This window comes from Sorex araneus, chromosome 6 (assembly GCF_027595985.1).
Source record: "Sorex araneus isolate mSorAra2 chromosome 6, mSorAra2.pri, whole genome shotgun sequence".
Lineage (NCBI taxonomy): Eukaryota > Metazoa > Chordata > Mammalia > Eulipotyphla > Soricidae > Sorex > Sorex araneus.
In genome coordinates, this window is record NC_073307.1 from 5,704,703 (window position 1) to 5,775,673 (window position 70,971).

Sequence of the window (70,971 nt, forward strand, 5' to 3'; positions counted from 1 at the left end):
CAGGAAGGGTATCTTATGTTGATTTTGCTACCTGGCTGGGTGTAGCCTAGAGGGAAGGTGGGAGAGACAAGTAGGAGGAGAGACTAGAGAAGCAAGAGGGGCTGCAGTTGATCCAGAGAGAGGCCAAGCTGGGGGTGTGGGAGATGAGAAAGATGGAAGATTGAATTAACGGTAACTAATCAGCAACCAGCTTGGTCCTCGTTCTTCTCTTGCCGGTCCTTGGCCAATGGCCATCCCGATCCGCCCAGACACAGCGGTTCCAGAGCACTGAGCGCGGGCAGTGAGACAGAGCCGCCTGGAGAGCCCGCAAGTGCACACGCCCGTCGGCGTGCCTTAGTCTTATACATGCCAGAACTGAGGCTTTTGTTTTTCTTTTTTCAGACCTTGGGGCCAGAGCGGTAATACCACGTGCAGGGCGTTTGCCTCGCACACAGCTGCCCTGGTTCGATGCAGGGCATCCCATGTGGCCACCGGGATCCAGCACGAGGCAGAGGGAAAGTTCCTCCAACAGACACACAGGCCAGTGAGGCACCCGAGGGGGCGGGTTGGGGGGAGGGTTCTAGCACCAGGAAGGCCTCCCCCAGGCCTGCGCGTTGGCCAGGCGGCTTTTGCGCATCCTGAGCCCTGGGAGCCCCGACGTCACCCGCCTCTCTCCTTCCTCCGCAGACCCAGGACGCCCTCAGCCACCTGCACCACTGCCAGCGCCTGCAGGAGCAGCGGCCGTCAGAGGGAAAGGGCTCGGGATCTCCCCCGGAGGTGTCCGCTTGACTCTCCCTCGGGTCTCTGTCTGTTACTAATGATTTTTAAACGCTTACACAGCACAGGTTTCTGGGTTTCTCCTGAGGGGTGTGGGTTGTGGCTCCCGGCCAGAGAGGAATCGCAAATGGTCAGTGGGTTCTCCTGCTCCTGCTGGCGCCCACTCCTGAGCGCGACCCACCCTCGTCTGAGCTGGCACAGGGGAGCGGAGCCGAGGCTGCTCCTGGAGCCGGGAGCCGGGACTCGGCGTTTATTCTGCCCGGGACAGGCGCTGGGCACCTCAACCAGCACTGTCGACCAAACCCTCAGCCCACCACACAGCGGGGTGAAAGGGCTTGGTTTATTTTCCCCTCTGAACTTTTAAATAGTCGCCTGTGGAGCAGGGTGACAGACACTGGCGCAGGTCAGACCCGACCTTGCAGAGCGGCTCAGAAGTGAAGCCTCGCAAGGGGGAGTGTCCGGGCAAAGTGGGCCAGAACAGGCTGTGAGCCAGCACCGGTGTTTGCCTTGAGCCTCCCTCAGCCTCCTGGACACAAGAGCCCCAGACACAGAAACCGTCACTTGTAGGATTACATAGCTTCAGGTAGTTTAGGTTTATTGGATTACTCCCGTCACAGTGCTCCCACTCCTCTGTGTTTATTTGTAGCTTCTTTCTTAGTGTTCTGTTGCCTTGTATATAATGTCTTTCTCTTCTCCTTGAGTCCTTTGCATAGTTTATTCAGAGCAAGTCCTTTTTGTATGGACAAAGAAAGACATTTAACTGGCTTTGAATATTACTAATTCCCGGGCATCTGCTTTCTTGACTGTAGCCTTGGTTGCCCTCAGTTCCTAGCCCTCTAAAAGGCAGGGTCCCAACGGGGGACGAGACGGACCCAGGGCAAGCAGTAAGTTATGTGCTACCCTGGCATCGAGATGGGCCTGGCCAAAGTGCCTCATTCTTAACTATAAGTTAAGAGTCTGATCATGGACAAGTGCTGTCATGATCTTAAAGTAATGACGAGACTAGGACCCTGCTAGGGATAGGAAAGACTAATCTGGCCTGGGCACTGTAGTCTGAGATTGAGATGACCCCAGGAGAGCAATTCTAAAAGTTTAATGCATCTCTTGCTATGCCCATACAAAACGATTAATATTATGAATGCTCATATGTTTGTTGGACAAGGAGAGGAGAAACACAACCATGGGATTTGATCATTGATGGGTCCTGCTGAAAGAGTATCTGTCCTAGAGAATAGGTGTTCTGCTATTGTTATTGCACCTTTTAAGCTTGAATTGTTACATTGTAGATTCGGGGCTCTGGCTCAGCCTAGTCTTTGGGATGTAGATTTCAGGTGCTGCCTAGTTTGTAATTGACAATGTAGATTTCCTGTGGCAGCCCAGCCCAGTCTTTTGTATCCGAGTGCTTTTCAGCCCAAGGAAGGCTTCTGTTTTGGTTTTGTATCTTCTTTCCGGAGGCCTAGATTACTGGCCTGCAGATACAAGAGAATAATGTTGCCTCAATGTTCTTCCTGTAAGAAATTTTGGTGCCTTTGGTGACGTCAATGTATTGCGCCATGAACAAAAAGGGGTTCTGAGAGAGAGACATGGGGAAGGAGAGGCTAGAGAGGAGCGGAGTAGATCCAGAGAAAGGCCTGGAGAGAGACTGGAGCTGGGAGTGTGGGAAATGGAAGTTTAAATATTGAATAAAAAGTAACAAGTCAGCAACCACTAGTCTTCGTTCATCATTCTGGGCGAGCTTCAGTGACCCAAGTTCTAAACTGGCAACGCATGAAGGGATAAGGAGAAGCACAAACTCCAAATTGTTTCAGAAGTCATAAGCTTTTATAAGAAATTTTATAACATGGGGAGAGTAATTTTGTGATTTACTATCAAAATCAAACATTACAAATGTTCGTTAATCTTAGCCAAAACCCCTTACCATGATTCAAGCTGCTGTACCATGTGATTGGCCCTCGCGTATGCAAGAGATAAATGAGGAGTCATTTCAAGGACAGACATGGAAGGATGAAGCCGTGGCCCTCACTGGGGCTTGGGCAGGAAGTGCAGCTTCTTGGTGAGCATGGAGGCGAAGCAGGGGATCTGCTTCTTGCCCTTGGCTCCTTGGACGTTGCTGTCGACCACTTGGCGCCGACACATCATCCGGTTGACCAGCGTGAGCAGCTCCGTGATCTCCAGGGTCGTGCCAAACCTCCCCAGCACCTCACACAGATCCTGGATGTACCACGAGCCGTCCCGAGTATTCCGGTGCGAGAAATACCCTGAAGAGGCAAAGCACAGGGTCATGGTCGGGGGATGAAAATTCGAGGGGCTCCTTGGAGATGGTCAGAAGCGTCCCCGGACTGTTATCAAAGGCGAGAAGGGACTTGTTCAAAACAGTGACGCTAGGTGCATCTGGACTACCGCCGAGAGCCGGGCAGGGGGGCCCTGCCTCAGGAAGGGGTCCAGGAAATGGCGGAGAGGCTGAGCTTGGGCACGTCACCCTGGGCCCAGCCGTCAGCTGTTGTTAAGGACTCTGGGACGGCATCACCTTAGCAGTGCCCCGGTCTGAAGCAGACCCCGGAGACTTGACACCCAACAGCCCCCCACACTGCTGGCCACAGCGTGCTGACACAGACACCACCCAAGGGCCGATCAGGCCTGGGACAATCCAACAGGGGCGAGGTCTCGCTCACTCCGCTGAAGCCCAGGCACAGGAACATTCGCATGCGAGGGGCCCCAAAGGGAGAGAAATCTGGGGAGAAACCTCAGAACCCGGAGGTCCCCGACAGCAGCACGTCCCATGGGCGGACGGCAACCCTCCACGCTGGCCTGCGGGGAATTAAGACGCTTCCAGGCAGGAATCCTCACGTTTCAATTCTGACAACCTTCCTGCAGAGCGTTTGCTAGGCAGGCCAGAGGAATTCAGCCTTACAGGAAATCATAATCTTAAGTTCAAGTGGGAAACAAAGTGTCGCTCGTGATGATGCAGTTCAATCTATGTTTGCCATTTGCAGTGCCGCTCATGAAGGTCAATCAGAAAACTACAGCAGCCAAGGCCAGAAGAGGAAAAGGTGGGGAGTGAACTGGTGCTTTGCAAATGAGTTCAACATTGTTTTCTGAACCTCATGGCAATCATAAAGCAAACTGAACCTCAATATTACCTGTCAGTTGATCGCTTTAGATGCAAATGGACTAACTCCAGAATTAACACCCTAAAGGGAACTAGAGAGCAGATGGAAGAAGAAACATGCAGAAACAGCAGAGACCACGGGGACAGTAAGAGCTACATCTCTGAGAATACAGACTCGGAAAACATTTTGCAAGGCTGATCGGGGGAGGGGAAGCACAAATCAGAACTGAAAGCGAAAGTGAGGTGACCCAGATGGGGAAACATCTACAGGCTGAGAACTGGGAGAGTGATGAAAGGAACCGGAAGCCCAAGGCCATCCCAGGGCTCACATAGTCATGTCTGAAGTCAGCCCAGCACTATCAAAGGAGTCCCTGAAGATCTGCCACGGGGCAGCCTCAGGGGTGGTTGGGAGAACTGGAGTAAGGGTGGTGATATTGGGTTTGGAAGACTGAATGCCCGTAACAAATCATCATGAACAAGTTGGTAAAGCACAGCATTTATATAAGTCATACGGGAAATTTTATTTTTACATAGTGTATTTCTAATTCAGTGCTCCACACAGGATCTGCTATATTACTAGCCTTACTAAACCGACAGTCTCCCACCCACACAACAGCATCTGGAAAGCTCCCAGGATGTATTCGATATGCCAACAACAGTAACAACTAGTCTCACAATTTGTTGTGAAACGTTACGGGGTGCCCGCTCAACCTAATCCATGAATGACAGGACAGTGCTACAGTGCTACCTATGTCAGTAAGCAGTACATCACGTACAGAATAAATAGTGCATCAGTACTGCATCAAAACACAGGCACCAACGGCCCCCGTGGCTGTGGCCAGTGCCCAGCGGGGAGCCTCATCCTGATGACGCTCAGGGCCCCCAGGCGAAGCCAGAGACCCCCCCAGCCCACTCACCTTCGGCCACCGAGTAGCACATGAGGAAGTCGGCCCCGGCAGGCAGTGTGTACACAGACGCCGAGTCCACCTGGGTCTCGTTGCTGTCGAGCTGGCGGGTCGCGTCCACCTCCTCCATGGGCTGGGCAGGCTCGTCGAGCTTGTCACCACGACACGCCTACGACACAGGCAGGAGCGGGGCTGATGGGGGCCCACTGATGCCGGCGTGGCTCTGAGGGACCCAGGGCCACCTGGGGAAGCGCACGGCCCTCTGACTCACGGACAGCCCGAGAACCGCCATGTGGCCCCGACAGGTCAAGAGAGAAACGCTATGGGCACCCTTGAGCTCAGCAAATGCCACCGACGGACAGTTTCGGAGCTTCGGAATTTCTTTTGAATCATCTAGGGTGTAAAACCAGGCCGAGATGTCCCCGGAGGAACCACGAGAAGACAAGTGGTGATGCAATAAGCAAAGGGTCATTATTGACGAGCTGGAGGTAGGGCTCTCGCCGGCTCACCCACACAGCGGAAGGCTTCTTGGAATGAGCGGCCCTGTGTCTCAAAAGTGAGGAGCTTTTATACCATAGCATTATGTAACAGGGACTTTCCACAGACCACCCTGGGCCGAGGTCTGAGGGCCTTTCCACTACTTGTACTTAGCTGACTGGTTCTCAGTTGGAGTTGCTAAGGGTTGTGTAAGACTTCCATCAGTTCCATAGTGGTGATAAAGGGTTATTCCCCACCTACATCTGATTGGTTAGATACTGGGGACTTCCCTGTCTGTATCTGATTGGTAACCCTTAGTTGACTCTGCTGGCTCTCTCACTTCGGGGAAATCATGGCTCAATTCCAGGTATCTGCGCTCACTTCCAGGAATTCTGGAAGCAAAACCGAGGCCTTGCTTCTTCCAGCTTCTTTGCGAGCCTGTCATGGTACTACCCTTGCCTCTCTATCTCTCTAGGGAGGCTGCTCAGGGGCCTGCTCCAACCCTCTCAGCTCAAACGAAGGGCAATGCATTCCCAGGCCCAACATGTGTCCTGCCCACTTGTTCCAAAGAGCAACAATCTAGAATGTTCCATTTAGCGTTAGAGAGACCAGAATAGAGGTGGCCAGCGAGGACCCTAGGCTCGGGTGGTCTCACTCTCTGGCTTCCATGGGGTTAAAGACGGAGACTCTTTTGCATCACTAATCATCAGGGAGATGCAAATCAAAACAACCATGAAATACCACCTCACACCACAGAGACTGGCACACATCCAAAAGAACAAAAGCAACCACTGTTGGAGGGGATGTGGGGAGAAAGGGACCCTTCTACACTGCTGGTGGGAATGCCAACTGGTCCAACCCCTTGGAAAACAATATGGACGCTTCTCAAAAAATTAGAAATTGACCTTCCATTTGATCCAGCAATGCCACTTCTGGGAATATATCCAGGAGAAACAAAGAAGTATAGTCAAAATGACATCATCGCAGCACTATTTACAATAGCCAGAATCTGGAAAAAAAACCGAGTGCCTGAGAACAGACGACTGGTTAAAGAAACTTTGGTACATCTATACAATGGAATACTATGCAGCTGTTAGAAAGGATGAAGTCATGAACTTTGCATATAAGTGGATCAACATGGAAAGTATCATGCTAAGTGAAATGAGCCAGAAAGAGAAAGATAGAAACATAGAAAGATCGCACTCATCTGTGGAATATAGAACAACAGAGTACAGGACTAATTCCCAAGAATGGTAGTATATAATACCAGGAGGTTGGCTCCATAAATTTAAAGCTAGCCTCACATGCTGGGGGAAAGTAATCCCAGACAGAGAAGGGAACACCAAGTAATATGTTACTGGAGATCCTACACAGGAAGGTAGATGCGTGCTGAAAGTAGACTAGAGACTGAACAGGATGACCACTCAATACCCCTATTGCAAACCACAATACCCAAAAGGAAAGAGAGATGTAAAATTGGAATGCCTTGCCACAGAGGCGGAGTGGGGTGGGGGATGAGACTGGGGGTTGGGAGGGATACTGGGTTCATTGGTGGTGGAGAATGGACACTGGTGGAGGGATGGGCTCTCGAACATTGCATGAGGGAAAAACAAGAACAAAAATGTGTGAATATGTAACTGTACCCTCACTGTGACTCACTAATTAAAAATAAATAAATAAGTTAATTTAAAAAAAGACAGAGACTCTTTAAGGATTCTTCCTAGGACAGGGTGGTATTATGCCCAGGGTTCAAGAGGCAACTCTCAGGGACGGCATGCCAAAGCATCTCAGCGCATTGAGAAGTCTCTCTGGAGACTGTCAGTGCCCTCAGGGTCGCTGGCCGTCTCACCTGAATGATGAAGATCTTGGGCTTGCCCACCAGGCTCCTACACTTGTCGCCTTTGAAGAAGTCTGTCAGCATGGAAATTTCCACCATAGCATCGTAGGCATAAAGGTAATTGCCTTCGCCATGGGTCAGGAAAACACAGAGAAAGCAGTCGGCGTCGACGTGGCTGTCGATTGACGCTGACGTTCAGGGAGAAACAAGTGCTCGTTAGCTCTACCTGAGTCCAGTCAGCACACCCCGTGCTCCCCCAGGCCCTCCAGGAGTGAATCCTGAGCACAGAGCCAGGAGTAATCCCTGATCACTGTGCCAAAATAAACCAACCAACAAAAAACCCAGAATAATGACAAAAACTAAAAGGATCATGGTGGCCATACCTCAGGTCCCAAAACTGTCACCGAGAATACAGTAATGAGAGATCACATTCATTCATGTGACTTTTATGTGCTTACTCTCCGCTAAACTAGAAATTAAACTATTGCAGCCGTGTCTGAACTGGAAAAAAATAGAATGCAAGGTTTCATGCGGGGCGTCTCCTATGGGAGCCCTGTTCAAGGGCCCAGTGATTTTGGCAGTCAGAGCTTTTTAGTCATCTGCTGCTTAGAATACTCTGGAAAGAGCCTTTTTGTTTTTATTTGGTAACTCCGGTGAGTGCTCAGCGTCCAGAAGAGAATCCAAGGCTCAGAGCACGACCGTCTCCACAGACGGATAAAAGCAGGCAGAGAGGGGCCGAGGTCTGAAGGGGCTTCGTGATGTCAGAATCCCAAGATCCCACAGGCAGGGCCTGTAGGCAGCTGCCTATCCATGCCCAGCCCTGGCCAATTGAATGCCATGAAGGCACTGGGATGTGGTCAGTCGTGTCCTCCTGACCGATGGTCATGAAGCAGCCTCAGCATTCCCGTCCGGAGAGGCAGGCCAGCCGGGCGTGTACTGGACCTAAGTCAGCACTGGGGGCCAAAGGCTTTGCAAGGGTCCCTGACATGGAGGGGAAACCCCCTGCCCGGGGCCCGGGTAAGCTGGCGACAGACTCAGACCGTCCGGCTTGTCTTTCCAGAGAGGCCAGGCTGGGCTCTCGCCCCAGACTGGAGGGCATCCACCTACCTTCATGCATCTTGTGTAGTACATCATTCGCTTTGAGGTTGTCATAGCAAATCACCTCGAAACCTAGTTCCTGAAACCTGGGGAGCAACAGAAAGGGAAGTTGGGGGCCACGCGAGTCGCCCCACAGCCCAGCTGGACCGAGGGCTGGACGCCCACTTATAGGACACACAAGCTGACCCTCCAGGTCAGAGCCGTGGTACAGCAGGTGGGGCCCACCTCCATGGCCACCCAGAGGGCCCCCCGAGCCCCAGCAGGAAGCCCTGGGCACAGCTGGGCGCCCCCCAAGCCAGATCAAACACACCGATTTTCCCCTTGGGACAAACAGATGCCCAATGAGACGCTGAGGGTTTTCCATGCTCATCCCAATCCTCTGGGGTTTCTCCCGGCTCAAGTGCCGCCCTCGCGGTGCAGAAACGTTTCTGACAACGCGTTAGACTGCGGACGTGCTGGCACAGGCCAGAATCCACTCTGGCGCCCTCGCTTGCTTTGTGTTTCTTAGGGGCGCACCCAGCCAGGTGGTAGAGGGGGAGCGACAGCTGGTGCAAAACTCAGGCGCTGCTTGAGAGGGCCAGTGCGACAGCCGAGTGACTAGGACGCCCGCCTTGCACAGGGCCAACCCAAGCTCAGTCCCAGAGACCCCACAGGGTCCCCCACGCACCACTCGGGGTGGTTCCTGTGTGAGAACCAGGCTCACCAGGTGAGCCCCCCACCTGCAAAAAAAAAAACCCAACATTCAGTGTTTAAAACCAAATATGATCATTCTGCAGACGTGGGGAAGGCACCTCCTTGGCCTCTGGGGGCCTGGGGACCCCACCAGTGAGTCTTGACCAGCGGGCCACAGGGGTCAGTGCCAAGACCTCAAGTGATACTCAGGGAAGCTGTGCGGGACCGCGGGACGCCGAAGCCAGCACAGGTGAGGGGCATCGCCCCAGCTGGTGTCTGAGCTCCCAGCCTCCCGGCAACCCTACGGGAGGACTCGGCCCACGGGCACCCAGACACGGTACCTGCGACAGAGATTATCCCGGTCTGCAAAGGTGCCCTGGCGGTCACGCAGGTCCAGGAGACTGTCGAACCGCTCGAAGTTGAAGATCAAAGCGAGTCCTCGCCTCTTGTGGTTCATTTTGTACTTTTCTTCTGGAACCATCATGTCACTGTGCACGTTTAAAGCAAATGGTCACTTGGTCCTCAAGGAGCTTCAGGGGCAAGGACAGCCTCACCCGGGCGTCCCAACACGTTCCCTCACGGCAGGCAGAGTTCCAGGCGGGCTGAGGGGCTCCCCAGGCCCCCAAAAGTGAGGCATGGACCAAGTTAGCTCTGGAGGGTCTGCTCCAGCCGCAGGTCAGGCCGGCAGAGCCAGTGCTGGAGTCCTGACCCTCCCCGCACCCCCAATTCCCGCTCCCGCAACGCCTACGTCTCCCCCTTCTCCAAATTGCCACCCGTCACTCGGATCTGAGCTCAAATCCTTTCCAAGTGGGGGCAGCGAGGAGACTACAGGGCAACTGGCTGCCCCGTGCTAGCCCTGATGCTCACAGCCCAGCTCCCCTGGGCAGAGACCGGGAAGGAACACGTCTCACCTCCCGGGGACGGCGATTATTTCCGTCATGTTCAGCTCATTTATTCGGATAGAATCAACCGTGGTGGTAATTTGACTCTGGCTGACAGCTGTAAAAAAAAAAAAAAAAAAACAAGGAAAAATAAAAGGGTTCCACAGGGTTCCCACTCCCACCCGCTAAGGCCCTTCTTTAGGGAAACAGAGAACCCGAGTGGCTGGCTGGGACGGGGGAAGGGGAGTTCCCATCCCTCCACACGCCCCCTCCTGCCCCTGCCTCCGCCAGAACCATTAATAAGAACGGGAGAAACGCTGAGGCCGTCCACTCAGAAAATCCGGGGTGCCGTGACGAGCCCCCAAGGGAACCATGACAAGTGACAAGTTGAGTGACAAGGTCCCAAGGTGGGAAATGACCCAAGGCAGAGGGAGCCCTTCCGGGGCCTAGACTCGGGGCGTCAGTGATGGGTCTCATGGGGCTGAAGAGGGCCCGTGACAGGCTCCACTCTAAGGCCGAAACTCAGCAGGCCTAAGTCTCGGTTCCCCGCATCAGAAAGTCCCGACTCCTCAGGAAACAGTGTCACCCCGGGCAGGTAAACCGCCCCGGGGCAGCAGCCTACCAGAGTCGGGGCCTGGGCAGTGGCACCGGCCAGCAGAGAGGGCCGAGGGAGTGGAGTCTCGGGACTGGACGGGGACCAAGAATTAGACACAAAGTGTTGGGCCCTGAGGTCAGGGGATGGGACAGATCCCAGGATGGGACACACACTGCCAATTCCTAGGGAAAAGGCGGTTCTGTAACCAAAGCCTACATAAGCTGCTTAGAGTTCGGGGTCAGGGTCCTTTGTCCAGAACTCACTGCGTTGGGTGAGACTCGGACCCTAGGCTGAGCTAGCAAGAAAGGGGCCTTGGTTTGCAGCCTCAGGCTGTCTGGTCAACGTGCAAGCAGGACTCCCTCCCGGGACCTGACAGTCTAGGAACGCGCCCGCTCAGCTCCTTTCCCGGCGGAGGGACAGTCCTCACCTCACAGCTGGCAGGGAGAAATGAGTCAACACCGCAGGAGAGTGAGAAGCGCCTCTGGGGAAGGTGCCCAGCGGCCAGGGCCGGTCCTGCCCCTCCCGGGCCCTCGCGGCCCCACCAGCAGCTATAGCCTGTCCCTCCTCCCCCGCCCCAGCCCGGTCCCCTGCGGCCAGCCTGCCCAGTGAATCCCCCCTCAGACGCGTCCTCTCACAGGCCCCCAGCCCAGGTGGCACACGTCCCTCCGCACACACCACATGGCACCGTCTCCTAGGACCCTACCCACGGCCCCTGTCTTCCCCACCATCACGGGTGTCCCTCTCCACGGCCTCCTTCCTCACCCATTGCTCTTGGCGAAGTCCCTTCCTCCGGCCCCGCACTCTGTGCTCTCAAGCTGACGTCCGGGCTTCCTCTCCACACGGCGCTGCCTGATTTATACTGTCCACACACCCTGGGCTGCTGCCGAGGCCACTCCCACATCACGCCCCATCACGGGCACACCCAGGACTCCAGGTCCAGTGCTGGGAGAGACCAGGGTGAGGGGGGGGGGCGGCAGGGCCAAAGTGCCGTTCACCAAACTCACCCCAGTCCTAGACCCTCCGGATGTGCTCAGTGAAATGTGCGTCCTAGATTAAAGAGACTTTCCCGGGTCAGAGCTTTGCTATTAGGGACAAGTCCAACAGCGCTTAGAGTAACCCGGACTCCCACCTGCCACACACATGCCCCAGCCCTGAGCTGACGCCCTGCCCCCCACTTTCCTGTCCCCAGGGAGGAGCGAGAGTTCTCAGGAACAGAGAGTTGTGTGCTCAGGTTGTCTCAAATACCACCTTCCATCGGTGATCAGAATTTCAGGTGAGGGTCACTTCCAAGGAACTGCGGAGAATTAGATTAAAATGATATTCCAGTGGCCAGAGAGCCAAGACAGGGGGCAGGGCACCTGCGCCACACGCGGCTGACCCGGGTTTGACCCTGGCATGTCATATCGTTGCCTGAGCACCCGTGGGGATGATTCCTAAGTACTGGCCGCCAACCCCAGCCTGGCAGGCTCTGCCTGGACGAACGTCCCCTCTGTCCAGCTGACGTTTCCCTCAGCGATTTCTGACCCAGAAGTTCTGGTTCAAACAACAAGCCTTTCATGCACAGCGCCCAGACGAGTTTGGGGCTGTTATACCGTCAGTCAGCTGGCCCTGGGACACCCCGGCCCTTCAGCTCACAAACAAAAAATGCAAGAATTGAGGTTTTTGTTTTGCTTTGTTCAAATCTTGGGGCCAGAGGTAGTACAGCCTGCAGGGCATTAGCCTCGCACACAGCCGCCCTGGCTCTATGCCCAGCATCCCATGTGGCCCCCGGACCCCAGCACGAGGCAGAGGGAAAGTTCCTCCAACTGACACACCTGCCAGTGAGGCACCCGAGGGGGCACCCAGGAAAGCCTCCCCCAGGCCTGCGCGTTGGCCAGGCGGCTTTTGCACATCCTGAGCCCTGGGAGCCCCGACGTCACCCGATTCTCTCCTTTCTCCGCAGACCCAGGACGCCCTCAGCCACCTGCGCCACTGCCAGCGCCTGCAGGAGCTGTGCTGTCAGCGGGAAATGGTTCACGATCACCCCCGGAGGTGTCCGCTTGACTCTTCCACCAGTATCTCTCTGTTACTAATAATTTTTTAATTGTTTTTTAGAATTTTATTGAAACACTGTGAGATAGTTATAAGCTTTCATGTTTGGGTTACAATCTCACAATGATCAAACACCCATCCCTCCACCAGTGCACATTCCCCACCACCAATATCCCCGGTATACCTCCTTTTGCCACCCTCCCCTGCCTCCATGGCAGACAATATTCCCTATACTCTCTCTCTCTGCTTTTGGGCATTCTATTTGGGCTTGCAATACAGACACTGAGAGGTCTTCATGTTTGGTCCATTATCTACTTTGGCACACATCTCCCAACCCGACTGATTCCTCCAGTCATCATTTTCTTAGTGATCCCTTCTCTATTCCATCTGCCTTCTCCCCTCCACTCATGAAGCAGTCTTCCAGCTATGGGGCAATCCTCCTGGCCCTTGTATCTACTATCCTTGGGTGTCAGCCTCATGTCATGTTATTCTACACAAATGAGTGCAGTCCTTCTATGTTTGTCTCTGTCTTTCTGACTCATTTCACTTAGCATGATACTCTCCATGTCTATCCATTTCTAAGCAAATTTCATGACTTCATCTCTCTCTCATAAGAGCTGCATAGTATTCCACTGTGTAGATGTATCAAAGTTTCTTTTCTTTTTTACTTTCAAACATAATAATGCATATTTTATTTATTTATTTTAAAAATATTTTTATTGAGTCACCATGTAGAATGTTACAAAGTTTTCAGGTTTAAGTTTCAGTTATACAATGCTCAAACGCACAGGTTTCTTGGTTTCACATGAGAGCTTGGTTTCCAGTCAGATCTTTCCTGTTAGGGAGAAGTCCAACAGTACTTAGAGTAACCCGGACTACAACCTGCCACATACGTTCCCCAGCCCTGAGATGACGCCCTGCCCCCACTTTCCTGTCTCCAGGGAGGGCCGACAGTTCTCAGAAACAGAGAGTTGTGTGCTCAGGTTTTCTCAAATACCGACTACTGCATTGGTGATCACAATTTCAGGTGAGGGTCACTTCCAAGGAAATCCGGAGAATTCGATTCAAATGATATTCCAGGGGCCAGAGACCAGCACAGCAGGCAGGACACTTGCGCTATACACGGCTGACCCGGGTTTGACCCTGGCATCCCATAGAGTTGCCTGAGCACCCGAGGGAAGGATTCCTGAGTGCTGGCCGCCAACCCCAGCCTGGCAGGCTCTGTCCAGTGATGCCTACGCAGCACAGAACCTGACTTGATGTTTCCCTTAGCGATTTCTAAGCGGTGTGGCCCCGACACATCGAGAGGAACATGGTGTGGCCACGCTGGAGTTTCAGCAAAAGCCGCTGAAGGACAAGCGCTGGAGCTTCGGAATTTCCTTTGAATTATTTAGGGTGTAAAACCGGGCCGACATCTCCCCAGAGGAACCACACGAAGACAAGTGGCGATGCAACTCCCACTTTCATAGACGTGTCCTGTGATAGCTGGATGAAAGCCCCCACCCACCCGCCACCACACCACTGCGCCAGGGTGCCCTTTCCCGTGAACGACATTCGTTAGCTCACACATGGGCAGGAGAGTGACAAGCGCCTCTGGGCACGGGTGCCCCAGGGCCAGGGCCGTTCCTGCCCCACACCGGGCACTCACAGGGCAGCCCTGCCCTGAACCTCACATCCTGTCCCTCCCCCGCCTGGTCCCCTACTGCCAGCGCCCAGTGAATCCCCTACCCGCACACCTGCTCCTCAGACGTGGCCTCCGACAGGCCCCCACACCTGTCCTAAGGTGGCCGCTCCTGCCACTCAGGTGGGCCCCGGGATGCAGCGTCTCATGGGCGTCCCCTCTCCATGGCGGCTCTAGGCAGACCTCTCCAGGACTCTTTCCCGCCCCCCATCTCTTCCTCACCCATTCTGCCCTGCCTGGGGGTGTTCTCCACACACTGTACACTGCAGCTTGGCTGTGGACACACCACACCCTCTACAGTCAGGCACGCAACTTCGGGCCCAGAGCTGAGAGTCAATGAAGTGGGATTGGGGAGGCAGGGTCAACATGCCAGTCACCAAACTCACCCGAGTCCTAGGCCCTCCGGATTTGCTTTGTGAAACGTGTGTACTAGATTGAAGAGACACTCCCATGTCAGAGCTTTGCTGTTTGGGAGAAGTTCAACTGTGCTTAGAGTTTCCCGGGCCCGCACCTGCCACATAGGTGCCCCAACCCTGAGCTGACGCCCTGCCCCTCGCTTTCCTGACTTTAGGGAGGAGCGACTGTTCTCAGGAACAGAGAGTTGTGTGCTCAGGTTATCTCAAATACCGGCTTCCGCGTTCGTGATCAGAATTTCAGGTGAGGGTCACTTCCAAGGAACTCCGGAGAATTAGATTAAAATGATATTCCAGGGGCCAGAGACCAGCACAGCGGGCAGGGCACCTGCGTTACACGCGGCTGACCCGGGTTTGACCCTGGCATCCCATAGAGTTGCCTGAGCACCAACGGGAATGATTCCGAGAGCGGGCCGCCAACCCCAGCCGGCAGGCTCTGCCAGATGAACGTCCCCTCTGTCCAGCTGACGTTTCCCTCAGCAATTTCTGACAGAAGTTCTGGTTCAAACAACAAGCATTCCATGCACAGTGCCTGGACGAGCCAGGGGTCGTTATACCTTCACTGACCTGCCCCTGGAACACCCAGGGCCTTCAGCTCACAAAAAAAGAATGCCAGAAATGGGGTTTTTGTTTATCTTTTTTTAAATCATGGGGCCAGAGCCGTAGTAGAGCATGCAGGGCGTTTGTCTCGCACACAGCCGTCCTGGTTCGATGCCCGGCACCCATGTGGCCCCCAGGCCCCAGCACGAGGCAGGGGGAAAGTTCCTCCAATTGACACAATGGCCAGTGATGCACCCAGGGGGCACCCAGGAAATCCTCCCCCAGGCCTGCGCCTTGGCCAGGCCACTTCCAGGGCCTGTGGGAGCAGTGCCGTCAGAGGGAAATGGCTGGCGATCTCCCCGGAGGTGTCCACTTAACTCATAATTTTTTTTTAATTTTATTGAATTCCCATGTGCAAAGTTTCAAAGTTCTCAGGTTTATGTCTCAGTTACACAATATTCAAACAGCATCCCTTCACCAGTGCCCATATTCCACCACTAAAACCCCCAGTATACCCCCCGCAACCCCACCCCCAACTGTATAATTGATGAATTTCACTTCTTTTTCTCTTTACCTTGATTACGTTCCATATTTCAACACAAAATTCACTATTGTTGCGGAGTTTTCCCCCCAAGAAAGACAGCCCTACTACCAAAGAAGCACTTGAAAATAAGTTTTCCATTGGAAGATTGTATGTTTTTAGTTTTTAAAAAACTGCATTAGCGGCCACGCGACCCGGAGCAGTCCCAGTCCCGCATTGCAGAGCCGTGTTAGTTGCTGCTCAGTGTCGCCGGGGCTCCATCTGGAGAGGGTGTGGTGGCTGTACCTCCTCCGTCTGGATCCCCGGTGTTGCTGGCCCAGTCTCGTGTCCGGAGCATTCTTCAGTCGCGTTGCTCACCAAAGCGCCCGGCTTCTTCTCTGTTGAATGTGGCAAGATGGCGCCAAAGGTGGGTCGAGGGCGAGACTTCCGGCAGCCGGGGCCACTTGGAGGCTGGGCTGGCGCCGCCCCACTCCACTGCCCCTCACTCCCGTCGTGGTTCGGAGCTGTCCCAGTACTGCATTCCAGAGCCGTGTTAGTTGCTGCTCAGTGTCTCCGGGGACTCTTATAATTTTTAAATGCTTACATAGACGGTTTCTTGGTTTCACGTGAGAGCTTGGTTTCCCTGTCAGACCTTTTCTGTTTGGGAGAAGTCCAACTGCGCTTAGAGTAACCCGGAATCCTGCCTGCCACATACGTGGCCCAGCCCTGAGTTGACACCCTTCCCCTCCACCCCCCACACCCCACTTTCCTGTCTCCAGGGAGGAGCGACTGTTCTCTGGAACAGAAAGTTGTGTGCTCAGGTTATCTCAAATACCGGCTTCCGAGTTGGTGATCAGAATTACAGGTGAGAGTCACTTCACAGGAACTCCGGAGAATTAGATTAAAATGATATTTCAGGGGCCAGAGACCAGCACAGAGGGCAGGGCACTTGTCCTACACGCGGCTGCCCTGGGTTTGACCCTGGCATCCCATTTAGTTGCCTGAGCACCCTCGGGAATGATTCCTGAGTGCTGCCCACCAACCCCAGCTTGGCAGGCTCTGCCAGGCCGAAGGTCCCCTCTGCCCAGGTGATGCCTACGAGGCACAGAACCTGACTTGACGTTTCCCTGGCGATATCTTAGCCATGTGGTCCCGACAGGTTGAGAGAAACATCGTGTGGGCACCCTCGAACTTCTGCAGAAGCCACAGACAGACAGGCACTGGAGCTTCGGAATTTCCTTTGAATTATTTTGGGTGTAAAACCGGGCTGACATCTTCCAAGAGGAACCACACAAAGACAAGTGGCGATGCAACTCCCACTTTCATAGACGTGTCCTGTGATAGCTGGATGAAAGCCCCCACCCACCCGCCACCACACCGCCGCGCCAAGGTGCCTTTTCCTTGAACGACATTCGTTAGCTCACACATGGGCAGGAGAGTGACAAGCGCCTCTGGGCACGGGTGCCCCAGGGCCAGGGCCGTTCCTGCCCCACACCGGGCACTCACAGGGCAGCCCTGCCCTGAACCTCACATCCTGTCCCTTCCCTGCCTGGTCCACTGAGGCGAGCGCCCAGTGAATCCCCTGCCCCCACACCTTCTCCTGAGACACGGCCTCCGACAGGCCCCCACACCTGTCCTAAGGTGGCCGCTCCTGCCACTCAGGTGGGCCCCGGAATGGAGCGTATCATGGGCGTCCCCTCTCCACGGCGGCTCTAGGCAGACCTCTCCAAGACTCCTGCCCGCCCCTCATCTCCTTCCTCACTCATTCTGCCCTGCCTGGGGGTGTTCTCCACACACTGTAGCCTGCAGCTTGGCTGTTGACACAAAAACACCCTCTACAGTCAGGCACGCAACTTCTGGCCCAGAGCTGAGAGTCAATGAAGTGGGATTGGGGCGGCAGGGTCAACATGCCAGTCACTAAACTCATCCGAGTCCTAGGCCCTCCGGATTTGCTTTGTGAAACGTGTGTACTAGATTGAAGAGACACTCCCGTGTCAGAGCTTTGCTGTTTGGGAGAAGTTCAACCGTGCTTAGAGTTTCCCGGGCCCGCACCTGCCACATAGGTGCCCCAACCCTGAGCTGACGCCCTGCCCCTCACTTTCCTGACTTTAGGGAGGAGCGACTGTTCTCAGGAACAGAGAGTTGTGTGCTCAGGTTATCTCAAATACCGGCTTCCGCGTTGGTGATCAGAATTTCAGGTGAGGGTCACTTCCAAGTATCTCCGGAAAATTACATTAAACTGATATTCCAGGGGCCAGAGACCAGCACAGCGGGCAGGGCACCTGCGTTACACGCGGCTGACCCGAGTTTGACCCTGGCATCCCATAGAGTTGCCTGAGCACCATCGGGAATGATTCCTGAGTGCCGGCCGCCAACCCCAGCTGGCAGGCTCTGCCAGGCCGAACGTCCCTTCTGTCCAGCTTACTTTTCCCTCAGGGATTTCTGACCCAGAAGTTCTGGTTCAAACAACAAGCATTGCATGCACAGTGCCTGGATGAGCCAGAAGCCCTTATACCTTCACTGACCTGCCCCTGGAACACCCAGGCCCGTCAGCTCACAAACAAAAATGCCAGAACTGAGGTTTTTGTTTTGTTTTTTTCAAACCTTGGTGCCAGAGCGGTAGTACAGCGTGTGGGGCGATTGCTTCACACACAGCCGCCTTGGTTCGATGCCCGGCATCCCATGTGGCCCCCGGGCCCCAGCACGAGGCAGAGGGAAAGTTCCTCCAACTGACACACGGGCCAGTGACGCACCCGAGGGGGCACCCAGGAAAGCCTCCCACAGGCCTGTGCGTTGGCCAGGCGGCTTTTGCGCATCCTGAGCCCTGGGAGCCCCGACGTCATCCGCTTCTCTCATTCCTCTGCAGAACCAGGACGCCCTCAGCCACCTGCACCACGTCCAGCGCCTGCGGGAGCAGCGGCCGTCGGCGGGAAAGGGCTCGGGATCTACCCGGAGGTGTCTGCTTGACTCTCCCTCGGGTCTCTGTTACTGATGATTTTTAAACGCTTACACAGCACAGGTTTCTGGGTTTCTTGTGAGGTGTGTGGGTTGTGGCTCCCGGCCAGAGAGGAATCGCAAACGGTCAGTGGGTTCTCCTGCTCCTGCTGGCGCCCACTCCTGAGCGAGACCTGCCCTCGTCTCGAGCTGGCACCGGTGAGCAGAGCCGAGGCTGCTCCTGGACCTGGGAGCCGGGACTCGGGGGTTATTCTGCCCGGAACAGGCGCTGGGCAACGTAACCAGCACTGTCGACCAAACCCTCAGCCCACCACACGGCTGGGTGGAAGGGCTGGGTGTCATGTGATTGGACTTTCTTTAATGCCAGAACCCTCTATAAAATATGTGTGTATTGGGGAATAAAGTGAATAACCATCAGCCTCTGCAGGATTTTGTTTCTCCGGGGTGACCGTTCCTACCCACTCACGGTGGACCCTGCATGCAGCATCTGCACACACGCTGAAGGGCTGCCTGGCCACTCGGCCCACGCCGTCCCTGGACATCCCTCTCCACACGTGCCACCTGGGGCTCTTCCCGTGCACACAGCCGCTCACCCAGACCAGCAACCTATCTAGGGAGCTGCTCTACAAGCCTGGCTCTCTGATTCTAACAGAGGCTTGTAGCAAGGTTGCCACTATGGTTGCCATTTGTTTCTCAATAGCCTATGCCTGTAACAAAAGGACATGTCAATCTGCATTTGTATGTGGGTCCTGACACCATTTCCTCCCAGCAGAAAGGTATAAGTAGTAACTGCTAGTAGAATAAACTCTCTCTTCCTTCTTGCTGCTCTCTGTGTCTGTCTGTTCATTGGGCTCTGTCCCCTTCTCAGTCCCACAAAGCGTCCTCCCTGCTGGTCAGGACGGACCACCACACCTGGCGCCCAGCGTGGGGCAATAGGGGACTACCAAACGCCTGGTCAGTTTCACGTCGGCCGACAAACTCACGAAGAAGGTAAGTATCTCTGAGGGTCGCCTCTCTCTTGGCGCACACCCTGGTATGGGACTGGGCTCGAATACAGTCTCTTCACGCCCTGGTATGGAACTGGGCTCAAATACAGTCTCATGTTAAGGATGAGACGGTCACTGGCGGAAAGGCTTGAATTCCCCTCTCCTGTGTGTTTGTGTGTGTGTGTGTGTGTGTGTGTGTGAGTGATTGTGCAGTCTTGGGCGTCCTCGTCCTTGTACAGTTTCTGTGGCTCCAGTCAGGGTGGAAGGCTTGAATCCCTTTGTCCTGTGTTTACGGAGTCCGATTGGGCTGTCTGCGATTCCACGAAGAACTTAAGTTCCTCACCGGCCAGATGCATCTGAGTGGTTTGTTATGAGTGTCCCCGTTCCCCCCCCCCACCCCGTCGCGCTGCTTCGACCAGCGAAGAAACACGCAACTCAGAGAGATCCTTCTTGCTGCGATTTATTCAGGGACTTTCCATTGAAGGGGGAAGAAACGGGAACAAGGGGGAACGAGGAGGAGGAGAGAGGGAAGAAAGAGGAGAAAACTCTAGCCAGGTGACTTACCCCATTATATACCTCTCCTTGCCTGCTTACGCCCACGTGTCTGCAGCTGATAGGCTAGTTACAGCTTATGGGCGTGGCAAGACATCCTGTTTCCTTATTAGGAGTTGTTTTCGAAGCACACAGGTGTTGTTTAGGAAGAACGGTGCAATTTACAAGCAGGGTGCAATTTACAAGCACAGTGCAACTGTTGTTACAAAGCACGGTCCCGTGGAGGCTCTCCACAGTTGCCCCTTTTTGTTTTAGAACAGCAAGTCTGCGTAGAGACCTCGGCCCCCTTGGAGCTACCCGTCATTGAGAGCCCTCTCGCTTGTAGGTCCCTGTCTTAGGTTGGTCCAAGGGTCAGGTGGGGTATAGTGCACCCTTTCAAACCTAACTACAGGAGGTCCTCTGCAGTTAAAGGCTCTCAGCTGCATAATACTTTTGCTACATCCAGCTAGACCTGATTGTTCTAAGCGAGATTATTGTTTCAGAGTTGCAAGCCAAAGCTGCGGGGATTGCTGTGCCTCCAGGGCCGCGAGTGCCTGTAAATACCACGCGTTTGTAAATAGTTGTTCTTGCTGCATTTTGTATAGACACCAGGCAAAAGCCAAAGCAGCGAGAAGCAATAGGGATAGTACTGCTCCCACCCCGGCCCACTCTGATAAAATGGAGGGGACTTCTACTCTGGTCTTATTAAGACGGGTAAGGAAGGGGATAATCTATGCACAGGCGTCAGAGCAGGCCCTGTTGTAGCAATGGCCCAGGGAGCTGCTTCTTCAGCTCGTCTCGTCACAGGAATCAGGCTGAGCAGGAGCACCAGTTTCCACATCTTGGTCAACTGGGGGTGCGGTCTTCCGTGTCAGGCATTCAGGAATCCACACTGGTTCTGCCCTGTCCTGTGGAAAAAACACAAACAGAACCCCTGGCCCAGGTTAACACGGGGTCCGGGCCGTGCCATTCACCAGAAAGGATATCCTTCCATTTAACATATCCTTGGCACACAGGGATCGTTGAAGAATGCCTGTCTGCAGGGGAGGTGCCCTTATCATCAATAATCAAAAAATTTAGAGTTCTCGAGGGGGCCGTCTCAGGCCAACTCCCCCTTTTTGTTTTATCAAGCATGCTTTAAGGGTGGAATGGGCACGCTCAACGATGCCCTGCCCTTGTGGGTTATACGGGAGGCCATGAGATAAAGAGACTCCCATCTGGGCACAAAATTCGGTGAAATTTGCAGAGGTGTATGCCGGACCGTTATCTGTTTTTAGTTGGGCTGGGATGCCCCAGGCTGCCCATGCTTCAAGGCACTGAGAGATAAAATTTGTGGACCCGCTCTCCAGGAAGGGGAGTGGCATGAATGATACCGGAGCACGTGTCCACGGATACATGGAGATATTTGAGCCTGCCAAATTCTGAGAAATGTGTAACATCCATTTGCCAAATGCGTAAAGGCACAAGACCACGAGGGTTTATGCCCATGGAGGGGGCAGGAAGAAAAGGGACACAGTGTGGACAATGTAAAACAATTGCCCGAGCTTCGGCTCGAGGGATTTGAAATCTATGTTGAAGGGTCCGAGAAGAAACATGGAAACGGTCATAAAAATTTTTTTGTTAATTGTAAAGGGGACTGAATAACAAAACAAGATGGTCTAGTGAGTGCATCAACACAAGCATTGCCTTCTGCTAAGGGACCCGGAAGGCCTGTGTGCGAGCGGATATGTGTGACAAAAAATGGTTTTTCACGGGTCCAAAGAATTTGCTGTAAAGCAGATAACAAGGAGGCTATCAAGCTGGAGGCCTTTATAGGTCCTGCCACCTCGAGTGAGCAAAGAGCATTTACAACATATCGTGAATCAGAGATCAAATTGAAAGCAAAGGGGCAATGCTCAAACACTGTCAAGACAATGCGAAGTTCCACAACTTGAGGGGACTTAGTTGGAAATTGCATACGAATAGGATCCTGACCCTCTATCATATAAGCCCCCCAGCCTGTACTTGAACCATCAGTATAGATGTTTGGAACATCCCGAAGGGGTACATAAGAGGTGACTTTGGGGAAAATTACCGGATGGGTTATAAAGGTCATTAGTGGATGTTTGGGATAATGATTATCAATAATGTTGGGAAAAGAAAATCGGAGAATCGCCCAATTGTTGGAATATTTCCCCTTTTCCAGCTGCCTTCTGGAGTTTTGTCACAGAAACCTTTTGTCACAGAAACCTAGCTGATCTTTGACCCCGCAGATCTAAGGTGCTAGCCAGAATTGATTTGACATTGTAGATTCCAGGCTGCAGCCCAGCCTGGTCTTTGGGATGTAAATCCGAGTGCTTTCAGCCCAAAGAAGGCTTCCCTTTTGTTTTTGTATCTTCTTTCCGGGGGGCCTAGATTAGCAGGCCTGCAGATACAAGAGAATTATGTTGCCTCAATGTTCTTCCTGTAAGATCTTTTGGTGCTTTTGGTGACGTCAATGTATTGCGCCCTTTGGAAGGGCCATGATCAATAAAAGGGGTTTGGAGAGAAGGTGAGGGGCGGAAAGTGTATAGGCGCGGAAAGGATAGAGAGGATGGAGAGTGTATAGAGGGAAGACTGGAATAAACTGCAAGTGAGACCAACCATCATGGCTCCGTTCCTTCCTTCGCCTGCCACATCTTCGCCATCAACCTCCCCGGGGTGGGGGAAGTGGCTGGAGGCTACCGAACTCGGGTGGCGGGAGAGACAGCTGCTGCCCTAGGCCCTGTGCCTGGCTCGGTGCAGTGAGGCGTCCCTTCCCTCGCCCGCGCCATTTCTTTTTATTTTTAACAACTGGCGTCCCTGTGCGTGCACGAACCTCCAACCAGTGTACAACTAAAGGTAAGAATAGAGTTCGGTAGAACTCCACTCTAGAAAAGTTTAGTGGGAAAACAGAATTTTGTGGTGCAGTGAATTAAAATACTAGACTTACTGCCCCAGTAAGATGGGACAAAAACAGTGCCGCGAGAAGTCCGCTCAAAATTTTTCACGCCAAACTGAACGTGGCAAGTTTTTTATTGAATTAATTAAGCATTTTGCAAAGAGAACTGGGCATCATGTTTCTCGGGACCAACTTCGGTCCTGCCTAAAAATTGTCTATAAGTTTCATCCCTGGTTTTCAGATAAGGGTACTTTAGAGCCTAAGGTCTGGGAAAAAATTAAGGATAATGTCTTTAAGGAATTTAAAGGAGGGGCTAAAATCCCCAAACAATTCTGGGTAACTTGGGAAATCATTAATTCCATTCTCAAAGCTTTGGAAGATACCTCCGAGGAGGAGGAGGTTAGATATGCTATGGGAGGCTTTCCTCAGGAGTTAAACAGAGAGGATTTTAAATTTGAGGATGAAGTAAAGAAAGTTTCTACTACGGAGAGAGCCTTACCCTCAGCTCCTCCCATACCCAAGCCTAGAAAGAAGCCTGATGCTCAATGCGTGGCTGCTCCCGTACCCAAACCCCGAAAGCAGCTCAAGGCGTTTCCAGTGCAGACACGTTCTCAGAGCAAAAATCACTCTGCCACTGATGAATTAACGTTCTCTACTGACGTTAGACCAGAGAGACCACCACCTCCCTTGTATGACTCCACTTCTAGTGAATCAGAGGAAAGTGATGGGTATGATGAGCCAGCTACCACTTCCTCAGATTCTGAGTCTGAGAGCGGCTTGGTAGAGGAGGCTTTTCACAGGAGCCGCCGCCGTTCAACCAAGCGGCCTCCAGGTCGCTCGGGACACGCTCCCGACAGAAGCTTACAGCTGAGACCTCTCGACCGTAAATGGTCAATTCCACCCAGACCCCATGAGCTCCGTCTCTTTTTTCCCATCCAGCTAGAGGAAAATCAGTCTCCATCTTATGAAGGGTTAGGAATGGATTCACTCAGTAATTTTAAAAAGGCCTGTGCCTTGTACGGACCTACATCTCCGTACTGTAAGGAGTATCTTACAGGCTGGAGCAAAAAGGCTCATTGGGTACCTCAAGATTTTCACGTGGTTGCTAAGACGTGCTTAAGCCCTTCTCAGTATATGCAGTGGAGGATGTGGTTCAGTGATGAGGCCAAGGCGAAACTACAGAGCCTAGGCCACGCTGGACGAAAATTTTCAGGGATTAAGTTGACTTATGAGATGTTAATAGGTGAAGGGAAATGGCACGACCCTAAAAAGCAAGTCACCTTGCCTCGTGCTGTGTTTGCTCATGTCCGAGATGCTGCTTTGTGGGCCTGGGAGAGGATTGATGCAGATGCTGAATTCAAGGGAAGCTATACAAAGATTATTCAGGGAGTCTCAGAACCTTATGCAGACTTCATAGGGAGGTTGATGGAAGCCATAGAAAAGCAGGTGAAGGGAAAGGAAACTCAGGAGCTTTTGTCCAAACAATTGGCCTTTGAAAATGCTAATGAGGATTGCCAGGCCATTTTGCTCCCCATTAAGGAGAAGGAGGATATTATGGGATACTTGAAGGCATGTCGGAATGTTGGTTCTATCAAACATCAGGCGCGCATTAACGCTGTTGAGGCCTATGCCATACAGAGGCAAGATAAGGGCAAATGTTTTAATTGTGGGAGATCAGGCCACTTCCGTAAGGACTGCAGGGCACCTCCAAACCGTGCCACTGTGAGAGCACCACCTGGACCTTGTCCACGATGCCGTAAGGGAAACCATTGGGCCAGAGATTGTCCCTCCAATCTTGGTGTGGCTGCTGACCCCAATTCGGGAAACCTGCAGTGGGGCCAGCCCCAGGCCCCGCAAAACCAGGGGACATTCCCAGCTGCAGCCCTTCTCCCCAGTGTGGAGCTTCAGAGCTCCAGTCAATAGATTTACTGCAACCAGCCACGGCCGGGAGTGCTGCCTTGGATATTCCCTGCCCTAGCCCTTCTCCCCAGTGTGGAGCTTCAGAGCTCCAGTCAATAGATTCACTGCAACCAGCCACGGCCGGGAGTGCTGCCTTGGATATTCCCTGCCCTAATACAGTTACCATCTCTCCTGCTCAGTGCCCTTACAAATTGAAGTCTGGTATAAAAGGACCTATTCCACCAGGAACTGTGGGCCTTCTCTTAGGGAGAAGCAGTCTGACTATTAAGGGAATTACTGTTCACGTTGGGGTCATTGATTCTGACTATACTGGGGAAATAGTGATTGTCATTACAGTACCAACTGTTTGGACATTTAACAAAGGAGAACGCATTGCTCAGCTTCTCTTACTCCCTTTTGTTATGCCCGGTCAGTCCACTCGTCCTAGGGTTGGAGGTTTTGGCAGCACTGACCCTTGGGTCGGCTATGTTGCTTCTCTTATGAAGAGCACCCGCCCGACCATAGCTCTTGAGATTCATGGAAAGAAGTTTAAGGGTATGCTTGACTCAGGAGCTGATGTCTCTATCATCTCTACACAATATTGGCCCCGCAACTGGGCTGTTCAAGAAATACCCTATGATCTGCATGGAATCGGTATGATGCCTTCTTCCGATATCCGGCAGAGTGCCAGGCGGTTAAAATGCATTGGTCCACACGGAGTCGTAGCCACTTTCCAGCCCTATATAGCACCCATACCCCTGAACCTTTGGGGACGAGATTTACATGAGCAATGGCGAGCAGAGTTCGTAATTCCCCCTCCACTTCCTGCCATAGCCCCTGCTTCTGAAACTACCCCTTTTTAATCGGGGCCGCTGCAGTTCAACGCCCACCACCACTCCGCATTCAGTGGAAATCTCATGACCCCGTGTGGTCCCCGCAGTGGCCCCTTAGTAATGAAAAATTAAGGGCGTTAGAATCATTAGTAGAAGAACAACTGAATTTGGGTCATATTGAAACCTCATTTTCTGAATGGAATTCCCCTGTCTTTGTTATCCAAAAGAAATCGGGCAAGTGGCGTTTGTTGATTGACCTAAGGAATGTTAATTCCACCATGGTTCCCATGGGGGCTCTTCAGCCTGGCCTCCCTTCCCCTGCTGCTATCCCAAAAGATTGGCCTCTGGTTGTTATTGACTTAAAAGACTGTTTCTACAATATTCCCATTCACCCTGATGACCGTAAGCGTTTTGCATTCTCAGTTCCCTCCCTTAATAATCGCGCGCCGATGCACAGGTATCAATGGACTGTTTTACCCCAAGGAATGACCAACTCCCCTACCATGTGCCAGTACTTTGTTGATTTGATTTTGCGCCCTTCTCGCATTAAGTTTCCTCAGGCTTATGTTGTTCATTACATGGACGATATATTACTTTCATGTTCTGATGATAGAGAGCTCCAAAGATTGTATGAGGATGTTATAACCCGCCTACCTGCAGCCGGATTGCAAATAGCCACAGAGAAAGTCCAAATGTTGCCCCCATATGAATACTTAGGTTATGTCCTTGAGCGGACCACAGTACGACCTCAGAAGATTTCTATTTGTCATGATAAGCTTAAAACTCTTAATGATTTTCAAAAACTGCTGGGGAACATTAACTGGGTCCGCCCCTCCCTCGGCATTTCCAATTCAGACCTCCGTAATCTATTCCTAACCCTCGAAGGTGACCCTGCGCTTGACAGTCCGAGGCAGTTTACCCCTGAGGCTAAGAGAGAGTTAGAATTCTTCTTAGACCGACTCCAAAAATCACATCTCTCTCGGTTTACCCCAGAAGAGAAATTGTGGCTTTTGCTCTTTGATACCCCACAGTCACCCACAGCTGCACTTGCACAGCTTTCAGGCCCAATTGAATGGCTTTATCTACATAATAAAGAGTCTCGCACTCTGGTGCCTTATCTCGAGTTAATGGCTAAACTTATAATTAAAGGAAGACTGAGATCCCTTGCTATGCTGGGATTTGATCCTCATATCATTGTCCTCCCTGTCCCTGTGAAGGAGATCACTTCCATCCTGCCCCTTAGTGATGTTTTGCAAAGAGCTTTAGCTGATTTTTCTGGAGAACTCTCCTCCCACTATCCAGCAGGAAAAACTTGGGACTTTTTTAAACGAACTCCGTTTGTCATCTCCTCCATCATTCGCTCCTCCCCTATTCCTGAAGCCCCGGTATACTACATTGATGGCTCTGCCTCAGGGAAAGGCGGAATTTCGGGACCCTCCCTAACTACAACAGTAAACACTAACTATACCTCCGCTCAGCAAGTGGAACTTGCCACTTTGGTCTACCTACTCTCCCATGTGTCAGGGCCTGCAAACATCGTCTCAGACTCAGCTTATGTGGTTGGCCTCTTCCCTGGTATTGTAACAGCTTCTTTAAATGCCCCAAACCCTGTAGTTCAACAATTGCTTCAGCAGCTACAGGCTCTTTTACAAAAGCGCTCTGAGCCCGTTTTTATCACTCATATCAGATCTCACTCCGGTTTACCTGGCCCCATGACACGGGGAAATGAAGCTGCTGATCTCTTGGCGGCGCCAATTTTTACTTCTGCCGCAGAAGAGCACCAGGCCTTACACACAAATGCCCGCCGCCTTCATGTTCACCATCGCATCCCAATGCAAGAAGCCACGCATATTGTCCGTGCTTGCTCTATCTGTGCTCCTTTACACTGCACCCCCCATGTGGCTGGAGCTAATCCTCGAGGCCTGCAGACCAATGAATTATGGCAGATGGATATTACCCATGTCACATGCTTCCCCAAAAAACCTTTTCTCCATGTAGCTATAGATACCTATTCTCGCTTCCTATGGGCCATCCCCATGTCTTCTGAGAGAACCAAAGCGGTTTGCTCATTTCTACTACAATGCTTTTCTGTCATGGGTGTTCCCTCTGCTATTAAAACTGACAATGGCCCGGCATATACTAGTAAAGCTTTTAAAGCTTTCTGTGAAGAATGGCAAATTAAACACATTACTGGAATTCCTTATAACCCACAAGGACAAGGCATAGTTGAGCGTGCTCATAGGACTCTCAAAACACAGTTATTAAAAAATAAAAAGGGAGGTATGCCTCCACTTGACTCCTTGTCCTTGACACTGTTCACTTTAAACTTTTTAAATTTGCCTCAAGGAGAGCCACATACAGCAGCTGAAAGGCACTTCCAGGAAGGTGCACAGGTACAAGAAACTACTAATTCTCCTATTTGGGTCAAAATTGATAAAGAATGGGTAGCAGGGAAACTCCTCATTCGAGGAAAAGGCTATGCTTTTGTTTCAACAGATGATAATTCAACTAAGAAACTATGGGTCCCGTTGCGTCTCATCAGGAGTCGAATTTACCCACCTGATTTGGCCCTCAGACCATCAAAGACTCCGCAACCCTCAAATAATCAACTCCAAATCACCGCCGAACCTGTCCTGGCTGAAAATCAAGAAACCGGAGCAGCCTCCAACAACAGAGAATCTGCCGAAGAAGATGCGACCCCTACAGGTCGGCAGAAGAAACCCCCAGACAAAGGCCCCTAGCCTTTGTAATATATTCTGGGGTCACACCAAGGATCAGGTCCGAAAAGGAGTAGCCACCCCCAGAGTGCCCTACACTTTCTTTTCCTTTAGTTACCTATTCCTGGTCATAGTGGCAGTCTTGTTTTGCAATCCCGTGGTAAGTGAAGCTAAACATGTCTATTGGACTTACGTTCCTCACCCTCCACTTCTACAGGTTGTGGATTGGACCATGCCAGGACCCCGTGTCTGGACTAACAATTCCTTTCTTTTACCCCCTCCATGGGATTCACAGATGCCTCAGTTGCCGAATGAAGAAGGAACACCTTTTAATTTTTCTCTAGGATACTCACTCGATCCTGTTTGCATTGGAGTGCCTCCCTGTCTCCCTCTTCGCCTTCAGACTTGGATTCATACCAAGCCCCTAATTCATACTACCTCTGATTATTCACAAAAAGATTTTACTCTTACACGTATTCTCTCCATTGATGTTATACCCACTAACTTAACCTCTCTAGGTCAACCTCCCATTCCAGTTTGTGAATTTATCTCTATGAAAGATTGGAAATACTCTCCCAGGGAGTGGACGGAATGCCGATCCCCACTGGGAAAACTATCTTATCGTGAAGATTATGAGTTGGTAGATTGGGGACCTAGAGGCAAGCTCGTCCCTGACTGTGCTGATGATTCTGATTATGCTAAATGTCATTTTCTCCCTGCAGCCAAATGGAGTATCACCTTTTTTTGTTCCGTTCCAAGCTTACACATCCAGACCCCAAAATTGCTGGAATGGCATGATGGGGGATTCGCCCCCCCTCGCCCTCGAGCTGCACATAATGGAACGCTTTATCCGGAACACACTGACTTATGGAAAGTGGCTGCAGCCTTAAGCCCTGGCCACTATTGGGATGGTTACTTACATGGCTCTGAGCAGTTCAATTTTACTTATTATGCTAGTTATAGCTCCTCTTTCTACATGCAAGCATGTGTTAAGCATCCTTATGTGTTTGCTCGAGGCACCCTCTCTTTTGACTCTGCCAGAAAAAGGGTTTCTTGTCGTGATTGTGCCTTATTTACCTGTCTCAATTCTTCTCTCTCAATCCAAGATTCTCCCTACAGTATAATTTTGTTAAAGGCCAGATCGCATATATGGCTACCGGTGAACCTGACTAGAGAATGGCAACGCTCCCCTGCTGAAGGGCTCGTGACTGAAATCGTGACACGACTGCTCCGGCGTTCCCGACGATTCCTTGGGCTTCTGATCGCAGCCGTCCTAGGACTCATTGCTGTAACCACTACCGCTGCTGTTGCAGGAGTAGCTCTTCAAACCTCGGTCCAGACACACGATTTCGTCAAAACATGGCAGAATGACTCCCACCACCTTTGGACAATGCAGGCAACTGTCAACCATGATGTTGAACAACGATTGGACACTTTACAACAAGCATTACTTTGGGTCCAGGACCGGGTTGATATCTTAGAGCAACAAATGAAACTGTTTTGTGACTGGAATAGTTCCTCTTTCTGTATTACCCCCCATAGATATAACGGGTCTACTTACACTTGGGAAAAAATTAGATACCATTTGCAAGATTTGAAAGGTAACATGTCTTTAGACACTCTCGCCCTTCAGAGTGAGATTGTTAGAGTGTTTAAGGATAAACTCCCAGGAGTTCAGTATGAAAACCTAGCCCAGGGTATTGCAGACGCATTACAGGGTCTTGACCCTAGGTCATGGTGGCAAAGCATTACCCATGCCATCAGTAGTGCTGGTACAGCTTTATTGATCATGTTCATTCTATTGGCTTTAGGATTCTGCCTCCTTCGTAAAAGAGTAGCTGATGCTAAATCTATGACCCATCGAAACTATTATGATCTTTGGCGCTCTGTAAACAGAAAACGGGGAGATGTGGGAATCTAGCTCTAAATATGTTAGGCCTGACTTTGGGTTGTCCTTTCTCCCCTTGCCACTAGGAGCTTAGGTATGGCCACGCCCATCAAAGTTATGTTCATACAGACAAAAGAGTAGAAATAAGCCTAGTATGGCAATTTAAAGATAATCAGTATATGGATACTATAGATTTTTTTCTTTCTGCATCATTTTAATTTGGATTTTTAACCTGATGTATTTTAACAGAAATTTAACTCTTTGTTTTAGCTTGTGCGCCCTTTTGATTTCCTGTAGATTAGAATTATGCTTTATTTTGTATAACACTCATGTTGTAATATTTGACTGAATTTTTATGGGATAATGTTAAGTAAGAATCAGTTGTTAGCGTATAATATAATATATATGAACAGTTAGAATAATGGATTTGTAAATTCATAGTACCTGTAATAACTATCCTTCTGGTATTGGGTTTTCAGTTATATGGCAAAGTATTTTTGATGAGTTAAATCTATGATTTTATATGTATGAGTGAGATATTGTCTTTCTCCTCTCTTCCTGTCTTTTGAATAGTTTAGTTTATAGCCATTTCTTTTTGTATGGACAAAGGAAGACATTTAATATTATGCCTTTGCAATTGGGATTTAATTGGCTTTGAATATTATTAATTCCCGGGCATCTGCTTTCTTGACTGTAGCCTTGGTTACCCTCAGTTCCTAGCCCTCTAAAAGGCAGGGTCCCAACGTGGGACGAAGAAGGACCCAGGGCAAGCGGTAAGTTGTGTGCTACCCTGGCATCGAGATGGGCCTGGCCAAAGCGCCTAATGCTTAACTATATGTTAAGAGCTTGGTCATGGGGTGTCATTTCATGATCCAAAAGCAACGATGAGACAGGGCCCTGCTAGGGCTAGGAAAGACTAATCTGGCCTGAGCGCTGTAGTCTGAGATCGAGGTGACTCCCGGAGAGCAATTCTAAAAGTTTAATGCATCTCTTGCTATGCCCATACAAAATGATTAATATTATGAATGCCTATATGTTTATTGGACGGAGAGGAGAAACACAACCTTGGGATTTCATCCTTGGATGGGTCCTGCTGAAAGAGTATCTGTCCTAGAGAATAGGTGTTCTGCTAGTGTTATTGAACCTTTTGTGCCTAGTATTTTATTTTATGGTTAAAATCTGTTCTAAACAAAAAGGGGGGAGATGTTGGAATATTTCCCCTTTTCCAGCTGCCTTCTGGAGTTTTGTCACAGAAACCTTTTGTCACAGAAACCTAGCTGATCTTTGACCCCGCAGATCTAAGGTGCTAGCCAGAATTGATTTGACATTGTAGATTCCAGGCTGCAGCCCAGCCTGGTCTTTGGGATGTAAATCCGAGTGCTTTCAGCCCAAAGAAGGCTTCCCTTTTGTTTTTGTATCTTCTTTCCGGGGGGCCTAGATTAGCAGGCCTGCAGATACAAGAGAATTATGTTGCCTCAATGTTCTTCCTGTAAGATCTTTTGGTGCTTTTGGTGACGTCAATGTATTGCGCCCTTTGGAAGGGCCATGATCAATAAAAGGGGTTTGGAGAGAAGGTGAGGGGCGGAAAGTGTATAGGCGCGGAAAGGATAGAGAGGATGGAGAGTGTATAGAGGGAAGACTGGAATAAACTGCAAGTGAGACCAACCATCATGGCTCCGTTCCTTCCTTCGCCTGCCACATCTTCGCCATCAACCTCCCCGGGGTGGGGGAAGTGGCTGGAGGCTACCGAACTCGGGTGGCGGGAGAGACAGCTGCTGCCCTAGGCCCTGTGCCTGGCTCGGTGCAGTGAGGCGTCCCTTCCCTCGCCCGCGCCATTTCTTTTTATTTTTAACACCCAATCATCATGTAAGTTACACAAAGAAACTATTTGAGTGGAATTATAGGGGGTTATAAGAGTATCTGGAAGCCCTCCAAAGTATTGCAAGCAGTCCTGAATACCAATCATAGCCAAACAGGCTACAGCTGCAGGGAATAATTCCACGGCTTTTGCCGGAGAGACCCTAGGATGAATCCACAGAAGGGGTCCCTCCTGCCATAGGACTATAGTAGGCTGCCCATATGTTGGAAGCACACAAAGCAAAATGGGAAACTCAGGCTGCACGTGTGTATTGCTAGCAGAGGTAAGAGCTTGCTCAATTTTGCAAATTCCATTAGGAAAGTGCGCCAGTCCAAGTATTGTCTGGGCGTCAACACCGCTCTATCCACCTGTTGCCAATCATTTGGGGTCATACAATATCTGAATAAGCCTTCTACCTTTATTTTAAAATCTAGGGGCTCGTGACATCGCTGCCAATCACCATCTTCAAAAACAGGATAAGTCAACTGCAACTCTCGCCTAACTTCTGCCCAGAGCCCGGGTTTTGCGAAAGAAAGCCCGCCTCCCGCTTTGTTAAGATAAGGGGGCGGATCATCCTCAGAGCCCTTTAGTGGCAAGTATCGGTCACTATCATGTGTCGCAGCTTCCTCCTCAATAGGGGGGTCAGAATCCCCATTAGCCCGTCCCTGCTGAAATTGACGTAGCGAGGGATAAAGAGACGGACGTGTCACAGATGGTTCTCGGGGCCTTCCTCTCTTTTTGGGGGCGCATCCCTGCATTAGCGGAGTTCCCCGAGAGGCCTCGCTTTCCACGTCTGAACCCTCCTCTAGCTCAGAGGCTATAATTCCATGACCGTTGCCTCTGTCCAACGGTTCCTCCCTTGTCTCTTCTAACACTTCCTGTCCCGGTTGTACGGCCTTCCCAAACTACTGATCCACTAAACTTCTGTCTAACTTATTAAAAGCGAAAGGGGGGTCGAGTTAGAGAAACAGCCTACCAGTGACCCTTTCCTTTCTGTACTTTTATTTTCGTCGAGTTAGCAGAAACAGCCTGCCAGTGAAGATAGCCAATGGTGGAAGGCTTGAATCTCTTTGTAGCAGAAAGAGCGTACCAGTGAAGACAGTCACTGATGGTAGGCTTGAATTTCTTTGTCCTGTGTTCTCATTTCTGTCGAGTTGGCAGAAACAGCCTCCCAGTGAAGACAGTCACTGGTGGAAGGTTGAATCCCTTTGTCCTGTGTTTTCATTTCTGTCGAGTTGGCAGAAACAGCCTACCAGTGACCCTTTCTTTTCTCTTCTTGCTTTATGGCCTGATTATCCTCTGTTTCCAAGGCTCCCTCAGTCTGTGGGGATGAGGCCACCCCCATGCAGGGGGCTGACTCCTCAAATTCTACTACTATAGACTCTCACCATCCTGCTCCCCTATCTGAGCCCTCCCGAGCAGAGGCGCCTCCGAGACTTTATCCTGTGATTTCTGGCATCCCCGATCCCTCCCCTCCGAAACCTGAATCCCTGCACCCGGACAAGGGCATGATGACTTTAGAAATCAACGGGAAGGAGCTTTCGGGTCTGATTGACACTAGTGCAGATGTAACAATCATTGCCAAAAAAGACTGGCCAAAAGAGTGGCCCCTCACCCCCTTGCTGACTCACCTTCAGGGTATAGACCAACTCCAAAACCCTATGTTAAGTTCGTCCCCGCTTGATTGGCGCACCAAGGAGGGCAAATCCAGGACTGTACGCCCTTATGTTCTACCTGGGCTCCCTGTCAATCTCTGGGGCCGGGATATTCTCTCACAAATGGACCTCTTACTAATTGACAGGCCGCCAAGTTGTTAGCTCAGGAACAACTCACATAGGGGCACATAGAACCCACGTCCTCCCCAAGGAACACACCCATTTATTTTATAAAAAAGAAAAACGGCAGTTGGCGACTGCTACAGGATCTGTGAGCAGTAAATAAAACCATGGTCATTTTCGGGGCGCTTCAACCTGGACTACCATCCCCAGCAGCCATTCCTTCAGAAATATGTAAGACAGTACTCGATTTAAAAAACTGCTTTTTCTCAATTCCCTTGCATCCTGATGGTCACCCCCGCTTTGCCTTTAGTTTGCTAGCTATTAATTAGAAAGAGCCCAATGTACATTGGGGCAACCCCATTGTCAGGGGGATAAGACCAAAGATAATATGGACATCCGTAGGGCAGGTTCAGGAATCTCAGTGTGAATGGGGTGAGTGAGGTGCGCACCTGCGTGAAAGAAGGACCGGTCCGAGCGAGTGCAGAAGTGTGCTTTGTGCGTGTGCCCTTAGTGTGTGTATTTGTCTCATTATCTTTCTCTTAGTTCTGCTTATTATTATTCAGCAGAGAAGGCAGGAAAATTTAATATTATGTGGTTAAGTGTTTAATAATATCAGGAATGAAAAAGTATATCACTAAGGTAGCCTATCCCCAAGTCTGATAAGAAGATACTAGTTCCCTGCCTCAGAACTAGTCATGACCCAGAAAGAAAAATGCTAGCATCTGACCACCTTAGGTTTCAACAGTTTTGGAAAGGTTTTGCTGGCTTATATCAACAAAAGCGATTTCTTGACCCGCCCTTAACTGTTAAGGTCAAAGAGACCTCGAGCAGATCTCTACCTGGGGAGTCGCGAAGAGAGGAAGAGAGACCGAGGCAACTCTTTCTGCAAAAGCACGGGGTTTATTCAAGCCAACATGCTGGGACCCTGCAACTATAGAGCCAAGGGTCCTGACCCAAAAACCAAACAGTTTTTGTACCCTTTTGGAAGAAAAAAGGGAAATCACACGTATTGGATCAAAGAAAATCACACATATCGAAGAAAATCACACCTATTGGATCAAAGGAAAACCATACCTATAGAAAAAAGGAAAACCACACCTATTTCACTTAATATGCTAATTTCAACATTTGTTGACTGTAGCAACTGTTTGCATACAGTTCCTAGGGCAGTTTGTGGACCCATTTGGTGACAGTTTCCTGCCCAGTGGTAGGTCAAGAAAACATCTTTCTAAGCAGCCAAACAGTTACAAAGGCAAATTTAACCCTTAACCTGCCCTCCTCTTCATTAACAAGCAGGAAACTGGCTGATCAGGCTGAGAAACAGGGGAGCAATGTTCCCAATCGGCAGACAGGGCTTAACTTTGCCCTGGGGATTGCTCCTTCCTTTCTCAGTCTATCAGTTTTCTCCCTGCCATATCTGAAGGGTCAGATCGATAGATCAACTGCAGGCGTGAGCACATGTACGTGTGGTGTTTTTAGTGAACTTATTGTCTGTCTGTCTGTGGAACACTCGAGTGTTAGAGCTAGTTTGAAGTCAGTAATTCTTAGACCTGGGCAAACAAACTCAAGGGAGGTCAGAGTGATATGTAGCCCAGCAATTTAAAAGATCTAGGTATCTTTAGAACTTGTTAGATCAGGTTTAAACAAAGATTTCTAATCAGACTGTGGTGCCTACAAAGAAATTGAAATTCTCAATCTAGATTTTTTATTGGAAGAACATTAATGGTTATTAACAGTTATAACTCTTTTGAAATTCATAATCTGTACTATCTAGGAAAAGCTTAGGAAGTAGCGCCTAAAACTAAAGTGAAATAACAATTCAGAGGATGCAAGGCTTTATCTTACAAGCCTCAGCCAATTTTAATGAGGAATTTAGTTGTTTTTCAAGCAACAGAGGTACAGAAACCGTCAAAATAAACAAAATTTTCTTATGTTTCCATAAACATTGACAGTCCAGTTTTTTCTATGCTATTATCTAAGTTTGGTTATTATATATATATGCATATATATATACCCAAAGGGCTCTTTCTGTGCTTGTTTGTATTGTAGAATTGTTAAAGTTAGAAAGCTCATGATTTGAACTAAAATACAAAAACTATCAAAATTAAGTCAAAGAAGTTTTTACCGTGTTTCACAAAAAATGATGGTCCAAAGGACTTATGCTATTATACCAATGTATATATTTGTATCTGCACTGGATTAGAATTATTTGACCTACAGAATCTGGTGAGTTGAAATAACTGTGATCCATGAAAACAGGTTCAAAGAGTAATGCTTCAGTTTAAAATATTATTTTCTAGAGTTGCAAAATTGGTGCAAAACTTATCCTACCAGTGTTTTATTTGATCTGAGATTTTTTGATAAAGCTACTTAGCTCAGGATTATAAGGGGTTAATTTCAGTTGTCACCTTGAGAGTTTTAAAGATTTTTCCCTGATTCTGCCCATCCCCCTGCATTCCCAGCTCAGCAAGCTCTGCCTCAGTCAGACTGGATATGCAGACCCTCCCTAACCTCAACAGTGAATTCTAATCACACTTTTGCCCAGCAGATAAGACTTGCTAATTTAGTTTCTTAACTCTTCCAGGTATCTGGTTCTTGCAACTTTGTAAATGGAAAGGGCTTGGGAAACAATTGATTTTTATATTTGCATTAAAATCTGACAAACACACAACAAAGGAAATAGTGGGAAACCTCCTTGTAGGAGGAAAAGTCTCTGCTTATATTTTAACAGATGACAGACCTACTAATACATTCTGGATCCTGCTACGGCCTCATCTGGAGTAAAATTCATCCTCCTGGCTCAGTCTCCAGACCACCTGAGACTCCAACCCTCCAAACTTCAGCCCAGAGCAGATCTCAGCTGGAAGTCACAAGAAAATCTGAAGAAGACTCAGCAAAACAGAACCCGCATGGGGAAGCACAGGCTGAATTGGCCTGAGGACTTAGTCTGGGACTTACAGTATCAATGTAATCCTGATGCTCAGAGAACTTTGTGCACAAGCGTGAAATCCTTACTGTTTCATGGTGATCTATGAGTGTTCCAAAGATGTCTTTGGTTAATTTCTAATGTAAAGTGAACTTTCGCCCAGTGAATATGTTGTAAGAACTTTAGTTGTTTAAAACTTTTGAAAATCTATAGAACTGATGGAATGCTTTTTGAATGGTACTGCAGAGTAGTTTTGTCATGTTAAATGAGATGATTGGTAACCGGTGTCCAAATTTAGGAGATCATGTTGTACTAAATTCAGTAAAAATAAGAGTTTAAACTCGTGGGATGACTACAAGGAATATAGATGTATGTCTTAAGTCAGAAAGATAATGGCTGTAGATATTGTCAGTGGGGGAAAAAAAAGGAATCCTGTTAAAGTGAAGCTGAGTTTGAAATGGGTTGAAGGAAGGTTACAGGACAAAATGAATATAAAGGAATGTGTAGAAGGTTTGAGGTTGTGTTTGAAGGAAAGAAACTTGATCAAACTGTATTGTTATAAGAAACTCACATGCAGAATTGTTCTGTACCTTTTGGTAAGATCTAAGGAAAAGATATTGGATGGAGTATCCAGACTCCTGTTACAGTGCTCTTAGATCATGGAAAATCAACGTTTGGCTATGGTTAGAGTGGATATCACCTCCCTCTTCATCCCACTCAGGGAGGTGATATCCACTCTAACCATAGCCACAGTGTTTGGAACTCGACTGGCAGGAGCTGGGACTGGTATCAATTCACTCACAACTCAGTGGAGTGGATTCTCATCCCTTCGAACAGCTACTGATGAGGACCTGGAGAGGATCGAAACCCCATCAGTCATCTCGAGACATCCCCCCGTTCCTGTCTGAAGTGGTGTTGCAGAACAGGAGAGGACTGGACTTATTATTGTTGGAACAGGGGAGGATTATGTGCTGCCCTAGGGGAGGAATGCTGTTGTTGTTGGTTTTTTTTTTTTTTGCTTTTTGGGTCACACCCGGCGATGCACAGGGGTTACTCCTGGTTCTACATTCAGGAATTACTCCTGGCGGTGCTCAGGGGACCATATGGGATGCTGGGATTCGAACCCGGGTTGGCCTCGTACAAAGCAAACGCCCTACCCGCTGTGCTATCGCTCCAGCCCCCAGGAATGCTGTTTTAATGCTGTTTTTTTGCAGATCACACAAGAGTGGTCCACGATTCCATGACTAAACTCAGAGTAGGATTTAAGATTACTTACTCCCGGGGTTGGAGAGATAGCACAGCAGGTAGGGCGTTTGCCTTGCACACGGCCGACCCGGGTTCAAATCCCAGCATCCCATATGGTCTCCTGAGCATGGCCAGGGGTAATTCCTGAGCGCAGAGCCAGGAGTAACCCCTGTGCATCGCCAGGTGTGACCCAAAAAGCAAAAAAAAAAAAAAAGATTACTTACCCCCCCTTGCTGGGTCCACTGTCAGCTGTATCATTGTTAGTTACTCTTGGCCCTTGCGTTTTTAATCGAATCTTGGCTTTTATTAGACAACAAATTCAGCGATTAGAAACCAAGCATATACAGGTTCATTATCATTGGCTTGATTTGCAGGACTCTGACACCTCTGTTCAGATTCATACCTCATCTTCCCCCAGTTCATCCTTGAAGGAAGCCGGGCTCCCAAGGATTTCTTCTAGTGGATCAGGCTGCCAGGCAAAGCACTGCAAGGGAGGGCTGATACCCGGGCCCGGCTCCCTGTGAGTTATTCCGGTATAGCACAGAGGTTACTCCAAGACCAGGGACTGATGGGGCCTGTGAGGAGCCCCCTGCATAGACCCGATCATCCCTTCCCTCCTCTCCCTGCAAAAATGGAGTCTTTTTGTCACAAGAGATACCGGACAATGCCTCCCCTGACCACAGTTAATTTAAAACAAAACAGGGGGAGATGTAGGGAGCCATATTTCAATCCTGGCTCTTATCTTCAAGTAAGGCAGAGCCTGGCACTTCTCAAACAGGGGCCTAATTTAAATTCCTGTAACAAGGTTGTCGTTACTGACCTTACTGACCTTACCATTCCACTACCCGATACCCGTGCCTGACATGATAGATGAACATGTCACAATCTGTGATTGACTACTGCTTGTATGGGGTCTGGGCACACATACCATACCACCACTGCCTGCCTCCCAGCAGGCAAGTATAAATGCTGTAGCTGCCAGTGAATAAAGCTCTCTCTGTCTCTCTCTCTGTCTCTCTCTCTGTCTCTCTCTCTCTCTCTCTCTCTCTCTCCTCTTTCTTGTTGCTTTCTGTCTCTGCGTCTGTTCATTCGGCTGTGTCCCATCCTCAGCCCCACAAAGGGTCCTACCTGCTGGCCAGGACCGGGACCCTCACAGTCCAGGTGATGCCTTACGAAGCTCAGAACCAGACTTGATGTTTCCCTTAGTGATTTCTAAGTGATGTGGCCCCGACACATCGAGAGAAAAACCGTGTGGGCACACTCGAGCTTCAGCAAATGCCGCAAAGGAACAGGCGCCGGGGCTTCGGAATTTCTTTTGAATTATTTAGGGTGTAAAACTGGGCTGAGGGGCTGGAGCGATAGCACAGCGGGGAGGGCGTTTTCCTTGCACGCAGCCGACCCGGGATCGAATCCCAGCATCCCATATGGTCCACTGAGCACCGCCAGGAGTGATTCCTGAGTGCAGAGACAGGAGTGAGCCCTGTGCATCGAGGGGTGTGACCCAAAAAGTAAAGACAAAAAAAAAAATAACTGGGCCGAGATCTCCCTAGAGGAACCACACAAAGACAAGTTGTGATGCAATAAGCACTTTCATAGACGTGTCCTGTGATAGCTGGATGAAAGCCCCCACCCACCCGCCCCCACACCGCCGCGCCAAGGTGCCTTTTCTCGTGAAGGACATTTGTTAGCTCACACATGGGCAGGAGAGTGACAAGCGCCTCTGGGCACGGGTGCCCCAGGGCCAGGGCCGTTCCTGCCCCACACCGGGCCCTCACAGGGCAGCCCTGCCCTGCACCTCACATCCTGTCCCTCCCCCGCCTGGTCCCCTGCAGCCAGCACCCACTGAATTCCCTGCCCGCACACCTGCTCCTGAGACACGGCCTCCGACAGGCCCCCACACCTGTCCTAAGGTGACCGCTCCTGCCACTCAGGTGGGCCCCCGGATGCAGCGTCTCATGGGCGTCCCCTCTCCACAGCGGCCCTGGGGGTCCCTCTGGGAGACTCTGGCCCAGCCCCCCTCCTTCCTCACCCATTCTGCGCTGCCTGGGGGTACACTGCAGCCTGCAGCCTTGGCTGTTGACACACCCCAAGGTCACAGTCACGCCCATGGCTCCGGGCCCAGTGCTGGGGGTGAGGGGTGGGGGTGGGGCGGCAGGGCCAACGTGCCAGTCACCAAACTCACCCCAGTCCTGAGACCCTCCAGATGTGCTCAGTGAAACGTGCGTTCCAGTTTTAAGAGACACTCCTATGTCAGAGCTTTGCTGTTTGGGGAAAAATCCAGCAGCTCTTAGACTTCCCCAGGCTCCCACCTGCCACGGCCATGCCCCAGCCCCGAGCTGACGCCCTGCTCCCCCACACGCACACACACCTGCTTTCCTGTTTCCAGGAAGGACTCTGATCTCCGGCAAAGCGGGCTGTGTGCTCAGGTTATGGGGAATACAGACTTCCGCGTTGGTGATGGGAATTTCAGGCAGGGCCACTTGCAAGCAACTCCGGACAATCTGATGAAAATGATATTCCAGGGGCCCGAGAGCCAGCACAGCGGGTAGGGCACTTGCTTTACACGCGGCAGACCCAGGTTCGAGCCCCGGTGCCCATAGAGTTACCTGACCACCTGCAGGAATGGCTCCTGAGTGCAGAGCCACCGACCCCAGCAGCCGTGGAAGACCCCAGCCTACACAGGCCCTGCCAGGCCAGATGTCCCCTCTCTCCAGGGATGCCCACGAGGCAGAGAACCAGACCTGACATCTCCCTCAGCGATTTCTGACCCAGAAGTTCTGGTTCAAACAACAAGCCTTCCATGCACAGCGCCCTGACGAGTCAGGGGTGGTTCTACCTTCACTCACCTGCCCCTGGAACACCCTGGCCCTTCAGCTCACAAACAAAAAGGCCAGAACTGAGATTTTTGTTTTGATTTTTTAAATATTGGGGCCAGAATGGTAGTACAGCGTGCAGGGCGTTTGCCTCACACACAGCCGCCCTGGTTCGATGCCCGGCATCCCATGTGGCCCCCGGGCCCCAGCACGAGGCAGAGGGAAAGTTCCTCCAACTGACACACGGGCCAGTGAGGCACCCGAGGGGGCACCCAGGAAAGCCTCCCCCAGGCCTGCGCGTTGGCCAGGTGGCTTTTGTGGAGCCCCGATGTCACCTGCTTCTCTCCTTCCTCCGCAGACCCAGGACGCCCTCAGCCACCTGCGCCACTGCCAGCGCCTGCGGGAGCAGCGGCCGTCGGCGGGAAAGGGCTCGGGATCTCCCCGGAGGTGTCCGCTTGACTCTCCCTCGGGTCTCTGTCTGTTACTTATGATTTTTAAATGCTTACACAGCACAGGTTTCTGGGTTTCTCCTGAGGGGTGTGGGTTGTGGCTCCCGGCCAGAGAGGAATCGCAAATGGTCAGTGGGTTCTCCTGCCCCTGCTGGCGCCCACTCCTGAGCGCGACCCGCCCTCGTCTGAGCTGGCACAGGGGAGCGGAGCCGAGGCTGCTCATTTATCCGGGAGCCGGGACTCGGGGGTTATTCTGCCCGGGACAGGCGCTGGGCACCGTAACCAGCACTGTCGAACAAACCCTCAGCCCACCACAAGGCGGGGTGAAAGGGCTTGGTTTATTTTCCCCTCTGACCTTTTAAATAGTCGCCTGTGGAGCAGGGTGACAGACACTGGCGCAGGTCAGACCCGACCCTGCAGAGCGGCTCAGAAGCGAAGCCTCGCAAGGGGGAGTGTCCGGGCAACGTGGGCCAGAACAGGCTGTGAGCCAGCACCGGTGTTTGGCCTTGAGCCTCCCTCAGCCTCCTGGACACAAGAGCCCCAGACACAGACACTGTCACGGACGCTTAGCAAGTCACCCAACTGCAGCGTCCAGCACTGACTGGGACTGGACCAGGGCAGAGCAGAGAAGGAACGGGGATGGGTCAGTAATGCTGAGCCTCTGTGATTGGACTTTCTGGTAAACCGAGACCCTCTATAAACTATGTGTGTATCTGGGAATAAAGGGAACAGCCATCACCTGCTCCCGAGGGTGTTTCTCTGCATGCCCGTCACCCTTCACCCCACGTCTGGCTGGACCCAAGCTCTAAACTGGCAACGCATGAAGGGATAAGGAGAAGCACAAACTCCAAACTCTTTCAAAGGTCATAAGCTTTAATAAAAAAAATTTATAAAATGGGGAGAGCAATTTTGTGACATACTATCAAAATCAAACATTACAAATGTTCGTGACTCTTAGCCAAAACCCCTTCACCGTGATTCAAGCTGCTGTACCATGCGTTTGGCCCTCCTGGTAAGAGAGAGATGAGTGCGGAGTCATTCCGCAACGAAGCCGCGGCTCACTGGGGCTTGGGCAGGAAGCGCAGCTTCTTGGTGAGCATGGAGGTGAAGCAGGGGATCTGCTTCTTGCCCTTGGCGTCTTTTTCCTTGTCGGTGTCCATGATGTCCACTTCGCGCCGGGACACCTTCCTGTTGACCAGCGTGAGCAGCTCCGTGATCTCCAGGGCCGTGCCATACCTCCCCAGCAACTCACACAGATCCTGGATGTACCACGAGCCGTCCCGAGTATTCCGGTGTGAGAAATACCCTGAGGAGGCAAAGCACAGGGTCATGGTCGGGGACAGAGAGCTCTTGGAGCTCCTTGAGACGGTCAGACACGTCCCCGGACTATTCTCGGGCGAGAAGGGATTCATCAAAACCGTGACGCCGGCTGCGTCTGGAATAGCGCCGTGAGCCGGGAGGGGGGTCCCAGCTTTTGGTGGGGGGACCCAGGAAACGGTGGAGAGATTGAGCCTGGGCACGTCACCCTGGACCCAGCCATCAGCTGCTGTTAGGGACTCTGGGATGGCATCACCTTAGCAGTGCCCCCGTCTGAAGCAGACCCCGGACACTTGACACCCAACAGCCCCCACACTGCTGGCCACAGCGTGCTGACTGAGACACCACCCAAGGGCTGATCAGGCCTGGGACAACCCCACACGGGGCGAGGTCTCGCTCACTCCGCTGAAGCCCAGGCACAGGAGCACTCGCACCCGAGGGGCCCCAGAAGGAGAGAAAGGGAAGAAACCTCAGAACCCGGAGGACCCCGACAGCAGCACGTCCCATGGGTGGACGGCAACCCTCCACGCTGGCCTGCGGGGAATTAAGACGCTTCCAGGCAGGAATCCTCACGTTTCAATTCTGACAACCTTCCTGCAGAGCGTTTGCTAGGCAGGCCAGAGGAATTCAGCCTTACAGGAGATCATAATCTTCAGTTCAAGTGGGAAAACAAAGTGTCACTGGTGATGAAGCAGTTCAGTCTACGTTTGCCATTCGCAGTGCCGGCCATGAAGGTTGATCGGAAAACTACAGCAGCCAAGGCAGAAGAGGAAAAGGTGGGGAGTGAACTGGTGCTTTTCGGAAGAGTTCAACATTGTTTTCTGAACCTCATGGCAATCATAAAACAAACTGAACCTCAATATTACCTGTCAGTTGATCGCTTTAGATGCAAATGGACTAACTCCAGAATTAACACCCTAAAGGGAACTAGAGAGCAGATGATAGAAGAAACATGCAGAAACAGCAGAGACCACGGGGACAGTAAGAGCTAAATCTCTGAGAATACAGACTCGGAAAACATTTAGCGAGGCTGATCGGGGGGGAAAAGCACAAATCAGCAATGAAAGAGAAAGTGAGGTAACCCAGATGGTGAAACATCTACGGGCTGAGAACTGGGAGAGTGATGAAAGGAACCGGAAGCCCAGGTCATCCCAAGGCTCATGTACTCAAGTATTAAGTTAGCCGAACACTATCAAATGAGTCTTGGGGGTCTGCCATGGGGCAGGCTCAGGGGAGATTGGGAGAACTGGAGTAAGGGTGGGGGAATTGGTGTTGGAACACTGAATACCCGTAACAAATCATCATGAACAAGTTTGTAAAGCACAGCATTTATATAAAACGTATGGGAAATTTTATTTTTACATATTGTATTTCTAATTCAGTGCTCCACACAGGATCTGCTATATTACCAGCCATACTACACCGACAGTATCCCACTCACACAACAGCACCTGGAACGCTCCCGTGACGTATTCGATATGCCAAGTATTGAGAGGTGCCGGAGCTCCGGATATGCCCTCAACAGTAACAACAAGTCTCACAATTTGATGTGAGATGTTACTGGGTGCCCGATCAAACAAATCGATGAACAACAGTGCTAAAGTGCTACCTCCGTCAGTAAGCAGTACATCACACACAGAATAAGTAATTGCATCAGTACTGCATCAAAACACGAGCAACGACGGCCCCCGTGGCTGTGGCCACTCGAAAGAAGGGAGTCTCGTCATGGTGACGCTCGGGGCCCCCACGTGAAGCCAGAGACCCCCTGGCCCACGCACCTTCGGCCACCTAGTAGCACATGAGGAAGTCGGCCCCGGCAGGCAGCGTGTACACGGACGCCGCGTCCACATGGGTCTCATTGCTGTCTTGCAGGCGGGTCGCATCCACCTCCTCCATGGACTGGACTGGCTTGTCATGCTTGTCACCGCGACATGCCTATGACACAGGCAGTAGCGGGGCTGATGGGGACCCACTGATTCCGGTGTGGATCAGAGGGACCCAGGGCAGCTGGGGAAGCGCACGGCCCTCTGGCTCGGGGACAGCCCGAGAACCGCCATGTGGCCCCGACAGGTTGAGAGAGAAACGGTGTGGGCACCCTCGAGCTCAGCAAATGCAGCCAACGGAGAGGTGACGAGGTCCGGAATTTCTTTTGAATTATCTAGGGTGAAAAACCAGGCCGAGATGTCCCCGGAGGAATCATGAGAAGACAAGTGTCGATGCAATAAGCAAAGGGTCATTATTGACTAGCTGGAGGTAGGGCTCTCGCCGGCTCACCCACACAGCGGGAGGCTTCTTGGAACGAGCGGCCCTGTGTCTCAAAAGGGAGGGGATTTTATACCCTACCTTATGTAACGGGGACTTTTCACAGACCACCCTGGGCCGAGGTCTGAGGGACTTTCCACTACTTGTCCTTAGCTGACTGGTTCTAAGTTGGAGTTGTGTAAGACTTCCATCAGTTCCATAGTGGTGATGAAGGGTTATTCTCCACCTGCATCTGATTGGTTATATACTGGGGACTCCCCTGTCTGTATCTGATTGGTAACCCTTAGTTGACCTCGCTGGCTCTCTCACTTCGGGGAAATCATGGCTCAATTCCAGGTATCTGCGCTCAATCCCAGGAACTCTGGAAGCAAAACCGAGGCCTTGCTTCTTCCGGCTCCTTTCAAGCCTGTCATGGTGCTGCCTTGCCTCTCTATCTCTCTAGGGGGGCTGCTCAGGGGCCTGCTCCAGCCCTCTCAGCTCAAACAAAGGGCAACGCATTCCCGGGCCCAACATGTGTCCTGCCCACTTGTCCGGAAGAGCAACAATCTGGAATGTTCCATTTAGCGTTAGAGAGACCATAACGGATGTGGCCAGTGAGGACCCCAGGCTCGGCTGGTCTAACACCCTGGCGTCCGTGGGGTTAAAGACAGAGACTCTTTAAGGGTTCTTTCTAGGACAGGGTGGGATTATGACCCAGGGTTCAAGTTGCAACTGACAGTGATGGCATCCAAAGCCTCCCAGCACCCAGAGAAGTCTCTCTGGAGCCTGTCAGTGCCCTCACGGTCGCTGGCGGTCTACGTGAATGATGAAGATCTTGGGCTTGCCCACCAGGCTCCTACACTTGTCGCCTTTGAAAAAGTTGTCAGCATGGAAATCTCCACCATAGCGTCGTAGGTGTAAATGTGATTGCCTTCACCGTGGGTCAGGAAAACACAGAGAAAGCAGTCGGCGTCGATGTGGCTGGCGGTTGACGCTGATGTTCAGAGAGAAACAAGTGCTCGTTAGCTCTACCTGAGTCCAGTCAGTACACCCCGTGCTCCCCCGGGCCCTCCAGGAGTGAATCCTGAGCACAGAGCCAGGAGTAATCCCTGAGCACTGTGCCAAAACAAACCAACCAACAAAAAACCCAGAATAATGACAAAAACTAAAAGGATCATGGTGGCCATACCTCAGGTCCCAAAACTGTCACCGAGAATACAGTAATGAGAGATCACATTCATTCGTGTGACTTTCATGTGATTAATCTTCGCTGAATTAAGGATTAAACTCTCGCAGCCATGTCTGCATGTGGAAAAAACCAGTACCCAAGTTTTCATGTGGGGGAACTCCTATGGGAGCCCTGTTCAAGGGCCAGTGATTTGGGCAGTCAGAGCTTTTTAGTCATCTGCTGCTTAAAATATTCTGCAAAGAGCTTTTTCATTTTTATTTGGTAAACCCCAGTCAGTGCTCAGCATTCAGAGGAGAATCCACGGTTCAGAGCACAGTCCTCTCCACAGGCGGATAAAAGCAGGCAGGGAGGGGACGAGGTCTGAAGGGGTCCCCTGATGTCAGAATCCCAAGAGCCCACGGGCACGGCCTCCAGGCAGCTGCCTATCCGTGCCCAGCCCTCTCCAGCCCGATGCCAGTGGGCCAACTGGGATTGTGATGGAACTTAATCGGCACTGGGGGCCGGAGGCTTTGCAAGTGTCCCTGACGTGGAGGAGGAACCCGCTACCCGGGGCCCGTGTAAGACGGCGACTGACTCAGACCATCCAGCTTGTCTTTACAGAGCGGCCAGGCCGGGCTCTCGCCCCAGACTGGAGGGCGTCCACCTACTGTCATACATCTTGGACAGTATGTCTTCCGCTTTGAGGTTGTTGTAGCAAATCACCTCGAAACCTAGTTCCAGAAACCTGGGGAGCAACAGGAAGGGAAGTTGGGGGCCACTCCGAGTCTCCCCATAGGCCGGCTGGACAGAGGGCTGGACGCCCACTTACAGGACACACAAACAAACCCTCCAGGTCGGAGCCGTAGCACAGAGGGTGGGCGCCCACCTCCCTGGCCGCCCAGAGGGCACCCCAAGCCCCAGCAGGAAGCCCTGAGCACAGCTGGGCGCCCCCAAGCCAGACCAAACACACGGACTTTCCCCTCGGGAGAAACAGACGCCCAATGAGACGCTGAGGGTTTTCCCTGCTCACCCCAATCCTCTGGGGTTTCTCCCGGCTCAAGGGCCGCCCTCGAGATGCAGACACGTTTCTGACAATACATTAGACTTCGGATGTGCTGGTACAGGCCAGAATCCACCCTAGTGCCCTCGCTTGCTTTGTTTGTTTCTTAGGGGCACCCAGCCAGGTGGTAGAGGGGGAACTCCAGCTCGTGCAAAACTCAGGTGCTGTTCGAGAGGGCCAGTGCGACAGTCGAGCGACTAAGGAATCGCCTTGCACAGGGCCGACCCAAGTTCATTACCAGACACCCCACAGGGTCCCCCACACACCACCAGTGCTGGTTCCTGTGTGAGAACCAGGGGACCCACCAGGTGAGCTCCCCAGCTGCCAAAAAATCCCAAACACAATCAGTGCTTAAAACCAAACATGATCATTCTGCAGACGTGGGTAAGGCACCTCCCTGGCCTCTGGGGGTCTGGGGACCCTGCCAGTGAGTCTTGACCATCGAGCCCCAGGGGTCAGTGCCAGGACCTCAGGTGATGCTCAGGGAAGCTGTGCGGACCCACGGGACGCTGGAGCCAGCTCAGGTGAGGAGCATCGCCCCAGCTGGTGTCCGAGCTCCCAGCCTCCCGACAGCCCTATGAGGGGACACGGCCTATGGGCACCCAGACACGGTACCTGGAACAGAGATTATCCTGGTCTACGCAGGTGCCCCAGCGGCGGCACACGCCCAGGAGCCTGTGGAACTGCTCGTGGTTGGAGATCAAAGCGACTCCCCGCCTCTTGTGGTTCATTTTGTACTTTTCTTCCGGATCCATCACTTCACTGTGCACGTTTAAAGCAAACGGTCACTTGGTCCTCAAGGAGCTTCCCGGGGCAGGGACAGCCTTATACGGGCGTCCCAACATGTTCCCTCACAGCGGGCAGAGTTCCAGGCGGGCTGAGGGGCTGTTCACGCAGCCGAAGATATTTTTCCCACTCAATGCATTGTGCTCTGGCGTTAATTGTTAGAATCTATCCCTCTGAAGAATACCCTGGTCATCTTAGTCACTATATGTTAATAGTCAACTGACCTAGCCTATCCTCATTTCACAAAAACTGTTAATGAACTCATCGAGCCGCACATAGCGTCCTTTGTAAAAAGTTCATAGCCCCACGCTTTCTCTTGAGACCCCTCTCAAGCTAAGGAGAGCGCCTAATAGTAAAACCCATATCAACATGAAGAAACAGTGAAAATCCCCACCACCAGCAGAGATGGAAGGGAGGATCTCTGCAACCCCAGCAATGACTCCCCAGAAATATAGTCTCCTCTCAGATAAAGAATTCAGAGAGGAAATCGTGAAGATGGTTGAAGAACTCAAAGCAACTATGGAGCGAACATCCAATAAATTAAGGGAGTATATGGATGCAGCATTGGGACGATCCACAAAGGTAATCAGGAAGAAATGAGAGCAGAAATTTCGAAGCTACGAACAGAAGTGACACAATTAAAAGAAGCGGTAGATGAAATAAAAAACTCAGTAGGAGCCCTTAACAGTAGAATGACTGCTGTTGAAGAAAGAATCAGCGATCTTGAAGACGAGCTGCAGAAAGCATATAGGTAACAACAAATAATGGCCAAAGACCTCAAAATGGCTCTAGAGCGAATTAGAGTCCTAGGGGATGACCTCAAGGAAACAACATAAGAATCATTAGAGTACCAGAACCACAGGGGACAAATCTTAATGAAAAAAAAACACAATTAAAGACATCATTGCTAAGAACTTCCCAGAGCTAGAGAATATGGACATCCAGATCCAAGGAGTCCGAAGGGTACCAGCTAAAAGGGACCCAAATAAAAAATCCCCAAGGCATATCATAGTCAGAATGATGGATGCTATGGATAGAGACACAATACTGCAAGCAGCAAGATGAAAGAAGGAGATCATATACAAAGGAGCACCCCTTAGATTCACAGCAGACCTATCAGAAGAAACCTTCCAAGCCCGAAGACAATGGTGGGATATAGTGAAAAAACTCAATGAAATGAATGCCTCACCAAGAATACTTTACCCGGCTAAACTCTCAATTAAACTTGAAGGAACCATACACTATTTCACAGAGAAACAACAGCTCAGGAACTTCATAGACTCAAGACCAAATTTAAAAGAAGGACTCAAAGGGCTACTGTAAGACAAGGAAAAAGACCTATAAGAACAACAAACCCTACAGAAAAATGGCTCAAAATCCCATGACAATAATTTCTCTTAATGTTAACGGTCTAAATGCACCAATCAAGAGGCACAGAGTGGAAAAAATTGATTCGGAAACTAAACCCAACTTTCTGCTGCCTACAGGAAACACATCTGAATAGTCAGAACAAACACAGACTCAAAATCAAAGGATGGAAAACAATCCTGCAAGCAAACAGCTCCCTCAAAAAAGCGGGGGTGGCCATACTAGTATCCGACAACATAGATTTCAGGCTGAAAAAGATTAGAAGGGACAGGAAAGGTCATTTCCTGTTCATCAAAGTATATGTACAACAGGAAGAAATCACACTATTAAACGTATACGCACCTAATGAACGACCGGCTAAATACTTAAAAGAACTCCTAACAGAATTTAAGGAGGACATAACTAGCAACACAATAGTAGTAGGAGACTTCAACACTGCTTTATCACCTCTGGATAGATCGACAAGAACAACACTCAGCAAGGAAACAATGGCTCTGAAGGAAGAAATGGAAGATTCAGGGCTAATAGACCTATACAGTGCTATATACCCCAAAAAGAAAGAATACACATTCTTTTCCAGCGCACATGGATCATTTTCCAAAATAGACCACGTTCTGGGTCACAAATTATACCTTAATAGAATCGGGAAGATAGAAATTGTATCAACTATCTTCTCAGACCATGATGCACTGAAGATGGAAATTAATCACGCACAGACGCAGAGAACCAAATCAAACACATGGAAATTAAACAACTCACTATTGAACAATGAGTGGGTCACGAAGCAAATCAAGGAAGAAATCAAAAAATACCTCGAAACAAATGAGAATGAAGACACAAGCTACCAGAACCTATGGGACGCAGCTAAAGCTGTATTAAGGGGAAAATTTATAGCTCTGCAAGCTTTCCTCAGAAAGGAAGAAAGGGCCTATATAGATAGCTTGACTTCGCAGCTCAAGATTTTAGAAGAGGACCAGCAAAAGGAACCCAAACCAGATCGAAGGAAAGAAATAAAACTTAGAGCAGAAATTAACGATATGGAAACCCAAAAAACAATCCGAAAGATCAATGAGACAAAGAGCTGGTTCTTCGAGAAAATAAATAAGATTGATAAACCGCTAGCAAGACTCACAAAGAAAGAAAGAGAGAAAACCCTAATAAACCGAATCAGAAATGAAAAGGGGGACATCACAACAGAAACCAAGGAGATTCAAAATATCAGCAGAGACTACTTTGAAAGTCTGTATGCCACGAAACAAGATAAACTAAAAGAAATGGACGAATTCCTTGATTCCTACAATCTCCCAAGACTGAACCAAGAAGACTTGGAATTCCTGAATAGGCCCATAAATATCAAGGAAATCGAAACTGTAGTCAAAAGTCTCCCCAAAAACAAAAGCCCAGGTCCAGACGGATTCACTGGTGAATTCTTCCAAACATTTAAAGAAGACTTGTTGCCAGTTCTCCTCAAGCTTTTCCAGGAAATTGAAAAGACAGGAACCCTTCCATACAGTTTCTACGAGGCACATATCTCCCTAATACCAAAAGCAAACAAAGACAGCACTAACAAAGAAAACTATAGACCAATATCCTTGATGAACACCGATGCGAAGATCCTCAACAAAATACTAGCAAATAGAATCCAACAACTCATCAAAAAGATCATACACCATGACCAAGTGGGATTCATCCCGGGGATGCAAGGATGGTTTAACATTCGGAAATCGATCAACATAATCCATCACCTCAACAAAAGTAGAAATAAAAACCATATGATCATATCAATAGATGCGGAGAAAGCATTTGACAAGATCCAACACCCATTCATGATAAAAACTCTCACCAAAATGGGTTTTGGAGGAACTTTCCTCAAGATAGTCAAAGCCATCTACCACGAACCTATGGCAAGCATTATCATCAATGGAGAAAAACTAAGTGCCTTTCCTCTAAGATCGGGGACTAGGCAAGGATGCCCACTCTCACCACTTCTCTTTAATATAGTACTGGAAGTATTAGCAATAGCCATCAGGCAAGAAAAAGATATTAAGGGGATTCAGATCGGAAAGGAAGAAATCAAGCTCTCACTATTCGCAGACAATATGATACTATACATAGAGAAGCCTAAAAGCTCTAGTAAGAAACCCTTAGAAATAATTGGCCTGTACAGTAAAGTCGCAGGCTATAAAATAAATACCCAAAAATCCATGGCCTTCCTATATGCAAACAATGAGACAGAGGAAAGGGACATGGAAAAAGCAATCCCGTTCACAATCGTGCCCCAGAAAATCAAATACCTTGGAATCAGCTTAACTAAAGAAGTAAAGGACCTCTACAAAGAAAACTATAAAACGCTACTGCATGAAATAAAAGAGGACATGAGGAAATGGAAACATATCCCCTGCTCATGGATAGGGAGAATAAACATTGTCAAAATGGCAATACTCCCCAAAGCATTATACAGATTTAACGCGATCCCTATAAGGATACCCATGGCATTCTTCAAAGAAACGGATCAAGCAATCCTGAAATTTATATGGAGCAATAAACGCCCACGGATAGCTAAAACAATTCTTCGGAAAAAGATGATGGGCGGCATCACCCTCCCTAACCTTAAGCTCTACTACAAAGCGGTAACAGTTAAAACAGCATGGTACTGGAACAAAGGCAGAGCCAAAGACCAATGGAACAGGGTGGAATATCACTACAAACAGCCTCAAATGTATGATCATCTAATCTTTGATAAGGGAGCAAGAGATGTGAAGTGGAGCAAGGAAAGCCTCTTTAACAAATGGTGCTGGCACAACTGGACAACCACATGCAAAAGAATGGGCTTAGAACTCGACCTGACACCATGCACAAAAGTCAGATCAAAATGGATTAAAGACCTCAACATTAGACCACAAACCATAAGGTACATTGAAGAAAAGGTCGGCAAAACCCTCCACGATATTGAAGATAAAGGTATCTTCAAAGGTGACACGGAACTAAGCAATCTAGTAAAAACAGAGATCAACAAATGGGACTACATTAAACTAAAAAGCTTCTGCACCGCAAAAGATACAGTGACCAGAATACAAAGACTATCTACAGAATGGGAAAGGATATTTACACAATACCCATCAGATAAGGGGTTGATATCAAGGGTGTATAAAGCATGGGTTGAACTCTACAAGAAGAAAACATCCAACCCCATCAAAAAATGGGGCTAAGAAATGAACAGAAACTTTCCCAAGGAAGAGACACGAATGGCCAAAAGGCACATGAAAAAGTGCTCTACATCACTAATCATCAAGGAGATGCAGATCAAAACAACCATGAGATACCACCTCACACCACAGAGACTAGCACACATCCAAAAGAACAAAAGCAACCACTGTTGGAGAGGATGTGGGGAGAAAGGGACCCTCCTACTCTGCTGGTGGGAATGCCGACTAGTTCAGCCCTTTTGGAAAACAATATGGACGATTCTCAGGAAACTAGAGGTTGAAATCCCATTTGACCCAGCAGTACCACTGCTGGGAATATATCCCAGAGAAGCAAAAAAGTATAGTCGAAATGACATCTGCACTTATATGTTCTTCGCAGCACTGTTTACAATAGCCAGAATCTGGAAAAAACCTGAGTGCCCTAGAACAGATGACTGGTTGAAGAAACTTTGGTACATCTATACAATGGAATACTATGCAGCTGTTAGAAAAAAATGAGGTCATGCAGTTTGCATACAAGTGGATCAGCATGGAAAGTATCATGCTAAGGGAAATGAGTCAGAAAGAGAGAGACAGACATAGAAAGATTGCACTCATCTGTGAAATATAGAATAGTAGGCGATAAGACTAACACCCAAGAATAGTAGAAATAAGTACCAGGAGGTTGACTCCATGGCTTGGAGGCTGGTCCCTCATTCTGGGCAACTCAGAGAAAGAAACATCAAGTAAAATGTGGTTGGAGGGCATGTGGGGGAAAGATGATGCGGGCCGAATATAGACTAGAGACTGAACACAATGGCCACTCAACACCTTTATTGCAAACCACAACACCTAATCGTAGACAGAGAACAAAAGGGAATACCCTGCCATAGTGGCAGTGTGGGGTGGGGGGAGACGGGACTGGGGAGGGTGGGAGGGATGTTGGGTTTACTGGTGGTGGAGAATGGGCAATGGTGAAGGGATGGGTTATCGAACTTTGTATGGGGGAAACATGAGCACAAAAATGTATAAATCTGTAACTGTACCCTCACCTTGACTCACTAATTAAAAATAAACTATTAATAAAAAAAAGTTAAAAAAAGAAATGAGGTTTTTGTTTATCTTTTTTTTAAATCTTGGGGCCAGAACTGATGAATTTCACTTCATTTTCTCTTTACCTTGATTACGTTCCATATTTCAACACAAAACTCACTATTATTGTTGGAGTTTCCTCCCAAGAAAGACAGTCCTACTACCAAGGAAGCATTTGAAAATTAGTTTTCCATTGAAAGATTGTATGTTTTTCCTTTTTTGAAAAACTGCATTAGCGGCCACTCGACCAGGAGCTGTCCCAGTCCAGCATACCAGAGCCCAGTTAGTTGCTGCTCAGTGTCGCCGGGGCTCCATCTGGAGAGGGTGTGGTGGCTGCACCTCCTCCGTCTGGATCCCCGGTGTTGCTGGCCGGGTCTCGCGTCCAGAGCTTTCTCCAGCCGCGTTGCTCAGCAGAGCGCCCGGCTTCTTCTCTGTTGAATGTGGGAAGATGGCACTGAGGGTGGGTCGAAGGCGTGACTTCCGGCAGCCAGGGCCACTTGGAGGCTGGGTTGGCGCCGCCCCACTCCAGTGCCTGCCCCTCCCAGCATGCTGTGGTTCAGAGCTGTCCCAGTTCCGCATCCCGGAGCCGTGTTAGTTGCTGCTCAATGTCCCCGGGGACTATTATAATTTTTCAATGCTTATATAGCACAGGTTTCTTGGTTTCACGTGAGAGCTTGGTTTCCGTGTCAGACCTTTGCTGTTTGGGAGAAGTCCAACAGCGCTTAGAGTAACCCGGACTCCTGCCTGCCACATATGTACCCCAGCCATGAGCTGACACCCTTCCCCCCCACCCCCACACCCACCCACGCTTTACTGTCTTCAGGGAGGAGCGACTGTTCTCAGGAACAGAGAGTTCTGTGCTCAGGTTGTCTCAAATACCACCTTCCGAGTTGGTGATCAGAATTTCAGGTGAGAGTCATTTCCAAGGAACTCCGGAGAATTAGATTAAAATGATATTCCAGGGGCCAGAGACCAGCACAGTGAGCAGGGCACTTGCGCTACACGCAGCTGACCCGGGTTTGACCCTGGCATCCCATTTGGTCGACTGAGCACCCTCGGGAATGATTCCTGAGTGCTGGCCACCAACCCCAGCCTGGCAGGCCCTACTAGGATGAAGGTCCCCACTGCCCTGGTGATGCCTTACGCACCACAGAACCAGACATGACGTTTCCCTCAGTGATTTCTAACACAGAAGTTTTGGTTCAAACTACCACGCTTCCATCCACAGCGCCTGGATGACCCAGGGGTGGTTATACCTCACTCACCTGCCCTTGGAACACCCCGGCTCTTCAGCTCACAAACAAAAAATGCCAGAACTGAGGTTTTTGTTTTCCTTTTTTCAAATCTTGTGGCGAGAGCAGTAGTACAGCGTGCAGGGCGTTTGCCTCGCACACAGCCGCCCTGGTTCGATGCCCGGCATCCCATGTGGCCCCCAGGCTCCAGCACGAGGCAGAGGGAAAGTTCCTCCAACTGACACACCGGCCAGTGAGGCACCCAGGGGAAGGGGGGCTCCAGCCCCAGGAAAGCCTCCCCCAGGCCTGCGCGTTGGCCAGCCGGCCTTTGCCCGTGCTGAGCCCTGGGAGCCCCGACGTCACCCGCTTCTCTCCTTCCTCCGCAGACCCAGGACGCCCTCAGCCACCTGTGCCACTGCCAGCGCCTGCGGGAGCAGCGGCCGTCGGCGGGAAAGGGCTCGGGATCTCCCCGGAGGTGTCCGTGTGACTCTCCCTCGGGTCTCTGTCTGTTACTAATGATTTTTAAATGCTTACACAGCACAGGTTTCTGGGTTTCTCGTGAGGGGTGTGGGTTGTGGCTCCGGGCCAGAGAGGAATCGCAAACGGTCAGTGGGTTCTCCTGTCCCTGCTGGCGCCCACTCCTGAGCGGGCAAACAGCCATCAGCTGCTCTCGGACCATGTGTCCGTCACCCTTCGACCCACGTCTGCCCAGATCCAAGCTCTAAACTGGCAACACATGAAGGGATAAGGAGAAGCACAAACTCCAAACTCTTTCAAAGGCCATAAGCTTTAATAAGCCTCACAAGGGGGAGTGTCCGGGCAACGTGGGCCAGAACAGGCTGAGAGCCAGCACCGCTGTTTGGCCTTGAGCCTGCATCAGCCTCCTAGACACAAGAGCCCCAGACACAGACACTGTCATGGACGCTTAGCAAGTCACCCAACTGCAGCGTCCAGCACTGACTAGGACTGGACCAGCGCAGAGCAGAGAAGGAGCAGAAATGGGCCCAGGATGCTGAGCTTCTATGATTGGACTTTCTGCTAAACTGAGACCCTCTATAAACTATGTGTGTATCTGGGAATAAAGGGAACAGCCATCACCTGCTCCCGGACCACGAGTCCGTCATCCTTCGCCTCATGTCTGCCCGGACCCAAGCTCTAAACTGTCAACGCATGATGGGATAAGGACAAGCACAAACTCCAATCTCTTTCAAAGGCCATAAGCTTTAATAAAAAATTTATAAAATGGGGAGAGCAATTTTGTGATTTACTATCAAAATCAAACATTAAAAATGTTTGTCAATCTTAGCCAAAACCCCTTCACCATGATTTAAGCTGCTGTACCATGCGATTGGCCCTCGTGTATGCAAGAGATGAATGAGGAGTCATTCTGCAGACAGACACAGAGAATGAAGCCGCGGCTCACTGGGGCTTGGGCAGGAAGCACAGCTTCTTGGTGAGCATGGAGGCGAAGCAGGGGATCTGCATCTTGCTCTTGGCGCCCCTTTTCTTGCTGATGTCCAGGATGTCCACTCGGCGCCGGGACACTTTCTTGTTGACCAGCGTGAGCAGCTCCGTGATCTCCAGGGTCGTGCCGTACGTCCCCAGCACCTCACACAGATCCTGGATGTACCACGAGCCATCCTGAGTATCCCGGTATGACACATAACCTGAAGAGGCAAAGCACTATTTCATGGTCGGGGACGGAGAGCTCGAGGGCTCCATGGAGAAGGTCAGACACGTCCCCGGACTGTTTTCAAAGGCGAGAACGGATTTATTCATAACAGTGGTCCCTGCTGCGACTGGACTAGCGCCGAGAGCCGGGCAGGGGGTCCCTGCCTCAGTGGGGGGGACACCCAGGAAACAGTGGAGAGGCTGAGCTCGGGCATGTCAGCCAGGGCCAAGCCGTCAGCTACTATTAAGGACTCTGGGACGGCATCACCTCAGCAGTGCCCCCGTCTGAAGCAGACCCCGGAGACTTGACACCCAACAGCCCCCCACACTGCTGGCCACAGCCTGCTGACACAGACACCACCCAAGGGCCGATCAGGCCTGGGGACAAACCAACCGGGGCGAGGTCTCGCTCACTCCACTGAAGCCCAGGCACAGGAGCATTCGCACCTGAGGGGCCCCAAACGGAGAGAAAGGGGAGAAACCTCAGAACCCGGAGGACCCCGACAGCAGCACGACCCATGGGAGGACGGCAACCCTCCACGCTGGCCTGCGGGGAATTAAGACGCTTCCAGGCAGGAATCCTCACGTTTCAATTCTGACAACCCTCCTGCAGAGCGTTTGCTAGGCAGGCCAGAGGAATTCAGCCTTACAGGAAATCATAATCTCAAGTTCAAGTGGGAAACAAAGTGTCGCTGGTGATGATTCAGTTCAACTCTACGTTTGCTGTTTGTAGAGCTGGTCGTGAAGGTCGATCAGAAAACTACAGCAGCCAAGGCCAGAAGAGGAAAAGGTGGGGAGTGAACAGGTGCTTTGTAAATGAGTTCAACATTGTTTTCTGAACCTCATGGCAATCATAAAGCAAACTGAACCTCAGTATTACCTGTCAGTTGATCGCTTTAGATGCAAATGGACTAACTCCAGAATTAACACCCTAAAGGGAACTAGAGAGCAGATGAAAGAAGAAACATGCAGAAACAGCAGAGACCACGGGGACAGTAAGAGCTAAATCTCTGAGAATACAGACTCAGAAAACATTTAGCTAGCCTGATGGGGGAGGGGAAGCACAAATCAGAACTGAAAGTGAAAGTGAGGTACCAAGATGGGGAAACATCTACAGGCTGAGAACTGGGAGAGTGATGAAAGGAACCGGAAGCCCAAGGCCATCCCAGGGCTCACATAGTCAAGTGTGATGTCAGCCGAGCGCTATCAAATGAGTCCCTGAAGGTCTGCCACGGGGCAGGCTCAGGGGTGGTTGGGAGAACTGGAGTAAGGGTGGTGATATTGGGTTTGGAAGACTGAATTCCCGTAACAAATCATCATGAACAAGTTTATAAAGCACAGCTTTTATATAAGGCGTAGGGGAAATTTTATTTTTACATAGTGTATTTCTAATTCAGTGCTCCACACAGGATGTGCTATATTACTAGCCTTACTAAACCGACAGTCTCCCACCCGCACAACAGCACCTGGAAAGCTCCCAGGACGTATTCAATATGCCAACAACAGTAACAACTAGTCTCACAATTTGTTGTGAGACGTTACGGGGTGCCCGCTCGACCTAATCGATGAATGACAGGACAGTGCTACAGTGCTACCTACGTCAGTAAGCAGTACATCACGTACAGAACAAATAGTGCATCAGTACTGCATCAAAACACAGGCACCAACGGCCCCCGTGGCTGTGGCCACTGGCCAGCGGGGAGCCTCGTCCTGATGACGCTCAGGGCCCCCAGGAGAAGCCAGAGACCCCCCAGCCCACTTACCTTCGGCCACCGAGTAGCACATGAGGAAGTCGGCCCCGGCAGGAAGCGTGTACACAGACGCCACGTCCACCTGGGTCTCCTTGCTGTCAGGCAGGCGGGTCGCATCCACCTCCTCCTTGGGCTGGGCAGGCTCTTCGAGCTTGTCACCGCGACATGCCTATGACACAGGAAGGAGTGGGGCTGATGGGGACCCACTGATGCCAGCATGGCTCAGAGGGACACAGGGCCAGCTGGGGAAGTGCATGGCCCTCTGGCTCACGGACAGCCCGAGAACCGCCATGTGGCCCCGACAGGTCGAGAGAGAAACGCTGTGGGCACCCTCGAGCTCAGCAAATGCCACCGACGGACAGTTTCGGAGCTTCGGAATTTCTTTTGAATCATCTAGGGTGTAAAACCAGGCCGAGATGTCCCCGGAGGAACCACAAGAAGACAAGTGGTGATGCAATAAGCAAAGGGTCATTATTGACTAGCTGGAGGTAGGGCTCTCGCCGGCTCACCCACACAGCGGGAGGCTTCTTGGAATGAGCGGCCCTGTGTCTCAAAAGTGAGGAGCTTTTATACCATAGCATTATGTAACAGGGACTTTCCACAGACCACCCTGGGCCGAGGTCTGAGGGCCTTTCCACTACTTGTACTTAGCTGACTGGTTCTCAGTTGGAGTTGCTAAGGGTTGTGTAAGACTTCCATCAGTTCCATAGTGGTGATAAAGGGTTATTCCCCACCTGCATCTGACTGGTTATATACTGGGGACTTCCCTGTCTGTATCTGATTTGTAACCCTTAGTTGACTCTGCTGGCTCTCTCACTCCTTGGAAATCATGACTCAATTCCAAGTATCGACACTCACTTCCAGGAACTCTGGAAGCAAAACCGAGGTCTTGCTTCTTCCGGCTTTTTTGCGAGCCTGTCATGGTGCTACCCTTGCCTCTCTATCTAGGGGGGATGCTCAGGGGCTTGCTCCAGCCCTCTCAGCTCAAACAATGGGCAACGCATTCCTGGGCCATGTTTGACCTGCCCACTGTCCTGAAGAGGAATACTCTAGAATGTACCATTTAGCAAGGGGAGCCCAGAATGGAGTTGGCCGGTGAGGTCCCCAGTCTTGGCTGGTCTTGCACCTGGATTTTGTGGGGTTAAAGACAGAGACTCTTTATGATTCTTTCTAGGATAGAGTGGGATTATGACCAGGGTTCAAGTTGCAACTCTCAGGGACCGCATGCCAAAGCCTCTGAGCACCCGGAGAGTCCCTCTGGAGACTGTCAGTGCCCTCACGGTCCCTGGCGGTCTCACCTGAATGATGAAGATCTTGGGCTTGCCCACCAGGCTCTTACACCTGTCGCCTCTGAAGAAGTCCGTCAGCTTGGAAATTTCCACCCTAGCGTCCTGGGCAAAAATGTGATTGCCATCGCCGTGGGTCAGGAAAACACAGAGAAAGCAGTCGGCATCCATGTGGCTGGCGATTGACGCTGACATTCAGAGAGAAGCAAGTGCTCGTTAGCTCTACCTGAGTCCAGTCAGCACCCCCTGTGCTCCCTGCAGACACTCCAGGAGTGAATCCTGAGCACAGAGCCAGGAGTTAGCTATGAGCACTGTGCCAGAACAAACCAACCAACAAAAAAACTCAGAATAATGACAAAAACTACAGGGAATATGGTGGCCATACCTCAGGTCCCAAAAATGTCACCAACAATAGTAATGAGAGATCACATTCATTCATGTGACTTTCATGTGGTTAATCTCCACTGAGTTAAGGATTAAACTATCGCAGCCATGTCTGCACGTGGAAATAAACAGTACACAAATTTCATGCGGGGGACTTCTATGGGGAGCCTTGTTCAAGCAACCAGTGATTTTGGCAATCAGAGCTTTTTTGTCATATGCTACTTAGAACATTCTGGAATGAGCCTTTTTGTTTTTATTTGGTAAACCCCGGTCAGTGCTCAGCATCCAGAGGAGAATCCACGGCTCAGAGCACGGCTTTCTCCACAGACAGAGAAAAGAAGGCAGGGAGGAGACAAGGTCTGAAGGGGCTTCGTGATGTCAGAATCCCAAGAACCCACGTGCATGGTCTGCAGGCAGCTGGCCATCCCATGCCCAGCCCTGGGCAGCCCGTGGCCTGCTGCAATTCTGAGTCTGCCCTGTTCAACCAGCAACCCCACTGTGACACGGCAATGGGAGTGTGGCTCCACAGCGCCCGCGGCCAGGGAGCACTGGGATGTGGTCAGTCGTGTCCTCCTGACCGGTGGTATGAAGCAGCCTCAGTATTCCCATCTGGAGCTGCGGGCCAGCCAGGCGTTTGCTGAACCTTAGTCGGCACAGGGGCCGCAGGTTTGCAAGGGTCCCTGCCGTGGAGGAGGAGCCTGCTACCTGGGGCCTGGGTAACCTGGCGACAGACACGGACCGTCCGGCTTGTCTTTCCAGAGCGGCCAGGCCGGGCTCTCGCCCCAGACTGGAGGGAGTCCACCTACCTTTATACATCTTGTGTAGTACATCTTTCGCTCTGAGGTTGTTGTAGCATTTCACCTCGAAACCTAGATCCTGAAACCTGGGGAGCAACAGAGAGGGAAGTTGGGGGCCACTCTGAGTCATCCCACAGCCCGGCTGGACCGAGGGCTGGACGCCCACTTACAGGACACACAGACTGACCCTCCAGGTCAGAGCTGTAGCAGAGAGGGTGGGCGCCCACCTCCCTGGCCGCCCAGAGGACCCCCCAGGCCCCAGCAGGAAGCCCTGGGCACAGCTGGGCGCCCCCCAAGCCAGACCAAACACACAGACTTTCCCCTCGGGAGAAACAGACGCCCAATGAGACGCTGAGGGTTTTCCCTGCTCACCCCAATCCTCTGGGGTTTCTCACGGCTCAAGTGCCGCCCTCGTGGTACAGACACGTTTCTGACAACGCGTTAGACTGCGGACGTGCTGGCAAAGGCCAGAATCCACTCTGGCGCCCTCACTTGCTTTGTTTGTTTCTTAGGGGCGCACCCAGCCAGGTGGTAGAGGGGGAGCTCCAGCTTGTGCAAAACTCAGGCGCTGCTCTCGAGGGCCAATGTGACAGCCAAGGGGCTAGGGTGCCCGCCTTGCACAGGGCCGACCTGAGCTCAGTCCCAGAGACCCCACAGGGTCCCCCGCACACCACCCGTGGTGGTTTCTGTGTGAGAATCAGGAGGCCACCAGGTGTGCCCCCCCATCCCCCGCCAAAAGAACCCCACACATTCAGTGTTTAAAAACAAACATGATCATTCTGCAGACGTGGGTAAGGCACCTCCCTGTCCTCTGGGGGCCTGGGGAGCCCGCCAGTGAGTCTTGACCAGCGGGCCACAGGGGTCAGTGCCAAGACCTCAAGTGATACTCAGGGAACCTGTTCAGACCCGCGGGACGCCAGAGCCAGCACAGGTGAGGGGCATCGCCCCAGCTGGTGTCCGAGCTCCCAGCCTCCCGGCAACCCTACGGGAGGACGCGGCCCACAGGCACCCAGACACGGTACCTGCAACAGAGATTTTCCCGGTCTACGCAGGTGCCCTGGCGGTCACGCAGGCCCAGGAGACTGTCGAACCGATCGTGGTTGAAGATCAAAGCGAGTCCTCGCTTCTTGTGGTTCATTTTGTACTTTTCTTCCGGACCCATCACTTCGCTGTGCATGTTTAAAGCAAATGGTTACTTGGTCCTCAAGGAGCTTCCCGGGTCGGGGACAGCCTCACCCGGGCGTTTCAACACGTTCCCTCACAGCGGGCAGAGTTCCAGGCTGGCTGAGGGGCTCCCCAGGCCCCCAACTTGCGGCACGGACCAAATTAGTTTGGGAACATCTGGTCCAGCCACAGGTGCGGCCGGCAGAGACTGTGCCGGAGTCCTGAACTTCCCCTCCACCCCGGCCCTCCCGCCCCTTGCACACCTGCCTCTCCCCTTTCTCCAAAACGCCACCCATCACTCGGATCTGAGCTCGAGTCCTTTCCAGGTGGGGGCAGCTCGGAGACAGGAGGGCCAGCCGGCTGCCCGGTGTTAGCCCGACGCTCACAGCTGGGCCACCCAGGGCAGAGATCGGGAAGGAACACATCTCACCTCCCAGGGATGGCATCTGTTTCCGTCATGTTCAGCTCATTTATTCGGATAGAGTCAACCGTGGTGGTCATTTGACTCTGGCTGACAGCTATAAAAAAAAAAAAACAGGGAAAAAATAAGGGTTCCACAGGGTTCCCACTCCCACCCAATAAGGGAAGCAGAGAACCCGAGTGCCTGGCTGCGAGAGGGGAGGGGCAGGACCACCTAAGCAGGATGACCGGAGCAGGACGGAAGAGCTCCCAGCACCTTCGCACGCCCCCTCCCGCCCCTGCCTTGGCCAGAAACATAAGCAACAACAGGAGAAACGTTGATGGCATCGCTCAGACACTCAGGGGTGCCGTGACGAGCCCCCAAGGGAACCATGACGAGTGACAAGCCCCCAAGGCGGGAAACACCCCGGGACAGAGGGAGCCCTTCCTGGGCCTAGACTCGGGGCATCAGTGATGGGTCTCATAAGGCTGAAGAGGGGCCGTGACACGATCCACTCTAAGGCCGAAACTCAGCAGGCCTAAGTCTCGGTTCCCCGCATCAGAAAGTCCCGACTCCTCAGGAAACAGTGTCACCCCGGGCAGGTAAACCGCCCCGGGGCAGAGCCTACCAGAGTCGGGGCCTGGGCAGTGGCGCCGGCCAGCAGAGAGGGCCGAGGGAGTGGAGTCTCGGGACTGGACGGGGACCAAGAATTAGAAACAAAGTGTTGGGCCCTGAGGTCAGGGGATGGGACAGGGCCCAGAATGGGACACACACTGCCAATTCCTAGGGAAAAGGCGGTTCTGTTACCAAAGCCTACATAAGCTGCTTAGAGTTCGGAGTCAGGGTCCTTTGTCCAGACGCCACTGCGTTGGGTGAGACTCGGACCCTAGGCTGAGCTAGCAAGAAAGGGGCCTTGGTTTGCAGCCTTGCGTCTGTCTGGTCAATGTGCGAGCAGGACTCCCTCCCGGGACCTAACAGTCTAGGAACGCGCCCGCTCAGCTCCTTTCCCGGCGGAGGGACAGTCCTCACCTCACAGCTGGCAGGGAGAAATGAGTCAACACTGCAGGAGAGTGAGAAGCGCCTCTGGTGAAGGTGCCCAGTGGCCAGGGCCGGTCCTGCCCCTCCCGGGCCCTCGCGGCCTCACCAGCAGCTCACAGCCTGTCCTCTCCTGCCCCAGCCCGGTCCCCTGCGGCCAGCGTGGCCAGTGAATCCCCCCTCAGACGCGTCCTCTGACAGGCCCCACACCTGTCCGCAGGGTGGCCGTTCCTGCCCACTCACAGTGGACCCCCCCTATGGCGTCTGCACACTCACAGCTGGGCTGCCCGGCCACAGGGCCCACGCCGTGCCCTGGACATCCCTCTCCACACGGGCCACCTGGGTCTCTTCCGCTGCACACAGCCGCTCCCCAGACCAGCAACCCACGCTGCCCAGAGGTTCTGGGACGTTCCCTGCCCCACACACCGCACCCAGCCCAGCCGGCACGCGACCCTCCGCACACACCGCACGGCACCTACTCCTTGGACACTTCCCACGGCCCCTGTCTTCCCCACCGTCACGGGCGTCCCTCTCCACGGCCTCCTTCCTCACCCATTGCTCTTGGCGACGTCCCTTCTTCTTGCCCCCACTCTGTGCCCGCACGCTCCCGGCACGACTTCCTCTCCACACTGCACTGCCTGATTTATACTCTCCACACACCCTGGGCTTCTGCCGAGGCCACTCCCAAAACACACCTCATCACTGGCACGCCCAGGACTCTAGGCACAGTGCTGGGAGAGACCGGGGTGAGGCGTTCAGCAGGGCCAAAGTGAGTTTCACCAAACTTACCCGAGTCCTAGACCCTCCGGATGTGCTCAGTGAAACGTGCGTCCTAGACTTAAGAGACTTTCCCGTGTCAGAGCTTTGCTATTAGGGGCAAGTCCAACAGCACTTAGAGTTCCCCGGGCTCCCACCTGCCACCTTCGTGCCCCAGTCCTGAGCTGAGGTCCTGCCCCCCACTTTCCTGTTTCCAGGGAGAAGCGACTGTTCTCAGGAACTGGGAGTTGTGTGCTCAGGTTATCTCAAATACCACCTTCAGCGATGGTGATCAGAATTTCAGACAAGGGTCACTTCCAAGTAACTCCAGACAATTAGATTAAAATGATATTCCAGGGGCCAGAGAACCAGGACAGCATGCAGGGCACCTGCGCCACATATGGCTGACCCGGGTTTGACCCTGGCATCTCATATAGTTGCCTGAGCACCCGCCGGAATGATTCCTGAGTGCTTGCCACCAACCGCAGCTTGGCAGGCTCTACCAGGACGAAAGTCCCCTCTGTCCATGTGATGCCTTACGCAGCTCAGAACCAGACTTGACGTTTTCCTTAGCGATTTCTAAGCGATGTGGCCCCGGCAGGTCATGAGAAAAACGGTGTGAGCACTCTCGAGCTTCAGCAAATGCCACAAACGGACAGGCACCGGAGCTTCAGAATTTCCTCTGAATTATTTAGGGTGTAAAACCGGGCCTAGTTCTCCCCAGAGGAACCACACAGAGACAAGTGGTGATGCAACTCCCACTTTCATAGACGTGTCCTGTCATAGCTGGATGAAAGACCCCACCCACCCGCCACCACACCGCCGCGCCAAGGTGCCTTTTCCCTTGGACGACATTCGTTAGCTCACACACGGGCAGGAGAGTGACAAGCGCCTCTGGGCACGGGTGCCCCAGGGCCAGGGCCGTTCCTGCCCCACACCGGGCCCTCACAGGGCAGGGCTACCCTGAACCTCACATCCTGGCCCTCCCCCGCCTGGTCCCCCGCGGCCAGCAACCTGTGAATCCCCTACCCGCACACCTGCTCCTCAGACGTGGCCTCCGACAGGCCCCCACACCTGTCCTAAGGTGGCCGCTCCTGCCACTCAGCTGGGCCCCGGGATGCAGCGTCCCATGGGCGTCCCCTCTCCATGGAGGCTCTAGGCAGACCTCTCCAAGACTCCTGCCCGCCCCCCATCTCCTTCCTCACCCATTCTGCCCTGCCTGGGGGTGTTCTCCACACACTGTACACTGCAGCTTGGCTGTGGACTACCACACCCTGTCACCGACAGGCACGCAACTTCGGGCCCAGTGCTGAGAGTGATCGAAGTGGCACTGGGGCGGCAGGGTCAACATGCCAGTCACCAAAACCAAACTCACCCGAGTCCCAGACCCTCCGATGTGCTTTGTGAAACGTGCGGACTAGATTGGAGAGACACTCCCGTGTCTAAGCTTTGCTGTTTGGGGCAAGTCCAAGTGCGCTTAGAGTTAGCCGGGCTCCCACCTGCACATACGTGCCCCAGCCCTGAGCTGACGGCCCGCACCCCGCCCCTGCCCCCCGGCTTTCCTGTCTCCAGGGAGGAGCGAGAGTTCTCAGGAACAGAGAGTTGTGTGCTCAGGTTTTCTGAAATAACGCCTTCCGCATTGGTGATCACAATTTCAGGTGAGAGTCACTTCCAAGGAACTCCGGAGAATTAGATTAAAATGATGATTCAGGGGCCAGAGACCAGCACAATGGGCAGGGCACTTGCGCTACACGCGGCTGACCCGGGTTCGACCCTGGCATCCCATAGAGTTGCCTGAGCACCCGCAGGAATGATTCCTGAGTGCTGGCCGCCAACCCCAGCCTGGCAGGCTCTGCCAGGACGAAGGTCCCCTCTGCCAGGTGATGCCTACCCAGCACAGAAACAGACTTGACGTCTCCCTCGGCGATTTCTAAGCGATGTGGCCCCGGCAGGTTGAGAGAAAAACGGTGTGAGCACCCTCGAGCTTCAGCAAATGCTACAAACGGACAGGTACCGGAGCTTTGGAATTTCCTTTGAATTATTTAGGGTGTAAAACCGGGCCGACATCTCCCCAGAGGAACCACACAAAGACCAGTGGCGATGCAACTCCCACTTTCATAGACGTGTCCTGTGATACCTGGATGAAAGCCCCCACCCCACCCGCCACCGCACCACTGTGCCAAGGTGCCTTTTCTCGTGAATGACATTCCTAAGGTCACACATGGGCAGGAGAGTGACAAGCGCCTCTGGGGACAGGTGCCCCAGGGCCAGGGCCGTTCCTGCCCCACACCGGGCCCTCACAGGGCAGGGCTACCCTGAACCTCACATCCTGTCCCTCCCCGCCTGGTCCCCTGCGTCCAGCGACCAGTGAATCCCCTGCCCGCAAACCTTCTCCTGAGACAAGGCCTCCGACAGGCCCCCACACCTGTCCTAAGGTGGCCGCTCCTGCCACTCAGGTGGGCCCCCGGATGCAGCGTCCCATGGGTGTCCACTCTCCACGGCGGCTCTAGGCAGACCTCTCCAGGACTCTTGCCCGCCCCCCATCTCCTCCTCACCCATTCTGCCCTGCCTGGGGGTGTTCTCCACACACTGTAGCCTGCAGCTTGGCTGTGGACGCACCACACCATGTACAGTCAGGCATGCAACTTCGAGCCCAGTGCTGAGAGTGACTGAAGTGACATTGGGGCGGCAGGGTCAACATGACAGTCACCAAACTCACCCGAGTCCTAGGCCCTCCAATTCCTTTGTGAAACGTGTGTACTAGATTTGAGAGACACTCCCGTGTCAGAGCTTTGCTGTTTGGGGCAAGTCCAACTGTGCTTAGAGTTACCCGGGCCCCCACCTGACACATACTGAGAGGACAGACCACAGGAATCTATTTAGCTTTCTTAAGACTCTTTTTACAGGAGCCGGCATTATAGAATAACTTGACTATCTGTCCCTGAGCAAGGAATTTGAATACAGGCACCCTGGGTCACAAGAAAGGTGGTGGTCAGACCAGATAACAAGACCCATATCACAAGACCCATATCACAGGACCCAGGACTGCCCCCAGAACCGGGACATTCCTGAATATTGGCGCGAATACCGATCTCTAAAGCCATAGGCTTAGGAGTGGTTAAGAAAGTGGTTAAGACCCAAGAACTGTAGAAATAAGTACCAGGAGGTTGACTCCATGGCTTCGAGGCTGGCCTCACGTTCCGGGGAAAGGTCAACTCAGAGAAGCGACCACCAACTACATTGTAGTCGAAGGCCATGTGGGGGAAGGGAGTTGCGGGCTGAATGAGGGCTAGAGACTGAGCACAGCGGCCACTCAACACCTTTATTGCAAACCACAACAGCTAATTAGAGAGAGAAAACAGAAGGGAATGCCTTGCCACAGTGGCAGGGTGGGGTGGGGGGGAGATGGGATTGGGGAGGGTGGGAGGGACACTGGGTTTACGGGTGGTGGAGAATGGGCACTGGTGAAGGGATGGGTTCCAAACTTTGTATGAGGGAAGTATAAGCACAGAAGTGTATAAATCTGTAACTGTACCCTCACGGTGATTCTCTAATTAAAAATAAATAAATTTAAAAAAAAAAGTGGTTAAGAAAGGAGTTCTAAATGGATTTGTTAAGAAAGTTTGTAATATTACAAATCTATTGGGTATGAAATGCATGGGCTCTCTTGTAACGGCCTGGGAAGGCTATATAAGATCTCCTTTGGAGAAGCTTGGGGTCTTTTGCCCAACCTGCTGGACCTGCGTGTCCGCGTAGGTGGCTGGACCCTGGCTAGCCAGTCTTACAATAAACACTGCTTGCTGTTTGCAGTCTCTGGAGTCTCTTTGTCTCTTTGTTATAGGGAAATCTCGATCCGTGCCCTAACATTTGGAGGCCCCAGCGAGATCTCCTGACGGCAAACAGTCCCAGAGAGCAGGTCAGAAAAAGGCCTTAAATTTGGGGGAATATTCCATTTGGTTTCGGGGGGAAGGTGTCCCCATTTGGACCGCGGCAGGGAAGTGGCCAACCCTGATTGGGAGGACAAATGGTCTTTGGGTCCTCATTTGGTTTCGGAATTCTGGCACCAGGTGCAGGTTTGGAAAGGCTGACTCCACTGAACATTCAGACCACGTGGACGCCCATCGGGCGGGTTTGGGAGTCTCAGTGTGAACATGGTGAGTGGGGTGCGCACCCGCGTGAAAGAAGGACTGTTCCGAGCGAGTGCAGGAGTGTGATTTGTGCGTGTGACCTTAGTGTGTGTGTATTTGTCTCGTTATCTTTCTCTTAGTTCTGCTTACTATTTTCAGAGCAGAGAAGGCAGGAAATGCAAGGTCATGTGGTTGAGTGTTTAATAATATCAGGACTGAAAAAGTGTGTCGCTAAGGTGGTCTATCCCCATGGTTGATAAGAAGATACTAGCTCCCTGCCTCAGAAGTAGTCTTGACCTTAAAATGGTAACATCTGACAACTTGGGTTTCAGAAACTTTCTCATGGATTGTTTTGCCGGCTTATATCAACAAAAGCTCTTTCTTGACCCATTTTTACAAGCAGGAAACTGGCTGGTCAGGCAGAGAAACGGGGAGCAATGTTCCAAATCGGCCGACAGGGCTTAACTTTGCCCTGGGGACTTGTTCCTTCCTTTCTCAGTCTATCAGTTTTTTTCCCTGCCATTTTTGAAGGGTCAGATCAGTCGATCAACTGCAGATGTGTGCACATGTAGTGGTTTTTTTAGTCAGCTCATTTTCTGTCTGTCTGTCCTCTATGTGGAACACTTGAGTGCTGGAGCCAGAGTAAAAATCAGTAGTAAAAATTAGGCCTGGGGAAAGCAGGATCATCTCAAGAGGTCAGAGTCATATGCAGTTCAGCAATTTAAAGGATCTATGTGATTTTGGAACCTGTTAGACCCGGTTTAAACAAAGATTTCTTATCAGAATGTTGAGCCTAGAAAGAATGCAAAATTCTCAATCTAGATTTCTTATTGGAAGAACATTAATGGCTATTAACAGTTATAATTCTTCTGAAATTCAGAATCTGTACTATCTAGGAAGAGCTGCAGAAGTAGCGCCTGAAACTAAAGTGAAATAAGAGTTCTGAGGATATAAGACTTTATCTTTCAAGCCTCAGCCAATTTTAATCAGGAATTTAGCTGTTTTACAATCAACAGAAGTACAGAAGCCATCAAAATAAACAGTTTTCTTATGTTTCCATAAACATTGACAGTCCAAGTATTTTTTTCTATGCTAATATCAAAGTTTGGTTAAGAAAACAAAAAAGTAAAGGGCTTTTTCTGTGCCTAAAAGCATGTTTGTACTGTGGAATTGTTAAAGTTAGAAAGCTCATGATTAGAAATAAGTAAGGTATAAGAACTATTAAACTTAAGCCAAAGAAGGTCTTCCTATGCTTCATAAAAAATGATGGTTCAAGGGTTTTGTTATGCTAGTGTGTTAATATATATATATTTGTTTGTATTTATACTGTATTATCAGAATGTGAGTAGAAATTATTGTGGTATACTAAAACAAGTTTAAAGAGTAATGAGTTTAAAATGTGAGTTTCTAAAGTTATAAAATCGGTTGCAAAACTTTTATCCTATCAAAGTTTAAAGATATTAGGCTTTCACGTGAATCCAAGTGGCTGCCCCCGACCCCTCCCCCTTCTCAGCTGAGGCAAGTGAGAGCTGAGAATGGTGACATATCACAATATTATGCTGATTCCAGTCTTGAAGTTAGGAAGTTAATATCTAAGTGCTAAAAGTTTTGAATGCTTTTTGAATTGGGAATATCCAAAATATGTATATATATGTATTTGTGGCAAGAAAGAATTTAAGTTTTAAAGCATTCTGGCAGAAGAATTTTGACTCAAAAATTATGAAAAGGAACATTTGACCTTCATACTAAGAAAAATATAGATGATTTAAAATTATGTTCCCTTTCTCTATATTTTTGTGATTTTCAAGGATTGTTTAAAAATTTAAGTTTAAACTACATATGTGACTGTTTGAATTGTGTACTGGAGAGGAAAAACTGAGGTTGGAGTCATTTAAAAGAAAATGAAATACAAAATGCAGTTCACTGGAAGTGATGAAGTGGGCAAGGGTTGAAGGAATATGTGGGTTAATGAAATATATGAATCTTGTGAATATTTTAAGAATTAGGGATCCTATGTTATAAGATCTTTAATTATGAACCTTTTGAATACCTATGGGATTGATGTAATGTTTTTAAAAGATTACTGCAGAGTATAGCTTAGTCATGGTAATTGAAATAATGATTAGCAACTTGTTTCTCAATTTCTTGGTAGATCTAACTATATTAAGTTCAATAAAAATAAGGTTAAAACCGGAGAGATATGACAATAAGGAAGGAATGTAAGTGTGTATTTTAAGTTAAAAGGATGATGGGTAGAGATATCATTAGTGGAAAAAAAAGGGGGGGGAAGGAATCCTGTAAAAGTGAAACTGGTTTTAAGGAACAGGACAGAAGGAATGTAAAGGAATGTGTAGAAGGCTTGATTATGTGAAGAAATCTGTGTGTAGGTTTGAGGTTTTGTTTTAAGAAAGAAGAAGACTGTAATCAAACTATACTATTATAAGAAACTCCTTAAATTATCTGAAGAATAGTTCTAGTATCAGACTACTGTTACAGTGCTCTTAGATAATTGAAAATCAAGGCTTTTAATTTGGGACTAAATAAGTTAGACCCGATGTTGTTAAACTGTATATTCCATCTCTACAGAACTTTCATTTGACCGGGACCCATAGAAAATGGATAGATCTCATTGTGAGTAAGGGAAATGTTTGCTTTTCTCTCCTCAGTGCCATGAAACATTAAGGTATTATGTTTGCATAAACCCAGACAAGACTTTTTTTTTCCTCTCTGCAATAGGGTCTATCCTGGAGCAGACAGGAAAACCAGCTATGGGACCCCAAAAACCCTCCTTCAGAGAAGGAGTCAGAGGCTTGGTCTAAATGACTGGAGCAGGTATTTAACAGTTATTGTTTCAAGTGC

At 50.9% G+C, this 70,971-nt stretch overlaps 2 protein-coding genes and 1 pseudogene across 2 annotated transcripts; all 3 read right to left on the bottom strand.

Annotated features, from left to right (window-relative positions):
* Window positions 1-2,775: 2,775 nt before the first annotated feature.
* On the bottom strand, window positions 2,776-9,794 carry LOC101539695 (caspase-6-like). Its single transcript, XM_012933670.2, has 6 exons — window positions 9,766-9,794; window positions 9,196-9,342; window positions 8,192-8,268; window positions 7,097-7,272; window positions 4,783-4,939; window positions 2,776-3,014 (listed from the first exon to the last, which is right to left on the bottom strand). Exons 1-6 carry the CDS (start codon window positions 9,792-9,794, stop codon window positions 2,776-2,778), a joined length of 825 nt encoding a protein of 274 aa, XP_012789124.2.
* Window positions 9,795-42,350: 32,556 nt separating this feature from the next.
* On the bottom strand, window positions 42,351-55,865 carry LOC129405599 (caspase-6-like; annotated as a pseudogene).
* A 217-nt stretch (window positions 55,866-56,082) lies between these two features.
* On the bottom strand, window positions 56,083-63,831 carry LOC101557941 (caspase-6-like). The gene is made up of 7 exons (XM_055143133.1): window positions 63,782-63,831; window positions 62,225-62,312; window positions 61,653-61,799; window positions 60,640-60,716; window positions 59,462-59,637; window positions 58,176-58,332; window positions 56,083-56,408 (listed from the first exon to the last, which is right to left on the bottom strand). The coding sequence occupies exons 1-7, from the start codon at window positions 63,783-63,785 to the stop codon at window positions 56,161-56,163; spliced, it is 897 nt and encodes a 298-aa protein (XP_054999108.1). The 5' UTR covers window positions 63,786-63,831; the 3' UTR covers window positions 56,083-56,160.
* Between the last annotated feature and the right edge of the window lie 7,140 nt (window positions 63,832-70,971).

What these genes read in the sequence shown, in the direction of transcription:
- LOC101539695 (XM_012933670.2), bottom strand. Translation starts at nt 9,794, where the DNA reads ATGACGGAAATAATCGCCGTCCCCGGGAG. An exon ending in CGGGATAATCTCTGTCGCAG is followed by an intron (nt 8,269 to 9,195) that starts GTACCGTGTCTG and finishes GTTGCTCCCCAG; the next exon opens with GTTTCAGGAACTAGGTTTCG. An exon ending in GTGCTACTCGGTGGCCGAAG is followed by an intron (nt 3,015 to 4,782) that starts GTGAGTGGGCTG and finishes TTGCCTCTTCAG; the next exon opens with GGTATTTCTCGCACCGGAAT.
- LOC101557941 (XM_055143133.1), bottom strand. An exon ending in ACAGATGCCATCCCTGGGAG is followed by an intron (nt 61,800 to 62,224) that starts GTGAGATGTGTT and finishes AAACATGCACAG; the next exon opens with CGAAGTGATGGGTCCGGAAG. An exon ending in CCAAGATCTTCATCATTCAG is followed by an intron (nt 58,333 to 59,461) that starts GTGAGACCGCCA and finishes CCTGTGTCATAG; the next exon opens with GCATGTCGCGGTGACAAGCT.